Here is a 72,089-nt window from a genome sequence, read left to right as displayed (position 1 = left end):
AATGAGTGATAATACTTTAGGATGAGTACGTGTCCCTTGTAGAGAGTTCACTGTATAAATGGCAGCGCTGAAAGACGAAAGTTTTTTTCACTTTTGTATGGGCAAGGGCCCGAGCGTCACGAGTTTCCCCATACAAAAGTGAAAAAAAAGTCTTTCAGCGCTACTACTTTCACAGTGAACTCTCTACCAGGAACACGTACACACCCTAAAGTATTATCACTTATTTTTGTTACACCCTGTATAGTACAATATTACTAAGTATATTGTACTTTATAGCACCGATATTAATTCTCCCATGTAATTTGACATTTGAAGCCTAACATATTATATTATTACTGCATTCTGTGACTGAGGTATGTTATGATCGTGTTATGAGCGTATAATATATACATACGCCACGTCATGATTAATATGTGCATATTATGTAATACTACCAATTTGTACCGGTACATGCGAAGCCTGATTGCTTAGCGACGAAATCGCTTAGCCTTAAAATTAAAAAGGTATACGTTTGTTTTCCTTATCACCATAAATATGATAGAGCCCTAAATCTTAAAATATTTTATTTTATATCTATATAAATTTATTTAATGTTGAAAATAAGGATTTATGAATCATCAAAATACGAATATATTCAATAAACTAGTGGCACAGTTACATTTTAATATTTTTATTAACTTCAATCAATTTTTAATACTTTTTTTGAGTGTACATAGTTATATCAAGTTTCAAAGTACTAACATTGACCTTAGATGTATAATGATCTAAAATCTAGACACAAAAGAATGTAGGATCTAGTAATCATTGTAATATGTTACGTCATTGTCACGAAATGAGTAGCTATTATTTGACTCGTAGTGGGTTGAGGCCACGCGCCACGTGCAAAATAATTATGAATCAATACAAATTTATATTCTTGTCCAAACTAATAATATAAAACTAATATGTTAATAATACATTGACCCAAATCTGAAGGCTAACGAGTATTATTTATAGTTATATTCTAACAGGTATATATACCTAAGCGGTAAAATACTGTTAGATGACAGTTAAATAATCAAATATTTTATTTGAAACTCCTTTTTTATCATAAACATTTAATCAGATAGATAGTTTTAATATATCGCAGATACTTTTGTTAGCTGTTAGTTACGATATAAAACAATATAATATTATAACAACTCAGTGTTCCTGTAAAATGATTAGTTAAGTCTTTTGTCACAAACTTTCATCCCAGTGGGACGAATAGCTAGCAGCGATTTTTTTTCATCCGGCGATTCGTGTCATGTAATTAGTATTTATAACTTACGAGTAAAATCAGAAGGGTTAGCAAAAATCTTAAATAATATTTTCATAGAAAAGTGAAAATTTGTCTTATACCCTTTATGTACCCTTTTCCCTTCCCTACCCTCCCCTATTCCCTTCCCGTCCCATCCCTACCCTCCCCTATTACCCTATTCCCTCTTAAAAGGCCGGCAACGCACCTGCTGCAGCTCTTCTGATGCTGAGGGTGTCCATGGGCGACGGAAGTTGCTTTCCATCAGGTGACCCGTTTGCTCGTTTAAACTCGACAAATTTTCACTTTTCTACGAAAATATTAGTTAAGATCAATCAGGATTGATCAAGGCCCGTGATACATGGTATAGTTTTATAAGAACATACTGTACGATGCCATAAATCACAACGAAGTTGCGGGTAATTATAATCCTGCAACAGCATTTTTTTTTTTATGAAATAAGGGGGCAAACGAGCAAACGGGTCACCTGATGGAAAGCAACTTCCGTCGCCCATGGACACTCGCAGCATCAGAAGAGCTTTTAAGAGGGAATAGGGTAATAGGGGAGGGTAGGGAAGGGTAGGGAAGGGAATAGGGTAGGGGTTAGGGGATTGGGCCTCCGGTAAACTCACTCACTCGGCGAAACACAGCGCAAGCGCTGTTTCACGCCGGTTTACTGTGAGAACGTGGTATTTATCCGGTCGAGCCGGCCCATTCGTGCCGAAGCATGGCTCTCCCACGTATATTTTCATTCATCCCACGATTTTGTCATAACATCCTCAATATTTTACAAATCTCGCCCAATATCGCCAATTATTTTGTACTTCCGTCATCCAACATGACGTACAATATAGCCGTGGGCTTCCGGTAGCTCCGCACCTTTCAGACTTATTTTTCCTCGTAGTTTATATGCGTTTTCCTTGTGGCGTTGATATATTTAAGGGCACCGGCCCTAGTAGACAAGTGGCAAGCAATTATCGTAAACGCTAACAAAATGTATGCGATTTGACATATTTAAGTCATCGCTTTGCTAGCGAATACTAATGTCAAATCCCATACATTTTATACGTTGGCGTTGGTGTTTACGATAGTAATCGCTAGCCGCTTGTCTAGGCCCAGACACCATGGTGGCGATACTCTGTTGCTGCGTTACCAACAAATAGGGAATATTAAGCAAAGGTCAGAGCAGAGGGCGCTAGTAGCATAAAGAGGTAGTAAATAATATAGAAACTAGCTGTACCGGTGAACTTCGTGTCACTTTAAAACCTTCCCTGGACTTCTACGAATATTTTAAGACTAAAATCAGCCCAATCCGTCCAGCCGTTTTCGAGTTTTAGCGCGACTAACATATTTGAAAATCCATTTTTATATATACTAGCTGTCCCGAGTGAACTTCGTGTCACTTTAAAACCTTCCCTGGACTTCTACGAATATTTTAAGACTAAAATCAGACCGATCCGTACAGCGGTTTTCGAGTTTTAGCGCGACTAACACATTTGAAAGTTCATTTTTATATATATTTAAGATAGATAATTCGACTAAAATCCGACATGTTGCACACGTCATATCACAATAATGACAGAAACGTTGTCAAACGTCGAACAAAACTTTCTGTTTACTGTCTGTGCTGGTGCTGCTTCTAGGGTGAAAACATTTCATAATAATATTACTAGATGTCCCGCGCGGCTTCGCCCGCGTAAATTAGGAATTTTACAGAAACCGTAAATTTTCCCATAAAAATAGCTTATGTCCCTACTCCCTTCACTGGTCTACTGTATATCTGTGCTTAATATTGCCATAAAAATTGCTCCAATAGTTGGTAATTTCTTATATTTCCTCCGTTTTTCCCACATTTTCCTGCGTTTCTTCGGTCGTATAAGTCTTAGCGTGATAATATATAGTCTATAGTCTTACTCGATAAGCTATCTAACACTGAAATAAGTTTTTAAATCGAACCTGTAGTTCATGAGATTAACGCGTTCAAGCAAACATACTCTTCAGGTTTATAATATTAGGTAGGTATGGATTTTTTTTAAATTATCGCTTGACAAACTCGAGTCTCGATCTAAAAGACCATGAAGAGTACCAATAACAGGGTCATTATAGGCTCATAAATCATAACCATGGGACGATGCATGGCATAATATGGTAGTGATGATGATGATGATGATGAATGTAATTTGGATAGTAGCATATGCTTTCCGTTCTTAAAACAAAGCCGAAACTCCCAAACTTGTATCTATACAGAATCAGGAGTTTTCTCAGCACCTACCAAACCACGGTATTCCAGGTATATCTCGGTGCAAAATCTTACTTGCTGGTAGCATATGCTTAGAATACTTTTCACGAAACCGAAGTCACCACAATATGTTTCCCTATAAACTTTGAGGAGTTCCCTCGATTACTTTAAAAATTTTGAAAATCGGTTAACAAACGGCGGAGTAATCGTTGAATATAAGAAAACGAACATAACACCTCCCCCATTTTGAAAGTCGGTTAAAATTGTAGCCTATGTGTTATTCTGATGCATAAGCTATATTATTGTAAAGTTTCATTAAAATCCGTTCAGTAGTTTTTGCCTGAAAGAGTAACAAACATCCATACATCCACACATCCACACATCCATACATCTATACATCCAAACAAACTTTCGCCTTTATAATATTAGTAGGATGTCCTGTATCTAAAATAATAATACTCCCACACCGATTTCGGTGACGGTGGCCAGTTTCATTGAAACCAGGCTAGGTACGCAGGAGTAATTTTATAGTGCTCAAGTGTGTGCACAGTATACAAGAGCACTCTCTATTCCTTCACTCTCATAACCCAGCGGGACGGAAGACCAACGTGACTGGCGAGAGATCAGGCGCAGGACCGTATTTTTTCACGCCCATCCGACGCATGGATCATCTTACTTATTAGACAATCAATAGGCCTGCATTGTCCTAACCAAACTTGGAAATAACATGTTTCCAACGCGGAAATCGAACCCACGACCTCCGAGTCGAGAGCTATGCTCTTAACCACTAGACCACAGAGGCGTTCAAATTCGATAATCGATATCTAATAATATACTTACCTAATACCTATAGAGAGCATATAATTATTATTATAGTCATACATTAATATAATTATATAGACGTACTATCTGCTTTAAAGGCTAAGCTGATTGGATTACAAATCCACGCAAAGCTGAACCATTGAAGCAAAAAAACAGACAGATGAACAGAAAGACATTTGCATCAATCTGAGTATGAATTTGAGTAGGCAATAGTATTGTTACACGTAAAAGCTATCTAAAGTTTGATATCGACAGAATCTTAGGGTGGGTTGCACCAACTTACTTTAGCTATAACTGTAACTTTAACTTTAACTACAATGCAAAATGTCAAATCTTTGGTTAAAGTCAAAAATGGGCGCCATATTTAACCATAACCTTGAGCTCGACAAGGCTTTGAATGAACGTGGCGAAAAAAGGAACTAACGCTGTCATCATACAAAAACGCCATTTTTTACAGTTCTCCTTTACCAGCAGCGCCCCCGCCCACGTTCATTTCAAGCCTTGTCGGACCAGCTGTCATCTGTCAAATTCTGTGGCCAAAGTTAAGGTTAACATTAAAGTTAGCCTTAACTATAACCATAACTTTGACCATAACTTTAACTTTAACCACGCCTCTGGTGTAACTATGAAGCTAATACAAAGAGTGTAACCCGCCCTTAGATTCTCACGTATTTCCGATGCACGGCAATCTGCATACACTTCGAAATCTCCAAAATAGCTACAAGGGTAGTTCAAGTTTGTGAAACTTTACTTCATTTTCACTACTACAGAACTCGATGAAAGTAAAATAAAGTAAATAATTATATTTTTTATTAAATTCAAACATTTTTATTATTTAATAAAAAATAATGAGTAATAATAAACGTATAAAGAAACGCCTAACTTATCTAAATAAAAATGAATTTTCAATTTTGTTAGTCTTGTTAAAACCTGAGAACGGCTTAGAGAATCGGCTAATTTTGTTAAAAAGTGATACAAAATTCACCGGGTCTAGTATTAAAATAACGTTTAAATCGGGCTTCGGCTACTTTACAGCGACCGTAGACTGAGGTGACAGAATATGTCAACTTAGTGACAAGTTTGACAGTTTTGTTATTTAAAACTACCCGAAGATTCACCATTTATTATTATTTGTTTTTTTTTGTTATCTAAAGAGAACGCAAATCAACGATCATATTCTTTTATTATTTTCACTTTTTATCAAAGTTGTTTCCTAAGCTTTAATCAAATGTTCTGATTATGTTTTTCTTCATTAAAACTATTTAAATAACTTTTTTTAATAATTATTAAGTTTAATTACTATCTAGGTAAGTATTGTCAGTTTGTAATTTCCATTTCAGTAACAATATTAAACGGCTATTATTTTAATATCTTATGATAAAAATGATTGAACAAGTAATTTTACGTTATTACAACTCTAAGGGTCAATTCAGACCGCAACGCGACGAGGCGAGGCGAGGCATTTTGTATGGATTTGAAAGTTTTCAATTGCATGAGACATCTTGCGAATGTGTCAAATACATATAAATTTAGAAATGCATCTACGCGTCGCGTTGCGGTTTGAATCAACCCTATAGGTGGCTTTCGGATCTTTACCGCGAGCGACCGCGACCGGTGAAAATTCAAATAAAATGCTACTTTATGACATAGAATATAAGTGTCATTTTCTACTGACATTTTGTGGCGACCCTCGCTGCCGCCGGCGGCGGCGTAAAAGCTAGTAGGTAGAGTAAAATTAAACCTATCGCCGATGTCATAAAGTGGCATTTCGTTTGAATTTTCGTCGGTCGCGGTCGCTCGCGGCAAAGATCCGAAAGCCACCTTAAGGCTTCAGCCTAGAAATGAGCGGGCAGCGGGGCGGAAGCGGCGGCGCGTTCCAAATTCCAATGTATATAGCTGATGTTCGAGTATATTGACAGGTCTCAGCGCGGCGCGACCGCGAGCGGTGTGCGGCGTACTAGACGGCTTATCCATGATATAAATTTATACATTGGAATAAGCCGCTGCCGTTCCCGCGCCGCTGCCGCTCCCGCCGCTGCCCGCTGATTTCGAGACTGAAGCCTTATAGGCTAAAATAAAACATGACCTTAGAAGTTTATCGACCGTCTGGTCAAATTGTTATAGGCGACAAGTCGGGGTCGCGGGTTCGACTCCAAGGGCGTTCTCTTTGATGATTAATTGTAGCTAACGTTCAAAACAATTTGCCTGCATATTGAAACATTTGTATGGACTCGTATTGTATAACCTATTGCTGATTAAAAGCGCAAAATAGCTATTAATTTCCACAATAGAATATGGACATAATGGACATATGGCTTTTATTTTCATATGGATCTTTTTGATATATATTATGATTTGAACTGATAAATTTCTAAAATAAATTTATTTATGCATTTCATATTACTCAAGGACTTATCACTTCTAACTTAAAGGGTAAGTAGTTACCACTTAAAAATACATACAGATTTTGTATTAATAAATAACAATCGTAATAATTATTATTATTTTACCAAAGTACTTAAAATATACTATCTACTGTCACCATGAATTTGTTAATTTACCTATTAACTTAAAATCAAACAACATAGGTTGAAGAATTTCTGTCTGCGGCTAACTCCCTGCAGAAATCTCTTAATTAATTTCCGATGGCAGGCAGCAGGCCAGTGCCACAAACTTAAATATTAATTAATTACTTAGTTTAGATACTCCGAATTGGACAAAATAATAATTTATATCCGCTTCTGAATATTTTATATGAACCAGTCTGTTTCGTTCTAGTTATTGCTAAACTTCAAGTAGATTATTAAAATGCTGATAGTTTTTTATCGTGACCAAAACTAATTTGGGATTTATTTTGTTAAAAGAACTTCGTGGAGAAAAATTTACGTTTTTTGCTGTTTTTTTACAATGAAAATGCACAGAACTTTTACATAATCAAAAGGTGGCAAAGTTTTACTCAATCATTGAACTTCAAAGCTAGTCTGAAGTTAACTCAAACTTCATAATTTTAAGTAAAGTTGGTAAGTCTAGGAACATGAATCGTAGAAGTTCTGGTAGCAGCCAATCACGAGTCAGGTTAGAGCCTTCGTGCCTAGCCGACCTACCTACTACTATTTAAATTGTGGGATCCAAATTAAAACATTAAGAGCCTGTTTCACCACTTCCTGATAAGTACCGGAGAGGCTATCCATAACTTAACTTGACAGAATATAGTGTATGGAGAATCTGTCAAAAAAGTTATGGATAGCCTATCTGAAACTATCTCTTTGTCAGGAAGAGGTGAAACGGGCCCTTAGAAATTTACTTTTCCAATCATTAGACAACAACTTCATTATTAGTTAAATATTTTTTTAACTTTTTAATCGGGACTTAACGCGACTTATTTAAGTAGTAATGCTACTACGAGTACATACTTTTTCTCGACGTTTCGGCCGTGTTGCAACGGCCGTGGTCACGAGGGGACTGCAGGAGCGCGACGTCTTCGTTTGCACCGGGCGGTCGGTTCTACGACTACCCTCGAATTGTCCAATATTTGTGTTCCAATACACTGAAAGTCAGTAGGTTCACTGCGACACACAACACTAACTGTATCCGGGTTTACACTTATAGACAGAGGTGACACACGCGGTTTGCACTTATTGATCACTGGATTCCAGGCGGGCGACAATTTAAATCCGTCCTCACGATTGAAATTTTTGTACTTTTTAATTTCAATTGCTTCACGTATTACTCTCGTGTGGTAATGACGATCCGTAGAGAGGATTTTAGGGTCGTGTAGCTCCATCCAGTGATTAGTCCCCATATCAAGCAGATGTTCTGCTACCGCGGATTTATTTGTCTGGCGATTTTTCACTGCGGCTATGTGCTCTTTCACTCTTTCGCCAATAGTCCGTTTCGTTTGGCCAATGTACGAACTACCACAGCTACAATCTATTTTATAAACCCCAGGAGTTTGGAAAGGTAAGGAATCCTTTGGTGACCGAAGTACTTGTGATATCTTACGTAACGGAGTATACACAGTCTTAATGGAGTATTTCCTCAGCTCTGTTCCAATTTTGTCCGTTACGCCTTTGATGTATGGTAAAAATGCTGCTTGACGGTTCACCTCTGGATACCTCGTTTTCTCCTTCTGTTTTCTCAATCCCCTCGACACCTTATACCCGTTACGTCTAAGTACCTCCTGAACATGTGTTAGCTCCTTGGGTAAATGTTCAGGGTCACAAAGGTTATGAGCTCTGTTTGTTAATGATGATATAACAGATTGAAGATGCCGAGGATGATGATGAGAAGCTGCGTGTAGATATCTGTCAGTGTGTGTTGGTTTTCTACACACAAACGAGATTTTCTACACACAAAGAGGTTTTCTACACACAAAGGAAACGTCGAGAAAAAGTATGTACTCGTAGTAGCATTACTACTTAAATAAGTCGCGTTAAGTCCCGATTAAAAAGTTTAATTATAATGCAACGCGAAAGTTTAAAATGTTATCTAAATATTTTTTGTTATAAATCTTTACCTTTAATTAGTAAAAAAATATATACGGTCTATGGGATGCCTTTTCCTAGTGGCATACTAAACAAAGCTTTGAAAGCTTTCCTTAGCATGACAATATCTCATTTATTACTGTGTTTATCATACTATTCCCACAACTGCAACGCCTAATTACAAAGCTCTATCATTTCAAACGTGATCCCGTAAATTCAATTCATACCATTCAGCACGGGTTATATTAATATGTAAAAGGATCAGCATTTCCAAGATGAAGCATTATGAATTCCTTGCACTTGGGCCGGTAGATCGGCGGCCATTTGCATCGGCGGCTAAACTAAGTTAGTATAATCCGACTATAAGTTACAGTCTGGCAACCAAGATTTTCAAATTTACGGCGAATATTGAATATTTTAAGTGGAAACTTGCGAGCCGTGACGATATTTGATTTTAGGGGATGTTCATAGGTTTTTCGCATATTCGTGTAGAGCACGGTCGGCGCATTTTCACACATACATAATATATGTAGGCTACGGGAGGAGGAATTTAGAATAAAATTCTAGATGTACGAGTTAAGTCACAGTATTTTAACGGAAGAACACATATACACTTTTCAGAAAAAACTAAAATAGACTAAAATTATCCGCCGACAATTCTCTTTTATATACAATGAAAAAACAGTTGAAATTCGAGGCGACGCTTAGCCATAGACAAAACATAACTTCCTTTTCCTAAGTAACCTTTTTTTACATTTCTAAAATGTGGCAAGGTGCAGTACGGTGGCGGTCGCGTCGCCAACAATATAATATTTAATTTTATAACTTTCAAGTCCTAATTTAAACCGAAGAGTGAAGAAAACCATACATTCTACAGTCACCTTCTACAGTACACCATAAAACCAAAATTCTACACATAAGCCAATATATTTTATTTTTAATATTATATTTTACTATCATTATTCACAATTATTAAGAAATAATATCATTAATTCTGTCAATGTAGCGTAGATTCTTAGGAAACAGAAAAAAGTAGAAAGATACTCTAAAAAATTTTCAACGTCTGTTTCAACCCTACAGTTTTTCCAGGTGAGATCAATCGTCTGGCTCCCGTAACATCTGTTCAGGATAAGCTCTCTAATGCCCCGTGTCTTGTTTACCTTTGACACTGCGATCGTTACTTTCTGATTCTGCGATTCCTCGTCCAGGGGATAATAGGAAAGGAAATAATGGAGTAAGAAACTGTGTTGGGTATAATGGTTTCAGATTCCGTTATTTAGGAATGTTTTTCTAAAGTTAATGATGTAAAGAGCTTAGGGATCTACTTCTAGTATAAGTTTGTTGAACTGTTTTGAGAAATATTATTAGATAGTTTCTATGCATAATTCTACTTAATATCGTACTAGTGAATCATTTAACCTACTCAAAATCTACTACTAAAATCTATTTTCAGTTACGTTTCACTCTAAGATTGGTAAAGATTCTCGATGTTACATTTGTAATGGCACGGAAGACGTGCTACAAGCGTTTCTGGTGCGAACTTGGCTGTGAACATTTTTAATTTAAATGGAGAAATGGAACGGCAAGATTAATGGAGTACGGTAATAATGATCCTTGCCAAATTCTTCAGGTCATGCCGTGTCAGCGTGTGGAGGCGTTTATGCTAATAAGTGGCAATAAAGTCACCAAAACAATTATTATGGTTGCAGGAAACTGTAGCTAGTGCCGAAGAATATTATACAAGGTGTAACAAAATATAGTGCTGGCTGATAATACTATAGGGGTTTTTTGTGTCTCTTTAAATATAGTGTGAAAGTGAACTCTATATAATTAAAATATCCGAAAGATATTTTTTTTTGTGATTTATAGGGGCAAGTGCCCGAGTGTCATGAATTTTCCCATACAATGGTGAAAAAAAAGTGACTCTTTCAGCGCTACTACTTTCGCAGCGAACTCTTTATATGGGCACATATACATTATACACCCTAAAGTATTATTTCTAAGTTTTGTTACAGCCTGTAGAAAGTTTTATTACTACTTAATTGTACGTGATAGTTATTAGCAACACCTAAATAGTGCAATATGAGCAGCATGGAAAAGACGTACTGCCAAAAAAAAAAAGAGTTTTTGAGTCAAAAAAAAAACAAGAATATACTCTAACATAATGCAAAAATTAGACAAAACAGTAGGTACTTCAAAGAAGATTACGAGAGTAAAAGAGTGAGTAGCGTCTCTCCAGGGATTCATCCGAAGTCCGAACCTATCCATGTTTCCGTCTATACATTATTGACGCTGCAGCTGACTAAAGACCACTGCGATTTTGTTTGCTTGCCGCGTTGTAGGAATAAACTCGTCGTCGAACAAATCTAGATTTGCGAGTCGCACGAGATTTATGGAAGCGGTATCGCTATCGACGTTTCTAGACGTTTCTTTCCAGAACATTCTCTGATGTGTGGAATAGATGGGGTTTCCGCAAAGTAATATTACATAATGGCTGCCAAGATCCTTTTAAGGGATTTCAAAACAAGATATTATGATTAAATTAGCAGATATTATGTAACAGTGAACGAGTGTAGATGCAATCGTCATTGAATTTCTCACTCCCAAGATTATGTTACTAAGATTCCTTAAGATGTTCTAAAGATAAAGAATAAGGATAGTGTTGGATAGTTTCCAAATCAGAGTCAATCCAATTTTGACATGGTTCTAGTTATACACCAACTCTTGGCTAGTGGATATGGAAATAAAGCCCATAGTTTCGGAAGCTGTATAATAAATTGTGTGAGATATCAATATATTGTATCAGTTTCCATCGTTAGTGCGGCGGGGATATTGTTTCGGCGTCCTTCCGGGAGGGATTTGAGGGAGACATAGAGAAGTGGGTTAAAAAAGTGGTGTTTTGTGTACCTTAACAGTAACAACGCATTAAAAAAGTCCTTGAAAATAAAAAGGAAGAAACTTTATTCGATAATTACTAAATATAGCAACACTATAGTTTTCAAGTGGTAATAAAAACTTAGGTCTTACTACAAAAGATTTAAACACCTGTTGAAAAGTTGGTTAGAGAAAAATTCAGTACAAAATGGTCTCAACAACTGTTCAGCAGATGTTTAGTTTTTTGTGGTAAGACCGATTGAATTTAATTGATAATGATTTTTTTGATCAATAATATTATTTAAAGCTCGTATATCCTCGTTTTGAGGGCACATCTTTAACCATCTCCCCTAGCATTGAAATACTTGGCTTTAACATATCAAGTGAAGTCCAGTTTCGATATCATCTAGAGGGTAAGGCCAAGTTAGCTTCGAAGAAGCTTGGTGTTCAGAACAGAGCGAGACGGTACTTAAGTCCGTACCAACGCCTACAACTCTACAAGGCGCAAGCTCGGCCTCATATATAATATTGTTCTCATCTCTGGGCAGGGGCGCCAAAATACCAACTGATCCCTCTGGATCGTATCCAACGAAGGGCCGCTCGAATTGTTGACTGTCATAGTGTTTCAAACAGCTTGGACCCCCTGGAATTACGCCGAGATGTAGCTTCACTCTGCATCCTCTATCGGTTGTGTCACGGGGAGTGCTCTGAGGAATTGTTCGGAATCATACCTTCTGCAACTTTTCGCCATCGTCCCACGCGAAAAATATACCATCCTCATCACCTTGATGAGTGGCAGTCTTCCACCGCGCGTTTCTCGCGTGACTTTCTGCCGCGCACTGTACAACTCTGGAACAAACTGTCACCAGCAGTATTTCCGGACCTATACGACCTGCAAACCTTCAAGAAGAGAGTGTATTCCCTCTTAAAAGGCCGGCAATGCACCTGCAGCACTTCTGATGTTGCGAGTTTCCATAGGCGACGGTAGTTGCTTTCCATCAGGTGACCCGTTCGCTCGTTTGCCCCCTTATTTCATTTTAAAAAATACTTCAAGGGCAGACATTTATTTGTGGTGAAAAGAATGAACTGAAACGAAATTATTTCTCAGAAAGATTATGTGATAAAAACTGGTGAGAACTGATTGCAGGGGGTTCCATATTATGAAATCAGATCAAAACAGTTCGTCGCTAATACCGACATAAAAGAGAATATGCTTCTACTGTTATATCATCTATGTCTCATCAGAAGATAAAAAAATAGAGGGATAAAATATAAACTGACTACATCAGCAAAAGAGAATTCATATGGGCTAGGGGCAGCCGAGTCGAGTGTCTGTGATTAGTACCCATTGAACCGTCGTTCCGTGCTTAACGACCGACTACAATAGAACGTGCCGTGGGATGACCAGCATACAAACTCCCTAGTTTTGACGAAATATTAAATATTTTGTCGGGGAAATTAGACGGGAGAGCTGGCGATTTAGTAATTGGGCAAGCTTTTTTCTAGTACCTCTGCTGATAATTTTGGCGTCGATATAATACAGCTCAATTTCGAAGATCAGTTGGTATGAATATAAAACTAAAGCAATGCATGGTATAAAAGAAAGTCGCTTGTAATGTTCCGTGGCAGGACGATAAAGTAACTACTGCGAACATTTTATCTTAAACTAGATGACCCGATGAACTTCGTATCATTTCCACCTAATATGAACCTTCCCTGGATTTTCCACGAATGACTAAAATTAGCCAAATCAGTTCAGCCACTAAAATTTATATAAATTTAGCAAATAAATCAAAAAATTACGTCTACTTGATTAAAAGAAAAAATAACACGTTTAAATTTAAACTATAAACAAAAGTTTCACAAAGTTATTGGAGTAGCAAATGTTGCGTGAACCAAATTGGTATATCTCGACCGCATATTGCGGCGTCGGGATTGTATTCGCAAAGCCGATTATACCTCACGGTCTGACCTGCCCATCGGATGCCCTAACCCCAACCTCAATTGTGACGTCCCAGGGCTCAAAAACAAATAGAGGTAAGATTTGCATTTGTTAAACCATTTAACTGTTGGATTTAATCATGCTCATAGGGGTACGGTTCCGCATGCGTATACCACCACCCTATCCAGCGTTTAGTGAGTGCGGAGACGCTGCGCGGACGGGACGTCGCTACCCCGGTGCGAGATTCCGCGATGTTTTAGACCGATCGTGGTTCCTTCGAGTGTTGTGTATCGTCAGTGGATTATGTGCGTTGCGAAAAGTTAACTTGATTTTTAATAATATTCATGTTTTAATATCAATAAATTTCAGGTAAAAAGTTAATACTAAACTTTAAAAAAAGCAACCCACTTGTTATGTAAGGATGGTATACAATAATACGAAAACGTGTTACGATAAAGAAATTAATTCAAGCAGAAAAGGGTTAGAACATAAAGCATGTTTTCGTAGCTATAAATTAAAGGGTCTTTGCATTTAAGAGAAGCACTTAGCAAATGTTTTTATAAGCTAGACGTAATTCCCGGATTAAGTAAAAATGTACTTGAGTTTGTTTTAATGGGCGCTAAAATTTTACCAGCCTTTTTGCTTTACAGCAATTTCACTGGGAACTTGTGTTTGAAGCTTTAATAACATGGAAAGGCATACTTTGGAGTTTGTAAAAAAGACCATTTTTATGAAATTGTAAGGGATATCGTTACTCACAAAATTTTGGTTCTCTTCAAACGATTTTCTCGTGAGTTATTGGTTTACCTAAAACGGTTCTATGCCATTTGACTCTTCGACGATATATGGCGAACCTATAGTATTTATGAGGTTTGCCATAGCCATTACGGTCTCAGCCGTCGTTAAGCTATAATATTTAACGAGCGCTGACCTAAGCCATTGTGTGCATTTTAGTTTATTTTTGCAGTCCTAAAGAGCAGGGTTACCTCCAAAATTTTAGCTTCGGTTTAAAATGCTGGCCTACTTTTTGACCTTTTTGCTGCTTTGAATTAACTTATTCGTCGAGTATACGTTTTGCATGTACCTATGTATGCAAAAACAGAGTTAAAATAAACGAAATTTGGAAGCAACATGAAATAAGGATCAAAGTCTTTTAGGATTATCTTTCGCTTTCGCATGCTTAAGATTATCCCCTATTAATATGTAGTAAAGAGCAATTTTGAAAGCAATTTCACGGTTTTAATTTTTTTCGATGTTAAAAGACTTTCTCAGTTGTTAATTTTTAAAAGCTTTAGCGCTTTCTTTATCTCCTGAAGGCTCATCACATTTAACTGATTAATGTGGAAATATACAAATGTCATAATTATAGCATTTTTGTTCAGACACAATTTTAACTGGATCCTAATTCCAGTATTCCAATTCTACAGGAATGCTCCTTCGTTTCTTGTTCGATCCAGTTACATTTTTATTATCACACAAAAACAAAGATTTTTATAATTTATACAAGACGTAAATACCGTATTTTGTGGTTTGAAAAGAAGGTGACTGGGTCGAACAAGAAAGCAAGCTACAATAATATTATTATGTTGAATTAGAATTTTAGAAGTGGCTTACATAATTTAAATATTATTTATCCAAGGGTTCATAAGATAAAATCGCTTGATAGTCGTATTATGTCTTTCTATATTGTGCTCTCCAAATGACTTGTCCTCTAGAAAGGGCTCTCAGATGAGTTCATGTTGAGGACTAATAACCTTCCTCAGATTCAACCAGCTTAATCTTAATCTCTCAATCACTTATAAGAAAAATAGTGTAGGTTTAGCTTCCTATATATTTTATTTACTTCTTGAAATATAATAATTTGATTCATTGTTAACAAAATGTTATGTTCGCCTAGATTCTAGATCAAAATTTTAGTAACGTATAATTTATTTCATTATTATATTACTAGCGACCCGCCCCAGCTTTGCACGGGTATAAAATATAATATACTTAGCTTATTTCACTCACTGAAAAAAATATTAAAATCGATCCGGTAGTTTTGATTTATATTCATTACTAGTTATAATATTATTATTAAATCAAACGTAAGTCCATATTTTGAACTAATAAAAATGATGACATTCAGACAATGTTTCATTTAGAATCTATCCGAAGCTAGATCTGTCTCCATAGAGGCATAAGAGTCGAGGCAATAAATCGCCTAAAAATTGCTTTTGTGGCATAAATATTGAATTTATACCTGCAGAGATGGTACATGAAACTATGTCAGCGACATCATAATTCTCTTTGATCAAACTGTCATTAATTTTTTTCTCTGAAAAAAATCTGGTTTAACTATTTATAGTTTACCCAGTAATCCATAAGCTAAAATAATTTAAAAGAATTAAGGCTGCAGAAGATTTCCACACATATTTTCCTACTAAAATAAATTTGACCAAAGTGGCGAAAGTAGTAAAAGAATAAAATTAATTATGCAGCACCCGTTCTCTTGTAAGCTCTTATTTAAAAACTCTTTTCGTTCCAGCTTTGGATTTAAGTGTTGATTTGAGGCAACCTATTCTTTATGAAAAAACTTTATCACTGGTGGTAAACCGAGGTCGTCAAATCTTATTTTTGTGATTAAAAATATTATAGTCATCTTTATATTACGGGAGCCCTAGAACATTTTTTTTGATTACTATTAAGGTAATTTTTTGTGAGTAGCTTCATTTTGATAAGACGAATAACATTTTTATCTGCGAAAAATCTTGAAAGTGGTAGCTAAGAGAAATAGAAAGGATTTCATATTTTGACTTGATGGTCCTAATGTTTATTGGGCCAGTCTCATTTGTTTGAGCCACCGGGCAAAGGAGATTGCAAAATTTTATTACGAGGTTCTTGGTTATAAGATTATTTCATGTTTCTGGAAAATATTGTTCATTAGTTAAGTAGATTGCATTATGTCATAATTACATCATCATCTTTATTTTGTACCTTTGTTGTGTAATCATCTTTTATTGCTTGTTTTATTATTTTTAATTAATTATTAATATTATAAGTTTCATTATTGTTTTATTTAATTACAGCAATTAGATGAAACATAGTGCATGTCAGTAACATTACAATAGTAATATGAACTAATAGTACGGGAGCCCTAGAACATTTTTTTTGTTACTATCAAGCTAATTTTTGTGAGTAGCTTCATTTTGATAAGACGAATAACATTTTTATCTGCGAAAAATCTTGAAAGTGGTAGCTAAGAGAAATAGAAAGGATTTCATATTTTGACTTGATGGTCCCAAAATGTTCTATTTGTAGGACAATGTTACTCTTAAATTATATAACTATTAACCTATCAATATACAAAAAATCAGCTTGTTAGGGTTCCGTTTTAGGGTTTTGGGTGGGTTAATAGTCATAAGAGTAACATTGTCCTACAAATTTAATAAAACAGTCCATATTTAAGGACCATCAATTCAAAGTATGAAATCTTTTCTATCTCTGTCAGCTACCACTTTAGAGATTTTTCGCAAATAAAAATGTTGTTCGTCTTATCAAAATGAAGCTACTCACAAAAATTAGCTTGATAGTAACAAAAAAAAATGTTCTAGGGCTCCCGTACTATTAGTTCATATTACTATTGTAATGTTACTGACATGCACTATGTTTCATCTAATTGCTGTAATTAAATAAAACAATAATGAAACTTATAATATTAATAATTAATTAAAAATAATAAAACAAGCAATAAAAGATGATTACACAACAAAGGTACAAAATAAAGATGATGATGTAATTATGACATAATGCAATCTACTTAACTAATGAACAATATTTTCCAGAAACATGAAATAATCTTATAACCAAGAACCTCGTAATAAAATTTTGCAATCTCCTTTGCCCGGTGGCTCAAACAAATGAGACTGGCCCAATAAACATTAGGAGTATAAATAAAGTTGGGAAGCCAAACCTAGTTGATGGACAGCCGGTATAAATTATAGGAGCCGTTGTGGTTAAGGTTTCCACTTTCGTATACTTACATTCGATCGTATACGAATGTGTGTAATTGATGGGCGGTTCTTGTAATTGGAATTAGGAGATACTTTATAAAAAAGGGATATAGGAGATACAAGAGATATATTGTAGAGAATAAGTATTATATTACCTACGTTAAAACATAATACACAAAGGCGTCAAAAACTAATATAAAAAAGTTATAATACTTGCAATTTGCATACATCAAAATATTTTTAAAATACTTTTATAAAATCGTAAGTTATAATAATATTTTGAAATGCAGTTACTTTACGTATATCTTGATCGTGGGAATGGCAGACACAATAGATATTCAATAGTTATGCGACAGCCGGGTGCCGCTTGGGGATTGATGGGTTAAATTTCAGTTTGAATGTATTCTAAGTTTATGGCTGTCCAGTGTCCATGTAACTTACAACACCAAACGACCAAAATGTAATTCCAAATACTATCTATCCGAAACTTTAAACTCCATATTGGACCAGCAGAGTAATTTTACGGTCGGTTGGTTTCTCTGACAGCTCTACCCCACTCGAAAATCCGGTACATGTCGCACAAAGTAAGGATTAAAAGTACCAGTTCTTTGGCTGGACAATTTATCAGTCCATAAAAGAATACGTTTGGGGATAAAACCCGCATAACCGTATTAGTTTTTGTGGCAACGGGCTTTACACTGTTATATCCGATCGATAGTGTTACATTTGTAAAAGATAATATTAATTTTAGTCTTTCCACCTTTACTGCCGTACTCAGAGATGAATATTAATTACTCAGCTGTAATTGAATGAAGATTTTGAATCCCCATAAACTATCTGTCAAACTCTTTAATAAATTGAATTTTAATCATCATTAAAATGTCTCTGCGGCCGTTGATTTCTTAAAATTTTTGACTAGTGAATGTCAATCTGATATACCTTATATATCTTTAAGTTTAGGCTTTGGTTTTTAAAGTATAATAGACCACTATCACGACATTAGTAATTGAAATGGAGTATTTTAAGATAGAATATATTTGATTCGATTCGTGAAAACTGTAAACGCTGCAGACTTTGGGATGTAACATACATTTTTACAATTTCACGTACGACTCGTTCGGACCGAAAAGGTTAATGTTAATGCGATGTTCTTAGATTCTAAGTGATATTGCGACTGACCCTAATAAAATGTTGAAGATATACAATTTTAGAACTTTCAGTCGATGGAGGAAGATATTTTTAATCGTGATTCTAATTTTGAACAGTTTTGCTGTTTTAGCTTGAATGATTTCATGTAAAAGCTCATCGGTACTAAAATTTATGTTTACTACTACAATAATAAAATGTTGATTACATTTCAAAAGCATTTTTCAAGTTACTGTTTCATTAAAAATATAGGTGTTAACACCTCCCCCTTTTAATGTGTAACGTGGATTTACGCGGCATGTGATGACGTCGCGGTCGCTTCCGATCCCGGGACTCAGTGTCATTCGGTTGTATGGTAATTCGATTCTCATCAATTCTGATTAAATTGAATCAAAGTCAAGGATTCAAAAATCTCATTAAATTTTTTTATCTTAGCGTGATACTGGTATGAGTAATGGTTTAAATATAACGTTATTTCTCTCGTTACAAATAACATAATATTATTTAACCCAGTCTTATCTATTTGCCTAGATCTTTGCAACTGAGCCTTATAAAACAATTTATTGCATATTGTCCCGTTCAAAATACAATGCTTATTTCAGGAATACTTACGTCAAATTTTGTCAATGATGATTCTAATACAATCATTTGGATCACAATAACTTAATCAATATACTTCAATTGGGATTAAATTCTGATTCGGATTTCATTTCTATCTTGTGTAAACTATTTCACATTCGTTAATTCGAGTACGTCCCGATTTCGGCGGCACGTTCATTTACGGGAACTCGCTATGACGGCGGATATCGGGACTCGTGTCATTCGGTAATTCACATCTCATCAATTCTGCTTAAATTGAAATGAGTCGCTCAACGCATTTCACATTTCTATCATCCGTATTTATTCGGCGCGTATTTATCACGTGATTTATTTTTAGGTTTTCATCCTTGAGTGCTTTCGTGAGATGACTGATTGATTTGGTATGTATGTCGCAGCCGACTGGTTTAAATAGCCGTTTAATCAAACAGCTAGCCTTTTGACTGAACAACGCCATTCAATCACACGGCTATACGTCGTTTAGCCGACTTGTTGACTACAACGTTTAACACTACAGCTAGACGACGCTTAGCCAACTGGTCTGTTTTTGTTTTGGCGGGGGGCTGTGCCCCCCGAGCCCCCCTTTTATTTAAAGGCGGTCGCCGGCTGCTGCCGCAGCACGCTCGCTGCGCTCGCTCGGCTCCCTCTGTGTTGTGGTCTAAGTTCTAACCTAACCTAACCAACTTTTGGACTTTCTGGATTGTGTTTGTTTTTCTTTTGACGGGGGGCTGTGCCCCCCGAACCCCCCTTTCGGGGGAGGCTGCGTCCATCCATTTCATAATCCCGTAATTTCTCCTCGAATATTTGTTGAAATTTTAATTCACTCGTATGTGCCTCGACAATTTTTGTCTCTTTAATAACACTTGTAACTTTTATTAACTACTTTCTTTCCGAAAAACAACCACAAACACCAACAAACACCTGCTAGTTGACGCCATATTGTAAATAAGCGCATCTAGCGCCGCAGCGGTGCGCGCTGAACTAATTCAATTAGACGGTGGCTTTTGAATCAGCTGTAGTGTTGAACGTTTTGAGCGACTAAAATATTCAATAGAAAAGCTAGACGTGTGATTGAATGGCGTTGTTCAGTCAAAGGGCTAGCTGTTTGCATTTAAACCAGTCGGCTGCGACATGTATATGGCCAATTAATATAAAATTAGTTAGGATTGTTTCAAATTATTGTAAGCCTAGACGTACCTAAGACTGTGTTACAACGGTGAAAATACAGCTAATATAAAGCAAACAAACAACTCAGAATAACCTTATAAAACTTGAGTCAGACAAGTGAAATAAGCCTCGTAATCTCCGAAAGTTATTTCCCTTTACATTGTACATTTCAGTAAATCCGGTATTAAGATAATAATAAAATCCTTCTGGATTGTAGAAAAAGATCAAAACATTCGTGGAAACCATTTGTTTCAAAGAAACAGAACCACTAATCTCTTCGGTTGGTCTGAAATATCACTAGCGGGTTAAGGCAGGCTTGATCGATGGATCCTATTCCGAGTGTAACGTAACCTATGTTAGGTACATTGTGTGAGTCTGTAGTATGATTCAGCAGTACTGCATGATTGTTGTATTGTGCCGCGTACGAATGCTATAATACTTTATCTATGAATGTAGCTTCATTTATGTTTCGATAGACTTACATTTGATATAGGTACAATATTAAATGTTGGAGGAAAATAAAATCAGGAGCTCTTAAATTATATTGTACCTAACAGAAGTTAAGTATATTTAACTTCTGTTACAATATAATTTAAGAGTTTAAATATTAGTATTTATTAGAAGGATTGCTTTGATATCATATGATATATTTTTAATTACAATCGCTATCGTCTTCACAATATGAAGATCATTTCAGTTTTCCGAGCAAAGAAAATGTCTCTGCATTGTTAAAGCTATAAAGTCTCTTCTGGTGAACTACGATCACTTACAATAATTCCTGATATTGGAAAGAACATTTTAATCACAAGATCAATTCAAAGGAATTGAATTATTCATTCATCTGGCTTATAACCGGTATCATCCCGAGCAATATTACTGAAATGTACACTTCTTGTTTACGATACGACTTTAAATGTTACTAGTTCACTTTTAATGGTACAATTTTTGGGCTATCTTTTATTAAATTGCTTTTGATGTAAACAATGAGTTGAATCAGTAATTATTGATAGATAATATAAAATATTATCTATCAATGATCAATGACGACGTGGACGAATTTAGACGTGGGTGAGCCATGCTTCGGTACGAATAGGCCAGCTCGACCGGAGAAATACCATGTTCTCACAGAAAACCGGCGTGAAACAGCTCTTGCGCTGTGTTTCGCCGACTGAGTGAGTTTATCGGAGGCCCAATCCCCTTCCCTTTCCATCCCTACCCTCCCCTATTACCCTATTCCCTCTTAAAAGGCCGACAACGCACCTGCAGCTCTTCTGATGCTGCAAGTATCCATGGGCGACGGAAGTTGCTTTCTATCAGGTGACCCGTTTGCTCGTTTACCCCCCTGATTTCATAAAAAATATATATACTTAATACATGGATCACTAATAATTTTCAGTTTCGTCAAATAAAACGATATTAATTAATGATTCATCGTAATTTAGCTCTATATCATCAAAGATACAGTTGTTCGACGTTTTACAGTGCAACTCTAATCTTATATTTTTAACGAGCAATTCTTGTATCTATACTTATACTATTCATTTTATTAAATATATTATATAATTATAATTATATAATATATATTATATAATTATAAAGCGGAAGAGTTTGTTAGTTTGTTTGTTTGTTTGAAGGCGCTAATCTCGAGAACTACTGGTACGATTTGTAAAACTCTTTCAGTGTTAGATAGTCCATTTATTTAGAAAGGCTATAAGCTTTATTTTATCACGCTACGACTAATAGGAGAGAGAAATAAAGGGAAATGTGAAAAAAACTGGGAAATTATATTTTGAAAGGGCTTATCTCACGAACTACTGGAGCAATTTTTCTGTTATTTGGCACAGATAAGAAGTAGACCACGTAAAGGATCATTTTTGTGGACTAAATAATAAATAAGCCGCGCGGAACGTCTAGTATAATATGTATATATAATATATATAATTGGAATCTCGGTATCGCCTCCAACGATTTTCATGAAATTTAGTATATAGGGGGTTTCGGGGGCGATAAATCGATCTTGCTAGGAATCATATTTAGAAAATGTAATTTTTTCGTGTTTTATCGAATACCGAGCAAAGTTCGGTCAAATAGCTAGTTCAATAATTATTATCTGTTATACTTTGCAATTTCGCGTTAAAATTACACAACTAGATGACGTTGTCACGCGTGTCGTGTGACGTGTCTTATCTGTCGCGCTAAAATTTTATCTTTATTAATTTATCGAGCGGGCATCATTCGTTTTTTCGGGAAAAGTATCTTAAGTTCAGCTAAGTGAAGAGGTAACAGACGGACAGACACAATTTGTCATTTATTATAAAAATATTATAGCAAATGACGCCCGCAACGCCTTTGCGCCAAAATTCGTTTATTCGTTTTTTAGGGATAAAAATTATCTTATGTCCTTTCCCGCATGAGTAACTCGGTTCAGCGGTTTGGGCGTGAAGAGGTAACAAACAGACATTTGCATTTATAATATTACTAATATAATAAATGCGAATAAAAATGTTATACAAACGTACAAACATAACCCAGTTTAATTTGTATATTTTACAGCTTGTCGCGTGCAGCTTGTGTAGTGTGTAGTGTGTGCTGTGACTGCAAACCTTTTATCAGATGAATGGCGCCTCTCGGCATTATGCATCTCTGTTGGAACTTGCGCTGTTTTGTATGACATGTATAAAAGTGGAAACATAACTATGATTTCATTTCACACTATTTTAGTGTAAAATAGTGTTTTAGCTTGGGAGATACATTTTAAAAGTCCATATTATTTTTAAAACTCTGTTTAATATGTTATATTTTACAAGGATTTAACAAGTCATCCATAATATTATAATTAATGTTAAAGTGTGTCCGTCTGTTACTTCGTAGCACCTCCATCGTGATTCGTGGGTATCGCAGACACTATAGATTTTCAAAGCCGGCTGCTGCTTCGGGATTGATAGGTTATGTCTAAACCGCTGAACCGATTTAGCTGAAAATTGGTATAGAGATACTTTAAATGCCGGGAAAGGACATAAGGATTTTTTTATACCAGAAAAATGTACGGTTCCCGTGCTATAAACGATTTTTTGCGAAACGGAGTTGCGGGCAGCAACTAGTATGATTATAATTATTTTAATGCTGAAATGGGGTAAAAATATAAGAAAATACAAAATAAAATATGAAGACCTGAGTGAATGAAGTGGGTAACTAACAATTTGAGGACTGTCGTTTTTTGCATAAAAAGCCTCCATTTATGCAAAAATTAGGGCCGGAAAAATGATTAAATATCACAAAATGTGGATTTTATATATATAGCTAGATGTTTTAGCTAGATGATGAATTAGGTAAGTTACAAGGTTTGTTGAAATTATAAAGGGAAAAATATAAGGATTTATTTGCTCTTAAGTTGTAAAATGTTACTTACTCATTTCTGCTTTCCTAGCGGCTTCGCTTGCATGGAATATAATATGTATGGCATGCAAACTTTGATTCCCAACAAACGAATTATTTTTGTAACAACCTAAATTAATAAAAATATCTCTCTAGATAGAAATAAAATCAATTGGACCTCAAACAGCTCAGTAGATAGAAAATAAAACAGCGCATATTTATGAGTGTTTGCACGACGTAAAAAGTTGTAAGTATCCTGGCGAGACACGCCAAACAACGGAGGTGGATCAATCGATCATAAACTCGCTGATAAAGATATTCTGCTGAGAGTCGTAAAGGGCACCACATTATAGACGTTTACTACCAAAAGCCTAAGAAGGTTCTTAGCGAAAATAAGAGTTATGATTTTACTAGAAAATGTTGTCGGATTTTATAAATTTAAGTTGATTAATTTTTTGAACTGATTTTTTTCTAATTCAAAGAGATTATGTAAACCTTGAAGAGAGGCTCTAAAAAAGGCCGGCAACACACCTGTAACTCTTTTGATGTAGCGATTGTCTATGAGCGACGGTAGTTGCTTTACTTTACTTTACTTTAGTAAAGTAGGGTAGCACAAAAATCAAATCAAACCTATCCCAATACGGCCAATCCAAAATTATTGTTAGTTTAGAATGCAGAATGGTTCCACCACACCATATTATGATACATACCTATTATGTCCCATAACCTCTAAATAAAGGGCAAAACGTGAAGTACCATCGAAAAAAAATATTCATAGGCAGGTAGACCTACGTCATTTGGTCGCACTATGTCAAACTCAGCCGATAGATTCACATTGAAATGACAGAATCCAACCGAATAACGTAGGTCCGCTATCTCACATCTGCCTACGAAACAACGCCTCTAATTTTTTATTTTTTTATTTACAATCTTATTTATATTATAGATATATTCTAATATTACAATCGATTCATTAATCCTAACCCGGAGGAACCTTGTCGCGACAAATGTATTTTCGCTGTCTATGCCTCAGTCTCATCTGAATTATTCAACATGTCATCAGATATTTCTTATTAAACTTAATATATTCGTCGGGCATTCGCTACATGTCATTTACGAGAATACAACACTTATTGTGTACTACAAGTAAGGACTCTCTTCTAGTGCGAAAAAAGTAATAAAATATGATTACATTATTACGATCAGATACAATTTATTCATAGGCAAATAGCACCTACTTCGTTCGGTCGGTTTATGTCAAGCTAAGTCTATCATCTCTGCAAACCCAACCAAATTAAGTGGAAGCGTCAACTACTCTCACTTTTTTTTTCTGTGACTACTAATTTTGTATTTACTTTTATTTTTATTCAATTTTTTTATTTCAACAATTCTCTTTTCTTTTGTTTTTGATTGTGTCATGATAAGTAATCTGCAAAAATAAAAAGTGTTTTTTTCAAAAACAATAACAACATTATGCAACTTCACAAAAACATTCAAATAAGGGGTCACTTTATATTCATGAGTTATTAAATTATTCCAAATCTACAAACAACTTATGGCATGACAAAATACTTCAATTTGTTCGGCTTAAATAATGCACGAGGAAAGATGAAGCCGAATTTAAAAATCCTTCCGAAGTTTTTTATACTTAACATTAATTTCACCCCGAGGAGAAATAAAGACATGAGTGGATGAAGTGGGTAAGTAACATTTTATAACTTAAGAGCAATTTATCATTTTTTCCCTTACAATTTAAACAAATTTTGTGACTTAGCTTCTTCAATCTTTTTATTTTTATTTTAAATAATTTTTCGGAACAAAAGCCTCATAATTAAAAAATCGGCCAAGTGCCAGTTGGACTCGCGCACGAAGGGTTCCGTACCATTATAGAGCAAAAATAGAAAAAAGGTCCCGTTTTTACCCTTTGGGTACGGAACCCAAAAAAAAAAACAATTTCTAAATTACTAGTTACCCACTTCATCTACTCGTGCCTCAAATTTTATCATACATTTATAACCAATTGATATTTTTTCATGAGTCCTAGATCGTAAGAACTGCCATTTGTAACTTGGGTTTGCAATTTATTGGTATAATTTATCATTTTATCGAATTTCCCTTGTCATAAAATAACGACCGGCTACTTTATTCCTATACGTGATAGGAAAAAGGTGAATTCTTTGCCATAAAGTATTTAATCGAACGGCCTACCGAATTTATGAGAACCTTTGCCGTTACTTGATCGATAAGATGTGACACAAACGTTTTAAGTAAAGTAATAATAGCTCCCACACCGGTTTCGGTGACGGTGGCCGGTTTCACTGAAACCAGGCCAGCTACGCAGGAGTAATTTTATAGTGCCCAAGTGTGTGCGCAGTACTCAAGAGCACTCTCTATTCCTTTACTCTCATAACCCAGTGGGACGAAAGACCGACACGACCGGCGAGAGATCAGGCGCAGGACCGACTTTTTACATGCCCATCCGACGCATCCAGGCCATCTTACTTGTCAGACAATCAGGTGATCAGCCTGCATTGTCCTAACTAAACTTGGAAACAACATCCAACGAGGGAATCGAACCCATGACCCCCGAGTCAAGAGCCGCGCTCTATACCACTAGACCACGGAGGCGATGGTCTATAAAGTAGGTTACATATTGAAATATCATAATTCACAATAACCAAAGTATGTAAAAGTAATAATATATTTAAATGCAGTTTAAATCTTACTTTTAAACTAAACTCTTATGATGATTTTGATTTTTGAGATTATAATTATGTGATACAGAGTGTCACATAACTAAGTAATAATACTTTAGGGTATGCATGGGTACCTTAGACTAAGAGTATATAGAGGTCGCTGTGAAAGTAGCAGCGCTGACAAAGAAACTTTTTAAAACTTTTATATCGAAAAAGGTTGCTGGGGCATACAAATCATAAAAAAATGCTCTTTCAACGCTGCTACTTTCACTGTAAACTCTATGTAAGGGACACAAACACACCCTAATGTATTATCACTTAGTTTTATTACACCCTGTATAAGATCAATTTCGTGCATATACGTGCGAGAATAATACTTTTAAATCACGGTTATGAATTTCCGAATGGAAATAATAATTCCAAATCACAATTCTTAAGCAGACTCATTATCTCGTCGGTAAAGACTGAAAAAATAAAAATCGTTAGTATAACAAAGGAAACCGGAACCAATTTTAATTAAACTCAACCTCAACTATTAAGCAGAGCAGTGACTTTTTCGAAAGTTTTATTATGAAGCCATTTAGCCAAGACTTTTTCGTTATCGCTTCGTTTTATAATCGCCGATCAAAGTGTATGGAATTGACATAAGCGTTCGTTAATATGACGCTGACGTTCGACTCGACTTATCTCAACTCCATACATTTTGATCGGCGATTCTATAACGAAGCGATAAAGAAAAGATTTTGGCTCACCCCCAGAACTGAAACTTTACAACACGTGCTTTGCATTCGCGGGGAATTTAAACCTAAGAAATTTAAATATAACTTCATTCGTAACGAGCAAAATTACGATAGAAATAAAACTATTTTATGCTACGAAATACGACGACGAATGAAATTTAATGAATCTAAAGTCAACCTTCATAGAAAAGAATAACTTTTATTATTTTGTATGAAGGTTGACTTTAGATTTATTAAATTTAATTTCATTTGAAATATATTTTTTAAATGGTCCTTCATAATATGTAAAAGAAAAAAATCGGATATTTCGGTGTAATATTGGACGAAGTTCTACGCAGAAATCCGATAACTCCGTTAAGATATTCACTTACCCAAATGTATTTTATAAAACATCAAACTTTATGCGAGAGACTGGGCTCGTGTTACTCACGGATGATTAAACAAGGGCTGATAGCAGCGGGGTCAGGACGCCTTGATGAATCGCTCCATTGATTTTATATTTTAAACTAAAACATAGATATAGTACGGCCCACTTACGCTATTCTCGGTTAAAGTTAACTCAGGGCTTTATTAATGACTAGCTGTTGCCCGCGACTTCGTCCGCGTGGACTTCAGTTTATAGCGCGCGATGTCAACAAAATTGGTGTCAAAAGCTTTTATAAAAAAAACCCTGGTACCTCTTAAATCGATACAGCTGTGCAGTGTGCACACAATAAGTACTTCATTTTTTATATTAAACTTTATATTTTATGCCAAATTTTAAAGCTTATTTAGCCCCCCAATTACACAACTTTACCCATAAACTATTTATCATTGATAGGTTTAGCCCCAATTTCACCAACGTCTGTTAGTGTTAACAGCTTGTTTTTTTTTTTTTTTTTTTATTATAAAATTGGGGCCGTCTATAGACTGTTCGTCCATATCCTTTTTTTGTTATTTTATTATTTAGATTTTTCGCACCAAGGATAATTGAAATAAAATTATGAATTTTAATTAATTGTGGTCCATCACGCCATGGACACATTTTTTTTTTTTATATATGTGTATATGTATATTTAATAGAATAGAGTATAATATGTTATACATATAATAAATAAATATATACATTTATTGTTTTATAAATTGCATAATAATAATATGTTTTGAACGGTGAGGTCCCAGTCGGTGTGGCGGCCAGTAGATCCGACATTTTCCGATTTCCTTAGATTTTATGCTGCTCCACCCTTTGCCTTTAGATGTTGTGACATTGGCTTGGTGGAGAGGGGTCACTCAAGCTGGGTGGAGTTTCTAGGTTGTTAAAAAGATATCGTTCTGTGTCGAATCTACCCGCCATGTGGCTTAGGACTTCTGTCTTTAGGACTGTCTTTTATAGCCATTTTTATATTATAATCTTTTATGTGTTCGGTTAACAGCTTGTTAAAATGTCCTGTCTTCTCTTTCATTCATATGAAAAACGAAACAGCTAACGTAATACTAATTCGAGCATTAACTTTAACAGTCGTTGGTGAAATTTGGTCTTAAGAGGATACACCAGGGGCTAGAAAAATGAATAAAAAGTACGTGTAATATCTATAGCTGTCTCCCTTACCTCAAGCCTATACCGCAGAACGCGATAGAGACAACTGCAGAAAATCCAGAAAATCAACGATTCGTTGTTCCCTGATTCCTTCTCCAAAACTTAACCAATTTAAGTACTTTTTTCACTAAAGATTAAAGAAAGGCTTGAGCTATGTTCCTATGTTTTGCTTTTTTTTGTATAATCTAGCCAAATCTGTTTTCTAGACGTTTGAACACAGCGGAAAATCTGGCCATTTTTTTGGGTATTTGAACGTTCATATCTTATTTAATAATTAAATTATGAAAAAAAAGAAAACATAGGGACATTGTATTAGTGGCCGTAGATATTCAGGAAAAAAATTATAACTTTACTAGCATTATCCAGGGAGGAAACAGGGGACAACGTTTGTATGGAAAAAAGGGCGGTGTGGACTCCTCTTAAGGTTACGTCACTGCCTGCACAGGTAAAGTACTGAGTTATTTAATACCGTAGAATAGATATAACAATCGAAAAAATCGAGACTTAAATGTAAGATGATACCACCTCTTATAGAAAGACTTTTGAGCAAGCATCAGCGCGATGTAGAAGACGCACGGCGCCATCTATTATGAATTTTTTGAACAAATTTACGACCCTTACAACCCTTTTTTCCAGTAAAAAAGTAGCCTATGTCCTTTCTCAGGCTTTAGACTATCTGTATACAAAATTTCATTACAATCGGTTCGGTAGTTTTGGCGTTTGGCGCGAAAGCGAGACTGACAGACAGACAGACAGAGATACTTTCGCATTTATAATATTAGTATAGATTATGTGCACATTGCACAGCTGTTTTTGGGTATTTTGATTAATTAAGGGCCGCGCTACACCGGAATGGCAGCGGGGAGGCGAGCACTTTCAGCGCTGCCATTCCGGTGTAGCGCGGCCCTAAGAGGGGTACCACTTACCAGGGTTTTAAAAAGTTTTTAAATTTGACACATATTTTGTTGACACCGCGCGCTATAAACAGCTAGTTATGAATAAAAACAATAATTTAAAATAAAGTAAGTATGATTAGTTCTGTTACAATAATGAAGTAAAAAATAAAACGCCATCTGTTTTCATATATTAGAATTAAAATGTTGATTGCATTGATATATTTTCTGGATGGAATATAGGCCAACACGGTACACTCGAACTCCTTAGAAATGCAGTAGGAGTTCTATAAGATAAGATAGATTGATTAATATTATACCAAGTGATAATATTATTAAACATAATATTCTAACGTATTAAAAACTATAAACAAAAACATAATAACTAATAAGTATGTTTAGTTCTATGTTACAATGAAGTAAAAAATAAAACGCCATCTGTTAAATCCTATTACAACTAAAATGTTCATTGAATCGATATATTTCTGGATTTTTATAATATTATACATAAAATATATTTAAGATTTTTGAAATATTATTTTAATACACATCCAAGACCCAGGAACATTGAAAACTTTTTGTTCCGCCTGCGGGACTCGAACCCAGGGCCCCCGGGATGAGCGCTGGCCACGCGCAATGCGAATTAATTTTCATCGATATTTTCATGGAAATAAGATATTTTCCCACATCAAAATGTAGCCTAGAATAACTGTGTACAAAATTTCATTGCAATCGGTTCAGTAGTTTTGGCGTGAAAGCGATACAGACAGACAGACAGAGATACTTTCGCATTTATAATATTAGTATAGATTAGTATAGATATAGATATACTAATCATACAAATGCAAAAAGTGTGTCTGTCTGTCTGTTACGCGTTACGGTTTGGAAATACTTAGTCCCAGGAAAGGACATAGGATACTTTTTATCCTGAAAAAATGTGTAGTTCCCGGCGATAAACGAATTTTGCCGCAACGGAGTCGCGGGCGTCATCTAATGAATGTATATATAAAAGTATGTTATGTGTTTCGGTTCTACCTACTTATGATAGGAATATAACAGTACAGCAGCGTTTGTCAACCCCCCCCCCCCCCCTGGGGTCGCGACTTACAGTTTGGAAAACACTGCTGTATAGTTAAAGTAACAAGCAAAGTTACAAAAATTATGATAATATGAGATAATATACCGTATCTAATTTTTGTAAATCGTTAAGGAGTTTTGGAAATATGCATAACATAATTTTTTAAAGAGTAAGGAAAAAAATGTAGATATGGCAACGGAATACTGTTTTGGGTAGAAACATAAAAAGTAAATAGGCTTCGCTAATAATGGGTCATTTGCATCCGCAATTCCCGTTCAATCGCTGCAAAAAACTGGGATACGAATGTAGAACATTCCAGCAACTTATTGCATTTCAGTCAATGAAATTCTATGTTTACTCGATAACATAGCAAATTGAACAGATAGTTAGGTTTAAGTGTTTTATGGACTACTGCCGCACTCAGAGTGGAATCTCAATTACTTAAATGTAATTTTAATTAAAATTTTGACATAGGCCCAATACATTATATTCTGTCAAACTCTTCATTAACTTGAAGGTTTATAATTAAACTTTTTAATCGGGACTTAACGCGACTTATTTAAGTAGTAATGCTACTACGAGTTTAATTATAAATTATAATGCAACGCGAAAGTTTAAAATGTTACTTGAAGGTTAATCACAATTAAATGTCTCTGAGTACGGCGGTAAGTAATGTATGTATTTAAGTCTTAAAATATTTTTTTATTAATTTATTAACAGTCACCTTTTTCTTAACCCAATGTCTGGCTAACTAATATTATTATAGGCATTGCTGAGTTTTTTGTTGATTTCCTATTAAAGTTACTTTTTCTGAGGACAAGGGTTTAATTTAACATTATAAAAAAAAATATTTAGTTGCTATGTGATTAGCCTTGGCGAATTATTATTTTACACACAATATCTGTTAGTGGCTGATCTACATATTATAGAGTGATTTTTAATACAGACATTGCTGTTCTGATTATGATTTTTTGAATTTGGTTATCAATTTATTTTGAGGGTTTTATTAATTTAAGCAACCGAGCAAATGCATTAACTATCAAAATATTATGTTTCTTATTTATTAGATTAGTATGTAACTTTTGATAAACAACTTATTTAGTATAACAGCTTTAAGTCTTAACATAACTAACCACTGAAGTACTAAAATGTTTTATCTCTCTAAAATGTACTAAACTGCATTTCGTTCTAAACACTTACGGATTTTGTCGCGGAGCACTTTTCTTACTCTCGTCGTTTTGGCTACTTTGCAGCGGCCGTGGCCGTGGCCACAGGTGGACTGAGCTGTGACCTTTATTCGGTCTAAATCGAAAGACATAATAATTGATAAAACTACGGGTAGTTTAAACTAAAGCGGGCCATAAACGCAAGGGTGTACTTGACAGGTTTGCTTGTGCAGTTGCGCCTGTCAGGAAAAGTTGAGACAAAACATGCACAGTTCTGTGACATACACGCTCCGGTTTACCCGAACAGTTGACCTGTTCAGGCAAACCTGTCAGGCACACCTTTGGGTGTATGGTCTGCTTTAAACAAGTTTGATCATCTGTCACCTCAGTGGCTGCTGGAAATAAGCGTACGTCAGGAACAAGAAAAGTACGCTCAAATCCGTAAATATTTAAAACGTTATGAATTCGCGTACATATTCTTCCTTGTACCATCGATGAAATTAATTTATAGGCGGATGACGGGTCTACGTAATTAATTTGTCGTATTGTGTCAATTCAATATTAGTCGGTTTGTCGGCTGGGTTTGACATATTAACGCGGCCAAATTACGTATGTCCGCCATCTGCCTATGAATCAACTTCTCTGATAGTACTTTCCATTAGGATCGCATGATTGACGCCATTCGTACCCACATATCTGCTATAGACAAGACGATGGATCGTTTTCGAAGTGATGTGAAGTGAAGTGCTGGTGAGATGAACTGACACAGTATGGTCAAGTGGATGGCGCTGTTCGGTCTAGTGTGGCTGCTCCGGGTCCGCGGCTCGCTGTGTGGCTGCGCGGCGTGCCGCCGGGCGCAGGGCCAGTGCCGGCGCAGCCCGGACCCTGAGCGGGCCGCCTTCGACGTCATAGCCCTACAGCACTACACCCGTGACGTCACCGTCCAGACAGACTTCGATGACGACGAGGATCTGGACAAGATCGAGCTGCAGATCACAGAGGATTGTGAGTATTCCTTTTAACCCATCCATCCCCAAGCGGCACCCGGCTGTCGCATATCAATTGAAAATCTATTGTGTCTGCGATTCCCACGATCGAGGTATACCACGCTTTTATTAGCTAGCATTTTTTTTATTTTTTTTTATTATAAAATTGGGGCCGTCTATAGACTGTTCGTCCATATCCTTTTTTTGTTATTTTATTATTTAGATTTTTCGCACCAAGGATAATTGAAATAATATTATGAATTTTAATTAATTGTGGTCCATCACGCCATGGACACTTTTTTTTTTTTTTATGTTATATGTATATTTAATAGAATAGAGTATAATATGTTATACATATAATAAATAAATATATACATTTATTGTTTTATACATTGCATAATAATAATATTAATGTTTTGAACGGTGAGGTCCCAGTCGGTGTGGCGGCCAGTAGATCCGACATTTTCTATTAGCTAGCTTAGGCTGTATGATAGTGTATAATATAGTATCTAAGTGCATAATATATCTAACGGAATCTTTGAGCACGATTTTTACCTATTTACAGTAGTCTAATTAATTCGAAACTTTGCATACGTAATAAGAGCCAATGACAATGCATTAATACATTACATTTTTTGAAAAAAAAAAAAAATAGTTTATTTAAACTATTATCATATTTAGAGTACTGATACAGTGCTAATTATTTGCGATTGGTCGAAACTGGTACGAGCTGTTTCTTACAAAAGTTAGTTTCTTTTATAATATGTATAGTAATATCCTATATCTTTGAACGAGCAATTCTTGTATATAATTGGAATCTTGGAATCGGCTCCAACGATTTTCATGAAATTTAGTATATAGGCTGTTTCGGGGGCGATAAATCGATCTAGCTAGAAATCATTTTTAGAAAATGTCAATTTATTAGTGTTATATCGAATACCGAGCAAAGCTCGGTCAATTAGCTAGTTTATAGTAATATGAGAAATTAACAAAATGCCAGTTAATTGGCGATGAATCGAAACGATTGCTCGCAAATTAATGGTTGACATTTCGCTCTCTGGGGCGAAATGATAATGATTATAGGGAAATGGCATTTCTTTTATAGGTCCCGTAACCAGTTAAGGGTTTTAAACAGCATTCTATTAAAATTTTATTCAAGCAGCAAGCAGTTATATTTTATCTATTCAATAGTTTCACAAGTATTAGGCACTTTATTCAAAACATATCTAGTTCGTTGTAACCCTCAAATGCTCTGAATATGCAATGAAATTCAAATAGTGCGGAATAATAGAATCAATATGGCACCAAAATATACAATTAAAGGTTTTTGACGACCTGGCAACGGTCCAATATAGTCGATTCTTTTGAATAACAATATCAGTAACATCGCGAGTAAAATAAACATCCTCCGAAAAATCGAGGAAATATTCAGCGATGAATATCATTTTCGTTTTTTCTTTGACGCCGTAAAAGATATCAGAATTCACAATCTTCGGAGTGCCACTTTTTGCTTTCGACTCCTCGATATTTCAAACACGTTACCTTTGTTCTAATGGGGGTGCTGTGTTTAAGGTTTATATTGAAAATAAAGTCAGTCGAGATAAAGTTGGGTAGGAAATGCCTTTTTATCGTCCCTAACTGGGAAGGGACCGTCTTGGGTTGCCTGTAGTTGGCAGTTTGGGGAACATAAATCATATCAAATATCGTATAAATAAATAAGATCTCTACCACTTAGTAATAATTACGTGCATACAAAATAATATACATAACGTATTATTTTATAATAATTCATGATAATGAATAATCTATTCATCTTCTTTTTGTCATGGATGTACAGAGATGGTTATACTATCCGTGTCAACTCATCATATTTTGATGCTACCCATTTGTCATGAAGGTACCATCGAAGAAATGGATTCATAGGCAGATGGCGGAACTACATCATTTGGTCGGGCTATGTCAATTCAAATTCTGGTGGTTGGGTTTGTCAGAAACTGACCCAATTACGTGTAGTGTAAGAGCCTACAACGGCCAGACCTTGAGCTAGGCTTGAGCTTGATATTGAACTTTATTCTTTCTCAAAGGTCAGGTAGACCTTCAGAACTGAATATCTCCTAAAGTAACCGCGACCGAAACTCCATAGTTGCTGGTAGTTCTCACCTCTGTAAAGGTCACAAACAGGTAAACTTTCAACTTTCCTAAACTGAAGAATAATATAATAATAGCTCCCACACCGGTTTCATTGAAACCAGGTCAGCTACGCATAAATAATTTTATAGTGCGCAAGTGTGTGCGCAATACACAAGAGCACTCTCTATTCCTTTACTCTCATAACCAAGTGGGACGGAAGACCGACACGACCGGCGAGAGATCAGGCGTAGGACCGACTTTTTACATGCCCATCCGACTCATAGATCATCTTACTTGTCAGACAATCAGGGGATCAGTCTGCATTGTCCTAACCAAACTTGGAAATAACAATATGTATCCAACGCGGGAATCGAACCCACGACCTCCGAGTCAAGAGCCGCGTTCTATACCACTAGACCACGGAGGCGTAAACTGAGGAAGGTGTGGCCGTCGCAGGCTCTTGGTCCGATGGGTCCGCCTATGAATTAACTTCTCTGATAGTACTTTAAATCCAGCAAACTTACATAATACAGAATACAGATTCATGAGTATGAATAGGTATAAATAATTATAAAATATCTTATTAGTCTAGTGAATATTGAGTACTAATATAATTATTATTGTTGGTGAAAACTGAAATCAATTATTTAATTGTTGTTTTATGTTTAATGAAGCATGTTTACACTTGATTGTAAATTATTGCAAATAATTAATGATTTATGAGTTATGTCATATTATGTAAGACTTGTCACTTAGAAGTTCGGATGGTTGTGAGGTCACAGAATGGGTCAAGCGGAAGACCAGCGTTGGTTGCCTGCTGGGTGTACCAACACTGCCGAGTTTGGTCCAATTTGCGGCTATGCTAATTCACTATTTTGTAATATTCCTATTTTATTATTTTTATTTTTTATTTTTATTTAATATTATTATGTATCTTATAATTATTTTAGCTACAAATAAACGTTTATTCTATTCTATTCTATTCTATAAGAGTTGTAGGTACGCGCTTTAGACCAGCCTTGACACTGAATAAGTTCCTTGTACAGTCACGAATAAAGTTTTTGCTTCTAACACACTGCAATGAATTAAAGATAAGCTTACATTAATATTCATAATGTGTTACTTAATGTCAGTACAATGATCACGAAATAATAATTATAAATTAAATATGTAGGTTTTTTGATGTGGCACTTAGATTGTCGCATACCAATGTACAATAGTATTAATTATATTACACGGTAGAGTAAGTTAACTTCATGCAAAAATAAGTACTGCAGTAGATACCATCTCGCTAATATATTAGTTTTCAGTGAAAATTACAGATAGGTCCTCCCAAAAATATTGGGAAAAACTGCGAGCTCTTGATTGAAACTAAAACTGTATCACTTGGTTATTGATAAATCTATATACGAGTATAAAAAAACTCAAAGGTCTGACTGACTGACATGGTGATCTATCAACGCACAGCCCAAACCACTGGACGGATCGGGCTGAATTTTGCATGCAGGTAAATGTTATGACGAAGGCATCCGCTAAGAAAGGATTTTGATAAATTCCAACCCCAATGGGTTAAAATAGGGGATGAAAGTTTGTATATAATAATACTTCTTAACGCAAGCGACGCCGCGGGCACGTTTTTCGGAAGTTCGCACGAAGTTTCGGAGTTTGCCTACCGATTGGTATTAATTATGGTATTTTAATCAGTATACCTACCTAAAATTATGGTCAGCTTTTTTTGTGATACATTTTAGAACAAGTTAGAATAATATCCATAAATCGTATTTTGTTTAGACCATTACTTTGTGGTACTTCATTCACTCTACCGCTAGTTTTTCCAAATCCAAACAAAAACAGATTCTAAATTTACTCAACACGTTCTCGTTACAAAAATCTCAAGATTTCTCTTAACTGTAACGACTGTTAACACATACAGTATTTTGAGAGTTATTTTTTTTCCGGGTTCATATGAAATTGATCTTTATGTTCTTAGCATTAAGTAAAATATCTGAACGGCCTGTCAGCGCAATATTACTATACAAACGTCAACTTACCCTGGAGCACCGCTGTCATCCGCTGTCCACTTCAGCCCTCGGGAAATCTTTATCCCACTGTATTACACTTAACTTGTCTACTCAAATATACACACGTCTAATAGGACTGTTGACATAGACTTGACTCGAAAGTTTAATTTTTTCAACATTAAAATTAACCAGGGAATAGGAAAATGGTTCAGGAGAACCGAAAATGGAATAGCGACGTGTAAGAAAAAATCAGAAGTTTTTGTTGCGAGTTGCTTTCCTGATTAGGCCTGCCCTTTAATAAAGTTAGCCTTGCACCTACATATTTATTTAGCAAACACGAAATAAGTGTTGTTCAACGCCAGTTTCCTGTGCGGTGATGATCCGGTGATGAAAGCCTATTGACTACCACACGACGTCTTCTAAATTTGACATATTATTTTCTTAAAATTATTCGATATTTCGAAACATCTCAATCCAACATTTCCTATCCAAATCGCACCTACCTGAAAGAGCCATAAACCAACCCAATTTATAGACTCAGACTAGATAATCCCGGCAATTTTCGAACACTCTAAACTATAACTTGATAAACCGGTTCAAACGGATAAAATAGAGGCAATCGCACGATTTCCTATCTTTGCTATTAAAAGATAAAGGATGGTTTACGACCGGGTCTGAATCCTTCCGGAGATTAGATTCAGGAAATGCATAAAAATTAAGGGCACTTGTTACTGTAGGGTTTGTAATTTAAGTTTTACGATTCGCCCGAGTCCGCCCTCGTAAACAACGTCAATTTAATTAATCGACACACAACTGTTAAATATAATTTGTTAACGTATTTTGTTGTGTTTGTGTATGAGATAGTTCAGTGCTCCGCAAACTATTTGTGTTCAGGGTACAGCTAGAGAAATGAAAATTTTTGGAGGAACCTAACAAAATAATCAGAATAATATACACGTGATGCTCTGTTCCCAATTCTTATTCTTTTCGTCAATCGTCCTGACATGTTGCCTTTTTTTAATTCTTATAAATTAGGAGTATAATATAGGTAAAATAAAATGTCATTTTATGTGGCATACCAACTACAGTTACTGGCCACGGTACACCAGTGTGCCGTGGCATAACTTTTGTTGAACACTGACAAAGTTGAATGGTTGAATGAATATAGCAGGGACATAACCCATATTTTGCGTTAGGGTTATGATAACCTTGAGATGAAGCAGATGTACATAGTCTATAGAATGTATCTAGACGACATAATATAATTTAAAGAAAAGTAAAATTGTATACAAAATAAATACATTTCAACTTAAAAATATCTAAAATAAAAATTTATTTCTATGTTAAATATTATATTATTGTCATGACTATTTTTCTATTCATCAATCAATTTGTATTTATCAATTAATAATATAATTTTCATCCAAGCTTAACTTTAATTAACGCTATCCGTGCAAGACGGCAGAGAACATTTTTCAGATACTTACGTATTTTTTTTTGTAAATAAAATAATTAATACATATTTTTTTATTTAATACACATCATCACAGAAATAAGCCTCATTTGAACTAACACTACTCTGTTTATTTAAAGTATATACTTTGATTTATTGAAAGTGAATTCTCTTTACCTCTATCACTATTCACTAGTACTAGAGCATTCATCGAATGAAAGAGCTGCATTTAATCAGGATTTTGTAATTATTTTAATCATCTTTAAATATTCATGCACTTCTCAGCTGTCTTTAGCTGTCTCTCGATTCTAATGTAATTCGAGAAGCGTCTTTGTTTCCAGTTTTATTTCAATGTTCTTAGCGTAAATAGGATTATGCTACGTTCACAGTAGGTAGGTCACGTTGGAAAATGGAGGTGAATTTTTGATGTAAAATGTAACGAAAAGGTGAAAGTAAAAGCGATGATGATTAAGGTGTTCAATATTTCTTTTGTTATATTTGCAAGTTGCTTAAATAAAAGAGTATTATAAATATCACTATACAATATAAACATTCAAATATTTGAAGGTGCTTCGAAAATACAGCTCTATAAAATTCTAAATTCCAAACAAAACAACACGAAAACCTTTGTCGATAAAAATGATTTCCAGACAAAAAATTTGTGTACGCGGCAAAAAAAAGTAAATAAAAAAAAAGAACAAACAAGGGTCGTTTCCTGACGTTGTCCGTTGTTCCAGCGAACGCGACCAACTACGAGGGCGGGCGGGAGATGAAGTCGAGTCCGGAAGCGAGGGCGGGAAGCCACCAGGTCCGTAACACCTTTTGTCTGACACTTTATTTATAGTTGTTTTGGATGTTGTTCTGTTTCAAGTATGTGTGTTATAATGAAACAATTGAAGAAGTGAGTGGATGCATCCGATAGTTAACATTTTATTATATAAGGACAGCTTACCTATTTCATCATTTGGCTAATAATATATCTGACTATACATAAAATCCACATTTTTTTTTATTTTAAATCATTTAACCGGTCCTAACGCCTCCAGTTATGCAAAGAAAAAAACACATTTTATAAACTATTACTTACCTGCTTCATCCACTAACGTCTTCAATTGTAAAAAGCTTAGATATTGCTGATATATGTCTAATAGTAATCAAATAGCTTACATTATATCAAGTTAAAATTTTATACCGATATGGTAACGAAAATAGCAACAACGAATAAAATTGTCGGCTGTTGCTATTTTGATATAATATTATTGTAATTGCTCTACCATATATTTGGTAACGAATAGAATCCAGTAACTTAACGTATTTTTACAATTAGAAGTACAAATTGCAACAGGAATCCTAAAAAAAGCAACAAAGGATAATGCGCGTAAAGCTCATAGACGACTTTACTAATTTGTAAAAAAAAGAAAGAGGGATCCTAACATACGCGGCGAGGTAGGACGCAAAAGAGATCAAAATCAAAATTGTTTTATTTCTGAATAAATTTAAAATAAATGTTTTCAGAATGTCCTACATGATGGCTACCACCGGTTCGGGAACTAACCCGGCGAGAAGAACCGGCGTAAGAAACTCGCAAATGTCGCTTCATTTTCTAAGACCGGGAAATTGGCGATTGACCTTTTTATTTCGCTGTCAATATTGTTACCCTCTCGACTATTTCAATGCGAGTGAGCGAGCACGCAATATATTCTAGTCCGAGAGCAGGTCAATAGCCAATACACTAGAATATTAACGAAGGCAATCCACAGTTCTCGCCCGAAGGTGACGATGTATGGGAGACATTAGACGTGACGTTGGAGAGAGGCGCGAGTGGACTCGGCCTGAGTATAGCGGGCAGCGAAACTGGGGGTGACATCAGTATAACCCGAATAGCTTCGGAAGGTGCGGCCAAGCAGGACGGTCGCTTGCAACTAGGGGATATTCTACTTCAGGTGAGATACCTTGCGTTTTACAGCTTATTATTAAATATACGTTATTGGTATCCTAAAAATACCACTCTACATGGTGTCATAATACAAAACTTTTAGTGCTGCTACTTACAATGTAATATTTGTAGAGACACAAACAAACCCTAAAATATTATTAGTATAGAAGAGTAACTGATAAAAAATGGTTTCGCAAAATTTATACTAAGACGAGAAGTTATTGTCGTACCCAGGTCGGTCATACTTTTGCTGTCGACTTTTATGACGATTGAGTCGTTCAATGATAGTTATCGTTCTATATTGTGGTATTTCTATGGTTGGTATATAACTATTTTATTTTAACAATTGCATGGTTATTAACTTCATCATATTTGCTGAACTAAACTACTTTGTTCATTACAATATTTTGTGGTTTAGTTCAGTATGTTGAAGTTAATTGCTACGCAATGTTATGAAAAGAACGAATATAAATTATACCTGGTACCTACCTCGTTACTCAGTATTTAGTTACAAAGTTTTAATAGAGTTGCAGAGTATTAAACAACACTTTGTAAGAGCTTATTAATAGCTGCAGAAGCGAATCTAATTCTACCTGAAAATGAAACAAGGAACGGTCTTATTTCGAGAGATTTAATAACTTTAATTTAATGAAGATTATGACGCAAGACATTTACTTTCTTGATTATTAAAACTAGCGAGCCGCCCCGGCGTCGCACGGGTATTGAATATATAGCCACTGAAAAAGTGATTAAAATCGATAGTTCAATTAAATAATTATACACTTTCCTTGCACTTATTCCACTTTATTTTAATATATTTATTACAAAATTGTTAAATACACGACCGGTTTCGAAAAAATCATCATCAGGTGTATAATTATTTAATTGAAGATGAATTTCCACCAAGAAGTGACAGTACATTCAATATCATAAAATCGATAGCCTATGATCCTTCACGTGGTCTGCTTCTTATCCGTGCCAAATAACATAAAAATTGCTCCAGTAGTTCGCGAGATATGCCCTTTCAAATAATTTCTCTCGTTTTTTCTACATTCTCCTATTAGTCTTAGCGTGATAAAATATAGCCTATAGCCTTCCTCACTAAAATGGGCTATCTAACACTGAAAAAATTTTTCAAATCGAACCAGTAGTTCCTGAGATTAGCGCGTTCAAGTTAGCCCTTTCAAATAAATTTCCATTTTTTTTTTTTATATATTTTTTATCATAAAACAAAGTCGCTTTTTTCCCTCATGTCCCTTTGTTCCCTTTAATCTTAAAACTACGCAACGGATTTTGATGATTATTTCAGTGTTAGACAGCCCATTTATCGAGGAAGGCTATATTATATCACGCTAAGACTAATAGGAGCAAAGAAAATATAGAGGAAAATGTGGAAAAAACGGGGAAATTTATTCCATAATTCGTATAAATCAAAAATATACAGACGAACATACAACTTCCTCCTTTTTGGAAGTCACTTATGGGAGCCCCCTTAAATATTTAATTTATTTTGTTTTTAGTATTTATTGCTATAGCGGCAACAGATACACATAATCTGTGAAAATGTCAGAAGTCTAGATATAGAGTTTCTTGAGTTATAGCCTGGAGGCACACAGACAGACAGACGGACAAACGGACAGACATCTAAGTCTTAGTAATAGGATCCCGTTTTTACCCTTTGGGTACGGAAACCTAAAAATAGGATTTTGGTGCGATCTCAAGGCGGCAAATGTATGGTCAAAATCGTTTGCTACGCTTCCTTTTATACCCTGACACTTAAAATTAAATACCATAACAAAAAATTAAAACCGACTTCCAAGGTAAAAACTATGATAATATGAATAAAAAGTATTATTTATTTATTTATTTATTTTTAAATAACTCTTACTCTTTAATATTGCCTTATTCAGAATTCGTCTAAATCTCAACTATTTCTGTACATATACTACATTCTTCATTACTTTGAAGTCGGTACCAGTCCCAAAAGTTTCAGATATTCTGACATTGACTGAACTCACGATTAAATTAGCTGGTACCGACTTCAAAATAATGAAGACTGTAGTATGTTTATCATAGGATTGTATAGACAACAATACAATATTTTTAAAATCGGCCCACAAACAGCGAAACAATCACCAAAAACATCAGCTTCGATGCAAAATATCACGAAAAGTACCACTAATTGTGTCATAATTTGATGACCCATGGTATAATTATAATCGTGATGATGATGATTAATCAAATTGATTATGCTTTCAGTGGTTTAAACGACGCAAAAATCCCCCAACATATTGTATCTATAGGGATTCAAAAGTTCTGTTGGGTACCTTCGGATTCAGGGTACCTGGTGTGAAGTCTTACTTTTTGGTAGCATGTGCCTCGAGTACTTCAGAAAAAATTTAAATCACTGTATGTTTCGATAAAAATTTCAAGGAGTCCCCTCAATTCCTCAAGGATCGCATCATCAGATCACCACTTTTGTGAACATGGTACCAAATTCGAGATAAACCCTATACAACACAAAAATAATTTTGAAAATCGGACCACAAACGGCTGATCGTTGAACATACAAAAAAAAGATACATACAGCCGAACGTATTACCTCCTCCTTTTTGGAAGTCGGTCAAAAAATCGTAAAGTGTAACAAGTTTTATGGCGCTTCTCATTTAAAGGCACCAACAGCTATAGTACTGCACTCATTTATGCCAGCATTCGAGATGAGAGACATATATTTTGTTATTTATTAATTTGACACACAATTATACAGCTGTATAAAAACTTTATTCACAAAAACTATAGTTCCTTATATTAGTCGAACTAAACTCTACTTCTTATTAGTCCTACTAGCTGTGCCCCGCGGTGCTACCCGCGGTTTAAGTGATATATCATAAAAGACTATGAAAAGTACCAATAATGGGTTCAAAACGGGACGACACATGGTTCTAAAACGGTTTATGGTAGTGATGATAATTATTAAGATGAAGGTAATAGTTGCATAGTAGCATATGCTTTCCGCTCTTAAAACAACGTCGAAACTCCCAAACTTATATCTATTACGAATCAGGAGTTCTCTCAGCACCTTCCAAACCATGGTATACCTTGGTGCAAAATCTTACTTGTTGGTAGTATATGCTTAGAAGAAACTGAAGGTATTACATAGTTCCATATAAATTTTGTGGGATTCTCTCGATTACTTACTTATATCTCTTCATCAGGTCACCACTTTTATGAATATGGTACCAAATTGGGATGATAACCTATACACCAAAAGAAAAATTTTGAAAATCGGTTGACAAACGGCGGAGTAATCGTTGAATATTAAAAAACGAACATAACACCTCCTCTATTTCGAAAGTCGGTTAAAATTATAGCCTAACCCCCTTACTAATAAACGTTGTATAAGCTTTGAATTGTTATACAGTGTTTTGTTCCTGTCACACAAGTGACATTTTTAATTGGATTGAAGAAGACAAAACACTGTATAACTATTCAAAGCTTATACAGCGTTTATTAGTAAGGGGGTATGTGTTATTCTGATGTATAAGCTATAATATTATTGTAAAGTTTCATTAAAATCCGTTCAGTAGTTTTTGCGTCAAAGAGCTATACAAACATCCATACATCCACACATCCATACATCCAAGCAAATTTTCGCCTTTATAATGTTAATAATAAATAATAATAAAAGTAGGAAGTAGGATATAAATTATAATAATACACTTTATGAAGCTGATTATAATAATACATAATGATAGTATCCTCTTCATAGTTAGCTACATTTTCTAAAAGTTTAGATACAGAGTACATTTATTTTTTTTATTAAATAAGGGGGCAAACGAGCAAACGGGTCACCTGATGGTAAGCAACTACCGTCGCCCATGGACACTCGCAACATCAGAAGAGCTGCAGGTGCGTTGCCGGCCTTTTAAGAGGGAATACGCTCTTTTCTTGAAGGTTTGCAGGTCGTATCGGTCTGGAAATATTGCTGGTGACAGTTCATTCCAGAGTTTTACAGTGCGCGGCAGAAAGTTACGCGAAAAACGCACTGTGGAAGACTGCCACTCATCAAGGTGATGAGGATGGTATGTTTTTCGCGTGGGACGATAGCGAAAAGTTGCAGGTGGTATGATTCCGAACAATTCCTCAGAGCACTCCCCGTGATACAACCGATAGAGGATGCAGAGTGAAGCTACATCTCGGCGTAATTCCAGGGGGTCCAAGCTGTTTGAAATACTATGGCAGTCAACAATTCAAACAGCCCATCGTTGGGTACGATCCAGAGGGAGCAGTTGGTATTTTGGCGCCCCTGCCCAGAGATGAGAACAATATTCCATACGAGTATAAGGCCGAACCTGCGCCTTGTAGAGTTGTAGGCGTTGGTCCGGACTGAAGTACTGTCTCGCTCTGTTAAGTACACCAAGCTTCTTCGAGGCTAATTTGGCCTTACCCTCAAGATGATATTGGAACTGGACTTCGCTCGATATGTTGACGCCAAGTATCTCAATGCTAGGGGAGATGGTTAAAGATGTGCCCTCGAAACGAGGATAAACGACCATTGGTGACTTTTTAGTGGTGAACGCGCAGACTTGTGTCTTGGTGGGGTTGAATTGGACTAAGTTACGTCTACCCCATTCAGAGACCTTCTCCAATGAATTCTCCACCTTAGACACAAGTTCGTTTCGGCTCTCAGTGACATTTTGCCGAGAAATATTAGGGGAGCCGGTATATACAGCATCACCTGTACTATCATCCGCATAGCAATGAATGCCGTTGGTTTATAACATGTCATTGATATGCAGTATGAATAGAGTAGGCGATAACACACATCCCTGAGGGACACCAGTATTAACAGACTGAGTTTCCAAGCATTCGCCGTCAACTACGACCTTTATGCTTCTGTCTGCTAAGAAACTAGTGACCCATAACTACATAATTTCTCGGGCAGCCCGTATGATGGAAGCTTTGACAGCAGCGCTTTATGCCAAACCCGATCAAAGGCCTTCGCAATGTCCAAACTAACAGCCAATGCCTCTCCCTTCGACTCAATTACCTGAGCCCAACGATGAGTCAGATATGCCAAGAGATCACCAGCCGAGCGACCCTTATGGAACCCGTATTGTTTGTCGCTTAGCAATCCCTGGCCGTCCAAGTATCGAAGAAGCTGGCTATTGATAATGGATTCCATTATCTTCGAGAAGAGAGAGGTTATAGCGATTGGTCTGTAGTTGGAAGGATTTGAGCGGTCACCTTTTTTGGGGATCGGGTGCACCAAGGCTGTCTTCCAGGAAACCGGGACGATGCCATTGGAATAGGAGAGCCGAAAAAGACGCGTCAAGACCGGAGCCAACTCTGGAGCACACTTTTTCAACACAATAGGCGGGATTCCGTCAGGCCCACTCGACTTTTGGATATCAAGGGAACAGAGGGCTTTTCGCACTGAGCGCTGATGAAACCGAATATCCGACATGAAGCTCGTGCATCGCGGTATGGTCGGCGGTTTCTGCCCCCCGTCAGAGTCGTCCAGGGTCGAGTTTGACGCAAAGAGCTTGCCCAGAAGATCGGCTTTGTCCTTTGCGTCCTGAGCCAACGATCCATTTCCTATGTGTAGGGATGGTAGGGTTGGCTTGCAGAAATTTCCTTCAATAGCTTTGGCCAGAGACCAGAATGCACGGGTTCCCGAGGGGAGGCACTCAAGTCTCTTGCCAATTCTATTGACGTGCTGTTGCTTTGCCCGAGTAATCTCTTTCTTGAGGGACCTAGAGGCAAGGTTGTACTCCTTTTTATATGTGCTGGTATTTAAATCCCGAGCAGACACTGCGTTGGCCCAGGATTGGTAAGCCTCCTGCTTCCGGCGAGAAGCTTTTTTGGGGGATGAACCAAACCAGGGACGAAACTGCCGCCAGTTGGCACTACAGAGGTCGGAATGAAAAGTTCCATCCCCTGCATCACCACATCGGCAACAGAGTTGGCAGTGTTGTCGGGATCATCCGGCGAGAAGCACACGTGCTCCCAAGGATAGGATGCAAAAAACGACCGCATCCCATCCCAGTCTGCTGACTTGTAGTGCCACACACGACGGTATTTAACAGCGCGCTGTCTTAACACCGTCGTAAGTGGCACAGAACTCCTAACAAGGCAATGATCCGATGAACCAAGTGGTGCGGTTACGGATATTTGGTAGCCGTCAGGATTTGAAGTCAGTAGGAGGTCCAACAAGGAAGGATTCTGACCATCCACATCTGGGATTCGCGTAGGCGTAGTAACCAGTTGTGTCAAGACGTTCGCAAGGGCAAAGTTGCAGACAGATCTCCCCGCATGATCAGTTTTACTGGAATTGAGCCAGTCGGCGTGGTGGGCATTAAAGTCGCCAAGTATTATGATCTCTGCGGATGGAATCTGCTGCTGCACAAAATCTGAAGCAGCTTGCAGGTGCTCCAAGAGTCGGTCCGTCTCGGGGTCACCACTATGGGATCTATATAGGCACGCATAGACGCGAGGGTGGTCGTCGCATTCTATGCGGAGCCATAAGTTTGATAGGTCCATGACCTCAAGATTACTGAGGCGGCGAGAGCTGATATCATCTCTGATATACACACACACTCCAGCTTTGGGTAGAAAGGAGTGCTCGAGGTAATACCCTGGGTGGGAAAGGTATGATGTGTCACTCGGAGATGATATCTGCGTCTCGGTTAAAAAGAGCAAAGCCGGCTTTGCCGTCTCAAGGTGGTAATGGACAGCATTAAGGTTGGAGTGTAATCCCCTGATATTACAAAAGTCCATGTTACATATCGAGGGGGGTGCCTTTGTGTGTTTGCTCTTGCCCCGAGCAGATTGGAGCGCAGTTTTGCCCTCCCCAGAATACGAGGGGCAGCCTGGACGTCCACGTTCAGTTCCAGGAGTTCCTGAGCCTGGACGTCCAGAGAGGATTTCTCGTGTGTCACCGACGCGAGCCGAGTAAGTTCGCGAACTTAAAACCCTCGTGCTTTAACGTACGTATCAGGCCTTTTAGGCCATGACGCTTGCGATGCATTACATCAAATACCATACATTTTTGACATATTATTATACTCGTATCGTCGTCAGCATAGGGATTGCGGAAGGTAAACTACTCCTGATCACGCGCGTGTTGCCAGCATGACAGAAAAAAATTGTATGAAATAATTGGATGAAAGGAAAAGCGCGGAACGAGCGGACACACTCGGTACCATATTCTGTGAAGTATATTCTCTTTCCAACAAAAAAAATAATCATTAAATTCAATTCACAAACAATACAGTCAAATTGGGAAACCTCTTTCTTTTTTGAAGTTGTTTGAAAACGTATTCGCAGCTCGTCTGCCCTAAATCTACTCGCCAACCGCTAGTATAATAGCAACTTAACAAAACAATCTACCGTCCGAGAATATCATTCTAGAGTTCAAAATCTTATTATTTTATAAATAGAACGTAGGCGTGGGATGAGGCAACTAATATCTAGAATAATTAAGTAAGACCCTGTAAAGGTCACTCTAAATATGGCATCTTTACACAAAATATGTTTGACGAACGACGTTAATTTTACCGGCGACGCACGGATTTAGCCGCTAAAATTAAACCTTATATTCGAAATGTTTGTCCGTGGGAGAGCCATGCTTCGGTACGAATGGGCCGGCTCGACCGGAGAAATACCACGTTCTCACAGAAAACCGGCGTGAAACAGCACTTGCGCTGTGTTTCGTCGAGTGAGTGAGTTTATCGGAGGCCCAATCCCCTACCCTATTCCCCTCTCTACCCTCCCCTATTCCCTTCCCTTCCTTACTGTATTAACCTATTCCCTCTTAAAAGGCCGGCAACGCACTTGCAGCTCTTCTGATGCTGCGAGTGTCCATGGGCGACGGAAGTTGCTTTCCATCAGGTGACCCGTTTGCTCGTTTGCCCCCTTATTTCATTAAAAAAAAAAAGCTTGACAGTAATCAAAAAAAATTGTTCTTGGGAACCCTGCCTATAAAGTTAATTTCAAGTACACCTAATTCGAAAACATAGATTTGCCAAAGTTGAAAGTAACTTAATATTATATTAAACACAATACAAAATTACCTCAACATTAATTTCTACAAAGGAGTCTTAGGATTAATTTGTGGTGTGATACTCGCGAGCCTCGTTCTCTCGTTAATGATTTCCCAACCGCACGGTTAATCGTATTGAATGTAACCGTCAGTTATCTAAGGAATTAATGATTGTGTGTTTGAAATTCGTGTTCTCGAGTTCCGGAATATGTTTGTTCCTTTTGATTCGTGTTTCAACATTGAAGATGAAACATTCACTACATTAAGTCACAAGTATTCATTTAGAAGTATGTTACTCTAATTTATGTTGTAATAAAACCTTTTTTAAATATTGATTCAAATTAATAAAAATTGCTCTTTGTGTCAATTTAAAATTAAATTATTTTATATTCAACACTGGGCAATATCCCTATTCTATTAAATTCCAATTTGAATAAATCAAGCATTTTTGCTCCAATATTTTGATTGGCAATTTCCAAATTTTTTGAATATAATATTTTCAATGTTCAAATATATTGCCTTTTTCACTTACCTCATTTGATATTCATAAAGATCTGCGGGGCTAAACTGATCACATTTAGCAATTCCTCTCAATCAATTCAGCAAATGAATTGTCAAAACTGTGAAACTGAGAAATGTCAAATCAGTACAAAAATACAGAAATGAATTGCAAGCAGAGTTGCATTTTGCGATTTTAGAAAAATGAATCATATTATGATTCTTATCATGATTCTTCAAAAGCGACCATTTTAGCCCCGCTGTTCGTGTTTTTATTGATGTGTTTGAGTTTTCGCACTCATGGTAAAAATTAAATTTGATAACTTATTATAAGAGACTCTTATAAACTTATTATCAGAGTCTGGATTTTAATACTATTTATGTAAACCGTATAATAATAAAAGAAACAAGAAACAAATTCTTTGGTCACTAAATTAGTAAAATATTCTTTTTTGAACTGATTTCTTCCTTTATTGCAAATGTTTTTTTTTCCTTTTGTGCAGGTAAACGATATATCAGTGGAAGGAGCGCCACACTCCGTGGCAGTAGACGCCTTACAAAAAGCTGGGAATGTTGTGAGACTTGTAAGTATATTTTTTTAAAGCTGTCATGTCTAAATCTACACTTAATATTATAATTGGGAAGAGTTTGTTTGTTTGAACGCGCTAATCTCAGAAAGTACTGGTCCGATTTGAAAAATTATTTCAGTGTTAGATAGTCTACTTATTGAGAAAGGCTATAGGCTATATTTTATCATGCTAAGACTAATAGGAGCGAAGAAATAGAGGAAAGTGTGGAAAAAACGGGGGAAATTATTTGAAAGGGCTTATTTGATCAATTTTTATGTTATTTGGCGCACATGAAGAATAGACCACGTGAAAGGACATAGGTTTCTTTTTTTGCGGAAAAATGTACGGTTTCCGTGACATTCCTTAATTACGCGGGCGAAGCCGCGCGGAACATCTAGTAATATAATATTTTAGCAATGCAACCATAGATAAATTATTTATTTTTAGCCAGATGGCGGATCTACGTTAATTCAGTCAACTTATACAGACAAATCAAGACCAATAGGACCATGATCCGACCAAATGATAGTAGTCGTTTGTAGTTTGTTGAAATTGGCTATGATTAAGATTTTAGATGCATAATAAAAATTTAACTGCACCTGTAATATCTGAAATTCAGCATTTCTCTATGGCCCATAAAAACATCTAATCATAGCCAAAATATGGTCAGCTTAAAACTCATAACAACCCGTTCTAAACGACGTTTCAAAGGAATATTTACTATCTTTTTACGTTCTTTTAACCCTGCCGGCATTCAACCTTTAATAGTGCATTCTCATAAAAAAAGGATGTCAACAGCAGCTGACACTAAAAGAGGTTCCTCTAATTACTTTTCTCATAAAATTAATGTAGCCTTTTACAACGGCTAGTTGGAAGAGTATAATTTAAATAGCGTTATTAAAATTGCCTTCTTTACTATAAAACGGAAAAATCCCTACAATAAAATCTGATTTGAATTTATTTCCTCTTTTCTAACTTTGAATTTACTGATTGCACGCGTCACCAAGAGGCGACGCCTTGATAATTTGGCTGTAGCGATATCGATTTTTCTCAGCAATGACTAAAGCTAAGAAATTAAAGTTCATTGTCAGTATTCATCATGTCTTTATCTTTGAATTACCCATAGCATATCACGATTGATCAACTTTTATAACACAGAATAATCAATCAAAAAGACCTCTGTAAAAACAGGGATTCTAATTTTGCCAACAGAAGAGAGTGATTTAACTTTCATTTGTACATAATATATTAGTTTTAGCATACACTTTAATTTGCCCATAGATGGTTTTTAAATTACGCGACAAAAACCATTTTGTCGCTTACGCCCTTTCCATTTCTTGTTTTAGGCTTTGACTATGATCAACTTTGATTGTGAGTAGTGTAGACATCTGCAAAATGATGGTGGCAATGGTTACACAAGATTAACGTGATGAGAGGACAGCAGTATGTAAAATGGCACGCCTTGATACGTGGGAGAGCCATGCTTCGGCACGAATGGGCCGGCTCGACCGGAGAAATACCACGTTCTCACAGAAAACCGGCGTGAAACAGCGCTTGCGCTGTGTTTCGTCGAGTGAGTGAGTTTACCGGAGGCCCAATCCCCTAGCCTATTCCCCTCTCTACCCTCCCCTATTCCCTTCCCTTCCCTACCCTCCCCTATTCCCTTCCCTTCCTTACCCTATTAATCTATTCCCTCTTAAAAGGCCGGTAACGCACTTGCAGCTCTTCTGATGCTGCGAGTGTCCATGGGCGATGGAAGTTGCTTTCCATCAGGTGACCCGTTTGCCCGTTTGCCCCCTTATTTCATTAAAAAAAAAATTACGAACCGACGGAGTTAGTAAAAATACTTGGCAGTATAATTAAAGATAGTCATATTTCTGAGGTCATATTAAAATTATTGACTCAAATTGATAAGATGACATCTTGGCTTCACATAGTTATACACACACTGGCAAAATTAGCGGAACATAGGTAAAAAGGGCCAAAACTTGAACTCAAGTGGGTCGGGCTGTCTGAAAGCCTTTTTTATAGCTTCTAAGCTCATTCAAGAAATAAAATATTGAACAAAACTGGCAAGTTGACAGGTTTTTATAGCAATTATGCCCTAATAAGTGTTTTTCGATTATTGACGTTGTAAGTGTTCCTGATAAGAATGGCGTTTTAGCGGGGTGCAAGGTATGCTCAGCTCATTTGATTGTTTGGTTTTTGGAAGACCACATTGCTTAGATACAAAATTAGTGATTTCCCAGCATCTGCGACAGCTAGAGCTGTAACCACGATAGAGAAAGGTACCGTCCGGTCAGTCAGGCCTTAGGTGTGTCGGCTTCCGTGGTTCATCGTAACTTTCAACGCTTCAGAGAGTCTGGATCTTACGTTCGGAGACGAGAACAAGGCAGATATCGGGTGACAATGGTTCAGGATGACCATTTTGTAAGGAAACAAAACTTAAGAAATCGACCTCAAACTGCTATGTAGACACGAAACCTGTCGGAACAGATCCAAGATGAACGTGTAAGTGATTGTACAGTAAGAAGAAGACTCAAAGAAGTTAAATTAAACTCAAAAGTGCCAGCAAGGGCACCAAAACTTGAGACAGGACACCGAAGAGCCAGGCTAAGATTTGCGCGTGAACATCAAAATTAGACAAGTGAGTGAAATCTTGTGCTGTACGGTGATGGGAGCAAATTCTATGTACATTGTATTGACAGGCGATAAAGAATGTGGATAAATCATAAGGAAAGCTACAGGTCATCAAACTTACCGGAAACAGTGGCCTATGATGCAGGCTTCGTAATGGTTTGGAGTTGCATATGATTTGGAGCCCGCATGGAGCTGATGATTATATATCCATCATCTATAATCATCAGCTCCATGCGGGCTCCAAATCATTGACTACTTTGACAGTACAAGGCTATAGCACCGAAATCCTGGAACTGCATGGTGTTCCTTTTACACAGTTTTAGGTAGCAATTTCAATTTTATGTGCGTCCATAGAGTAAGAAAATCGGGCATTATTACCTACACGATGCTGGCGTAGCCCAGTTGAAGAGGCCAGCGTGGTCTACAGATGTGGATCCGATTGAAGACGTGTGGCACATCAATGGGTGAACGGTACGAGTTAAAACTCCAGCTCCAAAATGTGTCCAGGAGCTCGAGTTGGCGCTACTGGAGGAGTAGGAGAATATCCCACAGGAAATGATTGACAATTAGAATGCAAGCATGGCATGGCGTATCCAGGCCCTCTTGAGATCCATAGAAGGCATTACACGCTTTTCACATGGCATTTCTTTAATAAAAATGGAGAATTTATCTTAAAAACTTACTACTGAAATTTCAAAGATTTTCTTAATTTTTTGATTTTTGCTGATTTTTTCTTTTTTTCACGTTTTTATGCCCTAAATTTACATAAAATTTATTTCTTAATAATCAATTAGTAAATAAATAAATAAATATATAAAAATCAGTGAACAATTTTAAAAAAATTGACAATTTTGTTATGTTCCTCTCATTTTGCCGGTGTGTTTAGTTCTTGCAATCTACGAGCGCGCGTAGCCTTTATTAGTAGTTGGAAATACGAATAGACATTTTCGTTAGTGTGCGTACCTAACGGAGCAGTCAGTAGCGAGCGAGCCATGTACGCGTGTATAGATATGGTTACCAACACAACTAAGGGCGCCGCGCGCTCATAGATTGCAAGAACTATACCTTTAACTCTTATTCTTCTCTCACAGAGGGTAAGAAGAGCACGGCGGCCGCGCGTCGTGACCCTGTGTCGTGGTCTCCGAGGCCTGGGGCTGGGCATAGCGGGGGGAGCGGACGACGCGGCGGGGGGAGGGGGGGTGTTCATATCCCACATCGCGGTAGGCGGCGCCGCCCACCACGACGGTAGACTTAAGTTAGGAGATAAAATTCTCGCCGTCAGAGATGAGGATGTAAGTATGGCTTACGTTATAGTACGGTAACTATTTAGTAATATGTGGTATAGCGTTGGCCTATACAGGGTGTAACAAATCTAAGTTATCATATTTAGGGTGTGTATGAGTCCAATGTATAGAGTTTACTGTAAAAGTAGCAGCACTGAAGAAGTAACCTTTTTTTCTTTTGTATTTGACAAATAATTCATGACGTTGGGGCGCTTGCCCATACAAATAAAAAAAATGTTGCTCTTTCAAGGCTCCTACTTTCACAGTGAACTCTCTACAAGAAACACATACACACCCTATTCCTAAAGTATCAATTATCCTTGGTGTGAAAAACTTATATGCAAAGATAGCAAAAAAAGGATATGGGCGAATTATAGCCCATAGACGGCCCCAAATTATATTATAAAAAAAAAAGTATTAGGTATCGCTTAGTTTTGTTACACTGCACAGTGCTGTATAGCTGAGCATGGTATAGCATAGCATTTTCCGCAGCTGAGCGGGCCACTTTTTATGAACGCTTTGATCTATCGCGATTGATGGAAATTCTAGGTCCTGAAAATGCGGCCTGCCCCGCTGTGCCCTTTATCTTTGTACTATTCAAGATAATCTCTATTAGTAAAGAACCACCAAAACAAAATTTGAAAATTCGATAACCCTAAACACACAACTTAGCTCCTTAGATTCAGTTATCACTTATCAGGTATTAGCTAATAAGACAATAATTATATTATTATCTTACCACAACTCTAAAAATTCTAAAAACTGTCAATCTCTTGAATGAGATCTCAATATTATGTCCGCTTAATTACAGCTAATATTTGAAGTGTTGATATAACTTGAAGTACCGGATTTGTAACACCAATCATTGCCAATCTATAAGCCTCTAAACACTTAATTGATCTTAATAGGGCGTATTAGGGACTCGTTTCAATAACAAGAGGGATCATTAGTGATTTATAGCAGTAGTTATAATACCTAAGCTTAATTACAATAATGTTTCTGTAAGAACGCTGAAATGATATTACCTTGATCATTAATATTAACTGAAATATTTTAAAAACACTTTTTGGAGCTACGTGCATTAGCCTAATTTGGATTGATGAATATTCTCATTTAAATCATTAACAAGTACGATTGACTATAAAGAACAATATAATATTATTAATACTAACAATAAAAACTAAGGAAACGTAACTCCCATACTTCAACCGTTTTGAATTTGGTTCCTTTTCGCACACTAAAATATGGCAATAGAAATTGCGGGCGTAATCATGCGGAATTTCCGCCGCGTAACTTCGGCCTGGTGTGTTTAGACCTCAGACACTAACACTCAAATTTACGAAGTAAAGCCGTTGACATTAATAGTCACTTCTATATTTATACGAAATTGTGTATCGAATACAATATATTATGCATAAAGTATGCATGTTTTCGGGTCACATTTTGTAGACTCGTGGTCTTTTTGACACAGTTACTCTTCTTTAGTTATTATTATTAGATATATTAATTTAATTAAATAACTCTAGGGCTCTCAGTAGCCTTCTTTTTACCACATTGTGAGCAATTATGAGAGCTGAGGGTCTTAAACACTAAAAAGACTGGATGAACTAAAATAAATAAAGAAATAATTGCCAATATCTCTTCAGATTGCTATATTTCATTAACAAGGTACTTGAGTTGAATATTTCCACCAGGGTATAGAGACCTCTCTGATCGGGGCGACGCACGCGAAGGCTGTATCGGCGCTGCAGAGTACGGGGGAGCATGTTACGCTGGTCGTGTTGCCGGCGGGCTCCATACCACCTGTGGCTAAGACGGCGCCGTTGTACTCCAGTAAGCAATTTTCTGATACTTTTATAGGTTTTATGTTACCAAGAGTAAAATAAATAATAATAACAACTCCCACACCGGTTTCGGTGACGGATGTTTCATTGAAACCAGGCCAGTAACGCAGGAGTAATGTTATATTGCCCAAGTGTGTGCGCTGTGCTCAGTAAACAAGAGCACTATCTATTCCATTTACTGTCATAGCCCAGTGAGACGAAAGACCGACATGAGTGAAAGAAAGCCTGTCATTGACTTTCTTTTTCTATAATGTCGGTTCTATTGTATTGTAAGTTAAAGCTGTTGGTTTTCCAAAATAAATAAATAACGCGGAAACCGTTCATATCGAGTGGCAAGTAGCGACTTGCCACTCGATATGAACGTTCTTTGCTGTGATCAATTTAGCTCTGTGCAAAATTTTATACAAATTACTTTAGTAATTAGAAAGTTTATTCGATGATGTATCCATAAAGACAAACCTTTTTTATTTATTTGAGATAAAACGATATTACTAGCTAAAAGCCGAACTTTGTGATCGCGTCGTCACACCTTGACTGACTGATGATAACACATATATACATTATAAATAAAAATTACTATGCACAAATCAATAGGCATGATAGTTTTTCCGTAAAGTGTACCACTAAAATATGTTCAGGTTGTGGGATATAATAGGGCGAGCGGAGCGAGCAAGTGATAATAATTATTACTATACTTAGATAATATTTTGATTATCTATCTTTAAAAAAAAAGTCACAAAACCGTGTCTGGCTTAGATGAAAATTCAGTCACAATATAATATCGTATACGTTTAATCTCTATGCCTTATGCAAACCACGTAAATTATATTCTCCAGACTATATAGTCTGAACTCAAGACTTGCTTAAAAACAAAGGAGTGTAAACTAGGGGATGACCTAATTCTGGAGGCTGCAGAGATATAAACGAGGTCTACCTACCTCGTATAAAATTATCTCCGATATAAGATTTTCATTTAGCTTAAGCTGAAGTATTCATCTTTTTATAAGTTTCACAAAAATCGATACCTATAAACCCTTTACTATTTACAAAACATAAAGAGGGAAAGTTTGTTTGAATCGACTAGTCTCCGAAATAACTAGGCCGATTTTGATAAAAAAAAAAAACAAACGTAGACCACGGGGACATAGACATAGGATACTCTATCGTAGAAATATGACCAGCTGTCCTAGCACGGGGATTGTCGATCTAGAAGAAATAGATAAAAACAAGAAATAACTATAGTTTCTTGGAAAATAGTTCCTGATTTAAAGTAAATAAGGTCGTAGATTCATCGGCAACAATAATCATTTTTTATGTAAGTTTTTCGAGCAACTTTTACGACCTATTGTTTGCGAGCTCTGATTAATAAACATTTATATAAAATGTTACACAATTTGTCTAGCACTTTGGCGATGTAGATTCTTTGAGGGTGGAATTATCAATTTTCCCACGCTAAACAATGGGTAATAAAAACAGTTCACAAAATGCACTTCAAAATAAAATAACATTGACAATGAATCTACGACCTTATTTACTGAAACGTAGGATCTCTTATCAAAAAAACTATAGTTATATTTTTTCTACGAAGATCGGAAACAAATTTCAATCCCCGTGCTAAGCAAGCAGGTGACGCCCGCAAGTCCATTGCGTCCACAGAAATGGATATAGTTAGAACTGCCATGTGTATGTACTTCGCGTGCCATCGCGTTCCCAAACGTTGTACAATGTCAAAATTTCGAAAGTCTGTTCTTTAGTCTGCGCTCCACCGTTATCGGAATCGGACGTCAATCGGAATTCTAAAAATGTCTAATTGTGCCGTATTGGGCTGTGGAAATTCGACTAGAAACGTTGGTCTAAATAGTGGATACGTTTCTTTTCATCGGTAAGTAATTTTATTATTAAATCATGTGTCCTTTATTTTAAAATCAATTAATTAATGTTAATCGTGGGTGGTTGTAGTTTTTACCATGAAATCTACGTAACTGCGTGTGTACCGCATGATTCATAATACATTGCCGCTTTAGTTAGAAAATTATAGAGCCCGTTCTGTTTGTCCGCTATTGAGCGCGCAATGGAAATAAAACAATCGGTACTTTCACTCATCGCTTAGTTTCGAGGTACAGTCAATATTCTCATTTTTCTGTCAAATGAAGCAAATAGTGTTGTACATATTCTCGATTCTAATTAATCGATTTTCGAAACAGACATGAAACAGAGGAATGATAATGTTCGCTTTGGGATATTTTGTGACTCGGTAATTATATTTTATGTAATATGTATTTATGTTCCTGTTTAGTGATTTAGTTTAGAATAATATGATATATTACTAGCTGTCCTGGGAAGCACGTATCTTTAGATTTATCATTCCTCTGTATATTAACTCGAATAATAATCGATTAAAAATCGATATAACTATTAAAGTGGCAAAAGAGACGGGGCGCGGCGATGCCTCCGAATCGATTCCGCGCGTACGGGTATTCCCATCACTAAAGCGCTCTTGTGACGTCACAGTAGGTATGAAAAAAGTGACACGCTCGTGTTCATACAAATTGGAGCGACATGGCGTTTCTAACTATATCCATTTCTGTGGTTGCGTCAAAATTCGCTTATCACGCGAACCGTACATTTTTCCGGAATAAAAAGTATCATTTGTCCTTTCCCGGGACTCAAAGTGTCATCATACCACATTTCAGCAAAATCGGTTCAGTGATTTGGGGGTGGAGGTAACAGACAGACAGACACATTTTCGCATTGAAATTATTAGAATGGATATGGATAGTATGGGTTACCGCAAGAAACTTCTAGTATAAAGAATAACACGTCTGCAAAATTAATTTTATTATGGCTTAAATTCACTAACGGCCGTTCCCAATATTTGATCTATCTCTGGTTTTGCCCTACTAGAGATAGAAATAGCTCACAATTGACATTAGAGACATATATTTTATGTCAATTGTGAGCTATTCCTATCTCTAGTAGGGCAAAACCAGAGATAGATCAAATATTGGGAACGGCCGTTAGCGATCAGAATGACCCCTGTCTTATCGCGACACTTGTCGTTAAGCCTGAAAGAGGTGCTAAATTTAGAAAATTCACCGAACAATGCCGAGCTATTAGTGTGATTGACGGTGTTTAATAAATTAACGTAGCTTGTATTATGCTTTATCTGGGTAGACCTTAAAACCAATTTTACCATAAGTGTTTATTGTAAGTAGTTTTTAAGTTGCAGCCTCACCTTTGTAAAATAGTATTTTTTTTTGTAAGTACAATTTTTCACTCATTATTTAGCCACCTCAGGACTCAGGAGTGAATTTCGAAAAACCTTTTCTTAGTAAATGCCAAAAGGGAGGTATGAAAAATTTAAAGTTCCTATCTCTAAATATTCAGTTTGTGCATTGATTTATCAGCCAATTAACTTTACCTTTCAGATATTATATTTTGGCATTCACTAATTTCTAAAAACAGCTAGTGCTATTGCCGAGATAAGTAAAGCACTTTGGCAATGTTTTAAAATAACATGGCAAAATAAAATAATTTGCAATTGCTCTTTGATTGAAATGTAGGTCGACCGAGTGTTTTATGATCCTATTAAATTTTAATTGTGGTGCGACAGGTTTTTGGTTCATTGAAAAGTTTTCATTGCTTTTCATTTTAGTTTTCGTATTATCATCATTATGTAACTAGTTTACTATATTATGGTACATTAAAGTAGTAACTAAATATGGGATTCCACTTCGTGCAAAGGAAATCTTTCAGAAACTTGTATTTTTTGCATTTATGTTTTTACTGAACTTTATTCAGCCAATCACCAATTATTACATTCGTAGTTTTCCATAGTACCTATAAGCTGAATATACTATTTTTATAGTACAATATGCTACGGGATATTCAATATTTATAAAATTAATATTCAATAATTAAATACCTCTATTTGGTTTTCATTATAATAGTAATATTTATCAGTTTACAAGACTACACAAGTAGTTGTTTAGTCTTGTAAACTGAATTCCTGCTGTTATACGAATGTTGTTGGCAATAAATGTATGTTCTTCCAATTCATGTTTGTCTAATTTAACTATTCAAATCTAAGTTACGCCTGTTCAAATACCTACTACGCCTTACGAGAGTAAGCAGCCAACTCTTCGTAGTAGGGAGTTCTGAGGCGTACCTTCGTAGAATACTTCAGAATTCACGTTTACCGTACTTGTCTCCGTATCTAATTAAAACGGCTTGCTTGTTTTAAGCGATGCCGTAGAATGTAGTTTATCATGGGGCTAGGCTACATGTAAAACTACAATTATTTAAAAAAAAATACATCATATAATTTAATACAGGCACATTTTGTCCTGCAAAAATACACCATTTTTGCCCTAAATTCACATACCAAGTTTTAACAGTCAATCATGATTTTTATAGTTTCGGAAAGCTGTCGTGGTTGTGGCATGCGGACGGACAGACAGACATGACAAAATATGTGTAAGGGTTCCGTTTTTTTCCATTTGGCTACGGAACCCTTAAAATAACTTGGGCAATGAAGTGACAATGTTCATTTCAGAAGCTTTATTAAATTAAACTTCAGCAGGATTGCCGCATCTATTGTTCCGCGCATCCTGTGCTAAGGTAGCGGTATGAACGTTTCTGTTTATCTCGAACACGCTCTATTTGTCTTCAAAATGGCGCCGGAGCTGATATTAACCGTTCTCAGGCTTATCATACTATAATTCTATCAGTTGTTTGAGTTGCAATATATTTTTTGGATACGTATTTTCCGTGTGGGTGAATAAGTCCACTGGCTTTTACCACTGAATGCTGGCACTGGGTTGACTGGCTTGAGTCAAAATATTATGTTCTGTGTACTCTATCTGAGTCTCCCTTAAAGAAAAGCACATAAGTATAAAAAAAAATTATTGCATTTTTCACTATAATTTCTTCATTTTTCACGACTCATTTCCATTCTGGAATTTATTCTGCAATTGCATTTTATTCTGCAAAGATTGGAAAGCCACCTTAATAGTCGCAAAAATTTATCTACGGTTGACCGCAATTTAAAAAAGTTTTAAATAACAATTAAAAAATATAGTTCCTCACAAAACGTATTACGTAGTATTTAAGTAATATATTACAATAAAACTTAATGGTACAGAGGCCGAAGCCAAAGTCCCTTTCGTTAAAAACGATGACGAAATTCGTTATGAAAATGTATGTGATATGACATTAGTGCAAGCGAAATGTCATTTGGCGATGACTTATGTCAAACCGCATACATTCTGATAGCCGTCATCGTTTTTAACGAAAGATACTTACCTAAGGGGCCTGGGCACGTGCCCTGTACCATTAGGTAATACTACTTAAAGTTAATTATACTAAAGATTATGTTAAGCCAAAGTTTTATAATCACCATAACAAGCTTCAAGCGAATTAAAATTATGAATCAGCCGCTTACCCGTGTAAAGAGACTAACAAATGCAGGTTATTGTGTACATAATTGAAGTATTCAAAGTAAATTGCCAACTTTAGTTCAGCGTGTTAAAAATTTAATGTTGTTAATAATTCTAAATATTTAGTTCTTAATTTTCGACTGAAACTTTATGCTTTATTTAACAATATAAGTACCAAGAACTTGTTTATAGGCCTTGTTAGGCTATAAACAATATTTTTAAGCCAATTTTTTTTTGGTATATAATAATCTATATAATTATATAAAACTCTAAGGTGACTGACTGACTGATTGACATAGTGATCTATCAACGCACAGCCCACACCACTGGACGGATCGGGCTGAAATGTGGCATGCAGGTAGATGTTATGACGTAGACATCCGCTAAGAAAGGAATTTGATAAATTCCAACCCCAAGGGGTTCAAATAGGGGATGAAAGTTTGTATATAATAATACTTCTTAACGCGAGCGAAGCCGTGGGCAAAAGCTCGTGTAGATTATAAGTACTATAAACTGAAACAGTCTGTTTTGTTACAGCAAGAACCCAAGCAACGTCATGCTCTACGCTTCACGAGCTGGCAGAGGAGGAACCGAACAAAATACCCAGGTGAGTAAACAATGTAGAAATTCCTTCTAAACTAAAGTCCAACCGGCGAATTGAGGCGCAAAACTTCATTCAAATATCCAAATTGGACGCTGTTAAGCATTCGTGTATTAACCCACATAAAAATTACGTGTTGAGTTATGAATGCAATTATGTTCTTTAGATGATTTAGAACAAGACCGCATTCAAAATTTATCAACAAAAAAATTTGTGGGTTAGGACACTAATGCTTAACAGCGACCAATTAGTGCCTAGAATCGTGGCTCGTACTAAAGTAAATAAGACAAATCGGTAATTACATAGTTCGTATATGTATGACAATACAGGCTGGGATTCCGGAGTTCCAAACTTCACCGCACTGAAATTAGAATTCTGCGCTAATACAATGGACCTGAAAATTGGACACTCGAATTGCGAATTATTTTTGACAATGACATTTGGGTTGGCATTCGATTTTCAAACTTAGCTAATGACAAGTATTAGTGCCAAATCCTAATGTCAGTGCAAAAAAAGCATCAATAGATAAAAAAAGCGTTGCACTCGGGGACTGCCGCGGTAAAGCTAGGTATTTTTATCAACTTATGCAATTATAATTCGCATAAATGTCTAGTCGCACGCACACAAACACCGCAGTCTGGCAACGCTCTGCTGGTCGGAGTGGGGGGTTTAAGTAATTTTTCGTTACAAAATTTCTTAATTCGGTAGCCCGCGATAAAAGCTATGCAATCACAAAAATAAATCAAGATAGAACGGCGACGATAGAAATCGATCGTGTCAATTTTTGCTTTGCATTTAGTTAGAACAAATAACTTACCCGTGGAAAGAAATACATCCTTTTGACCGATTCACTTTCGTACTTCTGTTTTTACAATAACACTGCACAATGAGACATTTTTGCACAACCGCTCTGGTGTAATCAAGTCGAGACGTGCGCGTTGACTAAAATATGAACGTTCAACAAAATATCTTGCTCACTTTTGCAAGATTGAAACACGCGTACTCCACCCGTTTAGCCGTTCTATCTTGATATATTTCTGTGTATGCAATAGCTGAATTTTTTTTTTACCGCGCTTGGGATCTTCCACTACTAAGGACATTTTTAGAAAGGTCAACCGAAGGACCACAGCCTTATGTATGTACGTCATGATTGAATGTACATTATTTGAATAGCCCTTAACTAGATCTGTCAATCATGGCGGATTATCAAGGGCGTCCCTTTCATACAATTTCGGTGTCGATCGTGAAGACGTAATTTATCGAGAGAATTCTATGGCCCTCGGAAATTTCGGGTAAAAAATACGAGCGATAAAATATAATTTTATTAGAAGGTCCCACCTTTTTGGCTTATCGTGTCAAAATATCCCAAATTAAATATCACTTTAATTAAATACGAAAAATGCATGAATAATAGTCAGCAAAATATAAGGATCTAACTCGATTCTACTATGATACAGATGCAGCTTCGTACCTTGTTTGATACAGTTCATTTTCTATCATAGAACAAGGAATGTTTTTATTACAATAAAGTTGTAATGAGTTAGTAGAATCGCGGTCATGTTTCAATTTTTATAACTATAATATAGTTTCAAATTTTATCAAAAGTGGCTACCCTACATATCCATTAACCATAATATTAATTTATCCCTTTCATCTTAAAGCGTCTCACAGACAGACGCGGCCTGCGGTGGCGGTGGCGGTCAGTTGGATGACTGAGTGTTCTAGGAACGACACAGACACACGCGGCCACGCGGCCAGGCCATCCAACTGACCGCCACCGCCACCGCCACTGCCACCGCAGGCCGCGTCTGTCTGGGAGACGCTTTACGCTGTCAAATTTTATCAACAGATGCGTCCGTCGAGTACGCTTAATACGCTCTGGATCTCGTCTCGGCATGGATATAGTCGGTGGGCTTGGAGTAGACTCAGAGCTGAGTGGGGAGGACGAGGCCTACGGGGTCTTCGTGTCTGGAGTCGCGGTGGGGGGCTCCGCGTATGGCATGCTGCATCGAGGAGACAGGATCCTGAGTGTGGATGGACGGGATCTGACGCATGCGACGCACGAGCAGGCTGCAGCTGCTTTGAAGGTTAGTGAAACCCAAAGGTTTTTAGTAAGATATACTTTTAAGGGACCTATCGGACAGAGAGCGATCACGCGCTCAAACGTTCCGCATTCGTATCCTACGTTCGAGCGGTCAGTCACACAGGAGCAATCCTGACGCGGTCAGAACGCTCCTGTGTGAGTATTCCTATGTAATGTAATACAACACAAAGAACGCAAAACTGACTGCTTGAACGCTTAACCGTGACCGCTCTCTGTCTGATAGGTTCCTAACTCGACTGCGCCATGTTTTGTGGATGTTCGATGAAATTTTGTAAGCGGGGCTGTATAGCACTAAAGGGGAAGCATTCAAAACTCCACTATCTTGAGTTTGATACGACTCATTATTTTAACCCGAAAAATCTATAAACAAGGAAAAGTTTTGCCACCTGCGATAGTAATATATAATCAATGTCGTATCAGAAGTGTCGAAATGCTGGCCTCAAGCAATAATTTACCACTATTAATTTGACCACTCTTTGAGCCTCCATATTCCATGTCTATTTTAAACGCCTTAAACGAGTGTAGAGAGAACTCTACTGAGCTACTCGTAGTCTGTTGATAGACATTTTGAACCTCTTAATCGTGTTTTTGAAATGCTCGTAACATCTGTAAAATATAAATGCAGAGGGTTCTCGACACACATTGAGAGTCATGTTCTAAAAAGTAATTAAATGCTCCACTCAGCGCATTACACCCATATAATTGACTCGTGTTCCAAATTAAATCAGGACCCATTACTCAAATGGGTTCAGCTGAGATGCACTGTGCAAATTTAATGCAAATGGCGGCCGGACTACAGCTGCCTATATTAGAACTAATCATATTGGACTTGCCTAATAAATAAGTCGGTTGCTGGTCGAATACATCTCGAAGATTAAACTAGAGGTCAGCTTGTGGCCGAAATTATAATTCGTAAAATCTGTTTATTGTCTTCTTATGTGTTGTAATAATCTTTGCAATACAAAGGTAGTTTTGCTTAAAAAATAATCCTTTTTACGTTAACCAACTTATAATATCACAAAGGAACTCAACTACGGAACCATAAAATCTACTTCAACAGAATGACTAATTTTTCAGTGAAAGGAAAAAAGGTTTAAATAGTACTTATTCGCTATTCATGTATACTTTTATCTTTTATGAAATGAATACTCTTTTGATACAGTTTTCATCTAGCGCAAATATCTACACTACTATTATAAAGAGGAAAGATTTGATTGTTTCTTTGTCTTGAATAGGCTCCGAAACTACTGGACCGATTTGAAAGATTCTTTTACCATTGGAATATTAATTCTGCTGAATAAAGGCTAAATTTTATTTTGGAAAAAAATAGGGTTCCGTAAGATATTTGGGATTTTCGGACGCAAGGTGTAAAAAATCAACCAGAAATGTTACTTTTTTCGCGTACGCTGCCTAAACTATAAAAGATAGAACCATAAAATGTTCCAAGTAATTGTAGATCTTTTAAATATCTACAAAAAAGTCCGCGACACACTATACCTATCTATATTGAGTGAGGCACAATAACAATTTTTTTATTAAAAAATCTTGAAATGTTTTTGGACTACATTTAAATGCCTTTATTTTACTCATGGCATTAATTCTTATCAAAATAAATTATTCCATTACTAAGTACAGTTAATGTAGATAATATTTAGTCTTTGAATGATTAAAATTGGACGTTTGGTTTTAATATTATGGCGAAATTAAAATATTACGATTTCTGCTGCACGTTGCGAATTGGGCGTCGTAAAGGCGCGCCGCGCGGGTGTGCTCGCCCGGAGAGTCCACGTAAATATTAATTATTATTACCTCGATCATCGGAATCGCAGACACAATAGATTTATAATATAATAGTTATGCGACAGCTGGGTGCCGCTTTATTGATGGGATAATATTATAGTGCTTCATTAATTCATTACCTTTTGAATGACTATTATTTTTGATTGCTATTATAATTAATTTCTATAACTATAAATCTCCAATAGCGGCAGCCGGCTGCCAGCATAACAATTATTGAAGATCTATTGTGTCTGCGACTCCCACGATGTCTGCGATACCCGCCCGATGCCGATGGAAGTATAATTAATGCATATTTTTAAATCTACACTACTTCTGCTGAACTTCTCATTAAATAATTATAGGCTAGCCTATAATTATTTAATGAGAGAAAAAAGGGAACCGTATTAACATTAATGTTAATTGTGTAAAAAAACTACTAAAATATTCAAGCTTTATAAATTATAGACTCAAAGTGATGTACTAGAGTCTTATAAGTTATAGAGGACATTAATATCAACGTAAAAGTCCGCGATATCGTATGTCTGACTATTACAATTATTATTATCCTACTTTTTAATCTAAAAAAATTATGTTCTGCTTAACGATATATAAAGGTTGACTAAGAAATAAAGATTGAAAAAATATTATTTAAAAATCAATGTCCACCCGTGCGAAGCCGGGGCGGGCCGCTAGTAATATATAATATGAATTGATATTTCATTCTAAAAACAACCAGCAATCCATAGAATAGTGAAACCTATTCAAAGTATTTGCAATACTTAGGTCTAAATCAAACAGAATAAAATACGTGCAAACTAATCACTTATTTTTATTTTATTTTTTCCTTTTTTCGCTAGGAATTTATTTGCGTTCTCTCAAAGGATTTTTCTGCAAAACGTTTTTACTTTATTTTCACGCATTTTATAGTGGAAATATTATGCTATCAAAGCCACAAAAACTAAGCGGATATAACTTTTCAGTATAACCATTTTTTCATCTTTTGATGTATTGATCTATGATCATATTTATATTTTTCTCGGTCATTTTAGTTGTATTACGAGTGAATAAGAGCGCGCGCGAGTTTGAGCTCTAAATATATTATTGCCAATAATAGTAAAAGTATGATCACCAATTCCTAATGTCGAATTCAGTCATAGTCGAATTCCTGGTGTCTTTTCAAATTTTTCAGACCTCTCTATCTTTGTCCCAAATAAAAAAAAAACTCTTCGCGTTCCTTTAAAACTAAACAACCGCCTCTTTCTGTTATATCATCCATACTTCTATACTATAAATGTGAAAGTGTTTTGTCTGATATCTCCCACTTTGTTACGTGGGAGAACTATCCTTCGGCATGAATGGGCCGGCTCGACCGGAGAAATACTACGGGCTCACAGAAAACCGGCGTGAAACAGCGCTTGCGTGTGTTTCGCCGAGTGAGTGAGTTTACCGGAGGCCCAATCCCCTACCCTTTTCCCTTCTCTACCCTCCCCTATTACCCTATTCCCTTTTAAAGGGCCGGCAACGCACCTGTAGCTCTTCTGATGCTGCGAGTGTCCATGGGCGACGGAAGTTGCTTTCCATCAGGTGACCCGCTTGCTCCGCGTGCCGTGCAAAACGCCGTGCCGATTTTGCTGAAGTTTGGTATTGAGATACTTTGAGTCCCGGGAAAGGATATAGGATACTTTTTATCCCGGAAAAATGAACGGTGTCCGCGCAATAAACGAGTTTTAACGCAACGGAGTTGCAGGCGTGATCTAGTTATTTATAAACATGATAAATTACTATTTTAACTTTTTTAATCTCCACCTACCCCCTTTAGCCTTTTGCACTTAGGGCTAATTCACACCACAACGTGATGCATAGATGCATATTCCTAAACTTTTATGGATTTGATAGATTGCCCTAAAAGCAAAAGAGGAAGTATGGGAGCTAAAGAGGGTAGGTGGAGATTAAAAAAGTTAAAACAGTTAATATTTATCGTGTATATAAATAACTAGATGACTTATACAACAAATTTCCTCTTTAACGTCATCTTCTCCCACAGCAATACTCGGGCAGCGCAGTGACGATCTCTGCACAGTACCAGCCGGAACAGTACGAGCGACTGCGCGCGCGCATACGGGCGATCAACGCGGCCGCCGCCATGTCGCCGCATGTGCACCGCACGCATATGCCGCTACATCATGAGGTGCATGAGGTTTATCCGAGGTGAGGAAGATCCTTGCTAATAAAGTAGTAGAGATCGGTTCGATAATGTTAAATGAGGCCAGTGACTTTCAATAATATCTTACCCATGAAAATATTTGCACAACAGTATGATATTTTGAAATGGAAATTCTATTGGTAAATTTAAAGTTCGCCAAAATATATAATATTTTTCAGCTTCTAGGGTATTATTAAAAACTTTAACAAAAAAAAAACGAATATCTCCTGTTCTGGACTTTAATAGTATGATATTTTAAAATGAAAATCTTGTTGGTAAATTAAAAGTTCGACAAAATATATTATACCTATTTTTCAGGTTCTAGAGTATTATTAAAAACTTAAATATAAAAAACGAATATCCTCCTGCTCTGGACTTTACGTGAAAGCTTCTTAGCACACGAGATACAATATTTTATGTATGCAGGTAAAACTCTCGCCGAAAATACGGAAAATACGGTCCACGTAGAAGCAGCATAAATTGTCATTTCTTTTAATACAGAACGTGCCTAGACTATGTTTTAAAATTTAAAAGTGTACAGCATACAACAATGCATTCAAGACATCGTTCTTGGGGATAAAGTCAAACATTGTCGAAACTTCGATATAATCTCATTTCAAAGTTGATCGGTGTTAAAAACTTTGCAGACTATTTTTATTGTTATTTTGCTATTTATCTTTTAGAAGAGGACAGCTTTCTTACGATTTATTTTATCATTAACTAAAAACATAAAATTGCCCTAGGCCCGTTTGCGCCGACCAGGGTTAAAGTGAACCCTGGGCTACTTTTTATAAGTATATATTGTTATAGTTTGTTAAATTACAACAGAGATAACACGATATTTAATTCGGGGCTAAATTTAACCTCAATCTCTACAACTGGGTCATTCATGCCATAAAAATAACCGTTCATACAAAAATTCAATTCACTACAATTCATTATGTCGTCAACATAGAAAACATATTGAACATATTTTTACAGTGCAATAAGCGTCATTGTCACACGCAGATGCGCCATGAATAGATATGGATACCGTACGCTGAAAACAATTTATTAGCGAAACATTAAATGTGCCTCGAATACACGAGACTGGATTATAAATATGGCTTGTACAGACGAGCCACTGAACTAGAACCCCACAATTTTTTTTTTTGTATCTTGAATAAACAAAAGTGGATTATAAATATGGCTTTTGCAGACGAGCAACCGACGTAAAACCCGCTACACTTTCTCGAACCTTGAATAAATAAAATTAGATTATTTTATGTGGCTTGTGCAGACCAGTCACCAACGCAGACCTTCGCTACAATTAAGTGTTTTGGGTTTGTTACCCAGGATTTTTAGACTGTCAAAAAGGAGGTGGTTATTTTAAAATGGTTATTGGAAGCGAAATTTAAAAATATACTTTTAAGTCCGTTACTAGCTGTATTGTGTAGCGCAAGCTACTGGTTTCTGTAGTAAGTGTCTCGTCTGTACCGAATCTAAATGTGCCCCAAATTCACGAGACTAGAGTATAAATATTTATTATAATTTATAACGCTTCGAGGTATAACCGCAATGATAAACTTAATTATCCCAACATAATTTATACAAACACTATCTTGAATAGTATATTTGTTTAACAATATTAATTGTATGTTATTTTGTAATAGCTCTTGTTTTTACTCGTTTTTGACAAAATCTAATTCGTTCGCTTAATATCTTCTGTTATTTTATAATTTATGCTGCAAAATATTGTAGTTAAATAAGTTTTAATATTATGCAAAATAAAATAGTAGCATTAACTCACAGTTGGCGAAACCCACAACACCTAGTTATAACTACGTATATAACAAATACATTTTTATAGCCTTCTTCCTCCTTTCTATGATAATTTTTATTTGCCTTAGTGATCGCTTTTCTGGAAACGCTTATAAAGGTGTAATAAAACTAATTGATAATACATTAGGCGGGTATGTGTTGCGCATGTACAGTTCACTGAGAAAGTAGCAGCGACGAAAGAGCAAATTCGTGTCGCCCCCGCGTCATGAAATTTTCCATACAAAGGTGAAAAATTGTTACTCTTTGAGCGCTGCTACTTTAATAGTCAACGCGATATAGGGATCTCATAACACCCTAAATCACTTTGTTTTATATTTATTTTCATGAAGCGTCCATGTAACACAAGCAACACAAAATTGGAGCGTTTGAAGTGACAGAGTGCAAATAAGCTTCTATCACATCCTAACGGGTCTAATAGACCCCACGCGACCGATGTCAATACAACACGAGTGTTATCGAATATGTAATGCTCATGAATAGTGTAGAGGGCCCTTTACGATATGTATTCAAAGCCAATACTATTGCAAATATTTTATTTACTATGCACAGATAGTGGGACAGATTTTTATGCAGCGTAAAAATGTTACTGCCAATTTGAGGGTTATGGGGGTGTATTGTTGTGTGTATTGTATTTTATAAAATATGCTGTTGACATGATAAGGGCAACTATCTTTTATAATAAAAAAGATAATAAAAAGGTTTTAAAACATCAAAAAGATATTTTTAAGCTTTTTGTTTTATTTGATTCTATGGATGTGTTACTTATTAACTGAATGTATTTTAATCAGTCCTAATAACTAGTATTTTTTGAATTCTTAAATGTGTGAAAAACATATATTTTGCAGCAGGACACAAAAGCCATAGTGTTATAGTAATTTTAATAATAATGACTTAATTGTTTCAGCATATTAATAGGTAAATTACCGGTACTTTGACATGAAAAATCCCATAGTAATAGGATGGTAATGAGTCTGGGCAGCTCGGCGCCTTCAGTATAGTCATGTATTTGACGATAATTATTATCTGTAGTAATAAACAAAGACTGCTTTTTGTCTACACCACAACAACATTATGAAAGGTGGTTTAATTAGGATTTATGGCTTTTTTTTTCTAGATTAATTATATTAGAATTCAATGATAATAATCTTGCTCTCAGAAGTTGATAGTATTCAAATACCGAATTTCATCATATTGGTTGAGTAGTATAAGAGTGAATCTTTATAACATCTTTATAATATATCCAATTATTATGTACATTTAATTGAGTCAACCCCTACAGCACAAGACCCTTAGTGTAGGGGTTGTGCACCTTATTATTGTAACACTCTGTATCTAACTTTTGTCTTGTATCATTTCCTTATTATGTATTTACTGAGACAATAAACTATTATTATTATTAATTAGTAACACACACACACACACACACACACACATATTATTAATAAAACTTGTATTGTTATGGATTAGAAACAATTTAATTTTCATTTAACTAAGATTTAAGTTAAGCTTTAAATTCTTTAAGACATGTCCGCAAATACAATAAATGATAAAAATTAGGAAATTCGTAAGACATTTAAATTTTATGTTGGAAATTTGTTACCGTGTAACGTTGCCTACAAGTTGTTCCGTATGTATTGTGCTGTGCCAAAAAACTTCAGCGGGTGGCACAAATAAACAAACTTTTACTATAACTGGCTCGTTTGTATAAAAAAAAGGTAGTTTTAATGCTAGAGAGGCAAGGGGTTTAGGTGCTGTAAATTAAAATAAAATGTGTGGCATTCGGGAACTGCCGCGGACCGTGGTAAGGCTGCGTCCACCAGAGATGTATTGCGAGGAATGTGTTTTTGAGAACCAATAGAATCGCTTCATATTTATTTATTTTGACGTGAGCTTGTCATTACCTCGCTTAGTGCGGTGATGCTATTGGATCTTAAAAACACATTCCTCGCAACAGAGCTCCGCTCAGCTCTAGTGGAAACGCAGACTAAAGCTATAATTGCATAGCATTTTTTATAAACTTATGCAGTTATAATTCGCATTCGTCTGGTCGCACGCACACAAAAACTGTGACGAAGTCTGGCAACGTCGCACCGAGCCATACCGAGCCGAAATCTGCCGACCTGAAACGACGTGAGACGAATGTTAGGTATTTTTCATTACGGAATTTCTTGATTTGTTCGCCGCGCTCAAAGCCCGCCATAATGCAATAACTTAAAATATTCGTGTTTTTTTGAAGTCATTGCTTATTGATGCAATGAGCAATGAATTGTATTTTGGTAAACTAATCAACAAATATGTAAAATATTCAAAATTGCACGTACCAACGGATAATTTTGTAGGCAGACGGAGGACCTACGTTATTTTGTCGGGTTATTTTGTATAGTCTCGATCTGCTGAGCTTGACCTGATCAAATAACGAAGGCCCTTCGTATCGCTATGATTCAATCACTCTATTACTTATATTTTGCAAACTGCAGTTCATGTCAGAATTTTGTCAGGAAAACTTAAGCTCAATATTGATTAACCAACAAATATACTGTCAACAAAAGATAACAAAAGAAGTTGCGACAAGAAGCAAGGCAACGTTTTCTTTTGTCATAGATGCTTGCCGATAAAAAATAACACATCTTTCGAGTGACACTTACGAACGAGTTGACTAGGCACTGCATTGCGGTA

General features: G+C 36.2%; 1 protein-coding gene and 1 long non-coding RNA gene across 2 annotated transcripts; one reads left to right on the top strand and one right to left on the bottom strand.

Annotated features, from left to right (window-relative positions):
* The first annotated feature begins 13,848 nt into the window (after positions 1 to 13,848).
* Positions 13,849 to 67,601, top strand: LOC121727314 (disks large homolog 2-like). Its single transcript, XM_042115075.1, has 10 exons — positions 13,849 to 13,942; positions 32,726 to 33,068; positions 39,391 to 39,461; positions 40,414 to 40,596; positions 49,635 to 49,715; positions 53,432 to 53,632; positions 55,318 to 55,456; positions 61,443 to 61,512; positions 63,356 to 63,593; positions 67,434 to 67,601. Exons 2-10 carry the CDS (start codon positions 32,834 to 32,836, stop codon positions 67,599 to 67,601), a joined length of 1,386 nt encoding a protein of 461 aa, XP_041971009.1. The 5' UTR covers positions 13,849 to 13,942; positions 32,726 to 32,833.
* LOC121727315 lies at positions 16,431 to 32,182 on the bottom strand. Its single transcript, XR_006035648.1, has 3 exons — positions 32,098 to 32,182; positions 20,292 to 20,296; positions 16,431 to 16,442 (listed from the first exon to the last, which is right to left on the bottom strand). It is a non-coding gene; the product is annotated as an uncharacterized LOC121727315 (long non-coding RNA).
* Positions 67,602 to 72,089: the final 4,488 nt, after the last annotated feature.

Source organism: Aricia agestis, chromosome 5 (genome assembly GCF_905147365.1).
Source record: "Aricia agestis chromosome 5, ilAriAges1.1, whole genome shotgun sequence".
In the NCBI taxonomy this organism is placed as follows: Eukaryota; Metazoa; Arthropoda; class Insecta; order Lepidoptera; family Lycaenidae; genus Aricia; species Aricia agestis.
Note: the sequence above shows the minus strand (reverse complement) of the source record. Positions and strands in the feature narration are given on the sequence as shown.

Bases quoted from the DNA above. Each gene is read 5' to 3' on its own strand.
- LOC121727314 (XM_042115075.1), top strand. From the start codon at position 32,834: ATGGTCAAGTGGATGGCGCTGTTCGGTCTAGTGTGGCTGCTCCGGGTC. The intron at 40,597-49,634 runs GTGAGATACCTT...CCTTTTGTGCAG, and splicing joins TAGGGGATATTCTACTTCAG to GTAAACGATATATCAGTGGA. The intron at 61,513-63,355 runs GTGAGTAAACAA...TTTTATCAACAG, and splicing joins GAACCGAACAAAATACCCAG to ATGCGTCCGTCGAGTACGCT.